We start from the raw sequence: 60,948 nt of genomic DNA, 5'->3' as shown, positions 1-60,948 counted from the left end.
TAAAAATGTGGCGGGGGTTTGCAGTTTGAAGGACACGCCGGTCGAATGGCGGATTTGGAGTTGCTCACTTGAGCAGCAGCCGCCGCACCGGCCACCCCACTCCACTCCGGCCGGAAACTGTCTCCTTTGGATAATCCTATTTGCCACCTTTTTTTCTCTTTTTTTTGCCTTCGCCTCAAATAAATGTTAGTTGGGATTTAAATTTTATATATTTTTATAGAGAAGATTGGCTCAAGTGCACGACATAGCGTAGATTTTACTTCTCAAATGTAACGGGCGATCAGAAATGGTCGCTGCGATGAATGGGTCCACCACCATTTTTCCGCCAAACTTTCCCACCCGCTTGCTGCCACCACCCATTTCTCTATCGCCGCACACAGGCGCTGCACACATCACATTATCACAGCGACACGCATTTTAGGCTAACAGGCAACCAAAACGGCCAACAGCATCACGCATACTAAACTAGCGATGGAATGTGGCAGCATCCCCCAGTGCCACCCCAAAACAATATCCCACCTACCACCGAAAGTCCCCGAATTAAATGGGTACACACTTTCTCTATACGCACGCGGAAATATTCAGCTAATGGCTAAGTAGGGAGTTACTGGGATGCGCAGGTTGAGTGGGCGTGGCACTCCAATACGCACACAGACACGAAACAGGAATTCGAGTTGCGGATGGTGTAGAAAGCGAAACAGAAGCGCAGGATCTCAAAGGAGGCGAATGCGCGTATTCCCGATTTTCGACAATTTAATGGAGTGAGCGGTAGTCGACAAATTGGTACCACTTTCTAGAGCTTCTGTTCGGGAAAGTTTGGGAAGTTTAAGTACAAATTGTAAAGAATAACTTTATGTTAAGACTGAATTTATTTCTACCAAAAAAAAAAAGAGTTTCGGGTGGTTATTAATGGATGTAGAGACTTTTAAAACCTTTTATATGCCAATTGTAATAGAATGTTTATTGTTACAAAACAATTCTTCTGTAACTCTTCTTCAATTCTTCTGTATCCCAAACACGAAATTGCACTAAATCTTCAATTTTGGAGCTTCAATACATTTGTACCGAAAGTGTCATCAACACCCTTGGTATTGGAGGATTCCAGGGTATATACACCTGTGAGTTGGAACCTCCAGCTGTCATAATTTCTGCTAGGTGGGTGGATGTGCGACACTTGCTGCAAAGGGCGAGGGGATTGCCGACATTTTGCCCGCTCCAAAAAGGGGCAGTGAATCTCCGGGTCCGGGTGCAGGTCAGGCTCCGACTCCGCTCCTCAACTATTAGCTAACGGGCACCCAGAAGCCAGCGGTTCCTACGCTCTCCCGCTACGTCACTCATTTTCCGCCGAACGGCATCGATTTTCACACGCCTCTTGGGAAATGATAAGAATGCCAAAAGTTCCAGGCCAACATAAGCGTGCGCACTGAGCTGCTGGTTCATATATCGTTGGAATGCTTGGCATTCCTTGGTATCCTTGGAATCCTCGGCATCCCGATGTTGGGGTAGGTCAAATCTGAGCTCCGCTCCTGTTCGCTGCGAGCTGAGCGCCATCGATCGATGAAATTTTCTTTATACGCCCGCTGATAAGAGTGCGTGGGAAAATCTGCTCAAGTTATGAGTGGGTTGGTGTGAAGGGGAGAGTTGATAAGACCGAATAAAAAGCTGATAAGGAGGGGCTGATTAGGTAGAGTGCCACTTGAGATTGGCTGACTGTGCTATAGAAGTTGAAGATTGTGGACTATTGAACAAGTAGCGTGACTAATCTAACCGTAACTTAATTACAATGCATTAAATATCAATAGTTTTATAGCAATAAAGATATTAAAAATGCGATACTATTATAAATTTAATATATATAGACTTAGAATACATACATTTGTATTAAGACTCTGTTTCATTCCGATCATCTCTCAGGAGTAGGAACACTTATTATAGTTGTCTTTGAAAGTGGCAAGCAACGATAACACTGAAAGATCCCGACTGAAAGAAGATCATCTGCGCCCAGTAAGAAACGCAGCTCCCAATCTAGATAGAAAGAGGCCATTCATCTGCGGCATGGCACTTTCCAAGGGGATCTGCTCAACGGATGCCAGGATGAACCTGATATGCCCGCTTATGACATTAAATCCGTTACAAACTCGTGAACCGACTGACTGGGGACTTGTACTGTGGAGGTTGAGGAAAGTCGGCAACCTGGCCAGAGTTCGTGACGTGGCATCAACAGTTTGTCATTAAACATTTCGACAATAATTTGCATTGTGCTCGCATTTATATATATTAAAGTACTTCTCTTTTGATTCGACTTCCCGAATTGTAACAGTAGACGACGACCTGGACTCGGAGTCGCAGTCTGAAATTGTTATGGCAGGTAATTTACATAAAAGATAAGTGGGTCCATGCAGCACACTGCACAATTATTATGGGACCTGTCTATTGTACGGATTGTACGAGTAGTTGGGGAGACTTGGACGCGGTATGAGACTCTAAACCGAAAGCCCCAACCACGATATTTTCCCCCTTTGTTATTGTAAACAGATATGTGCTGTTTACTTTTGTTTTTTTGTTGTATTCGGGTCGGGAGCGCTGCGAGTGACTTCCTAAAGGCATTAAAGGTATCAAGACTTGTCGCTGACCGCCTTGTTATGCAAATCCCGCTCAGGTTGCGTATACGACGTGTGCACCCATGAGGCGGCGGCTAAATGTGTGAACCAGAGCCCATGGTGACTAGAACCCAGAAACCCCCACTTTTCGATAGACAGACAATATGAAACCAACCGGCAGCCCTGACCCGCTTAGCTTAGTTAGCGTTATCGACACATCGTCGCTCCTTCGCTCGTCGTTCGCCAATAAAACAAATTAAAGTCAACAATTGACGGCGGTTAGGACCTGAAGCTACTCGCCTTGAAAAAGAGCCGCAGCCACAATGGATTTGTGGCCGATACAGCTCGCCTGACTCCGACTTGGTGGCTTATCAGGCGCCCAAAATCGATGGCGAGACCATTTGGCAATAATATTTTCGTACTTAGTAACTGCAATTGTTTGCCCGCAGTTGCACTTTTCCACCGTGCTTTCCGTTGCATTTGCAGCATTTTCCGTTGCATTTGCATTTGCATTCTGCGTTGTTCGCCTGCCTGACAGTGAATAATTTGCCATTTGCCTTCGATTCTGCGTTCCGTTTGCCGCGTTTAATTCAGCCTAATGACTTGAAAAGGCGCAAAGTTGAGCCCTTGGCGGCTGCACAGGCCAAACAAAGCTTAAAAGTAGTTGGGGCCAAGAAATCACCTAATGAGGGAATGGGAAAACATAACTGATTTATCAAGGAAATTGCATAACATAAAGGGTATTTTAGGATAAATTCCAATAATACCATTAGGCCAAAAAGCTATAAAGGAAGTAGAGTTACAAGTTGCTTAAAAAACTTGTGTAAAGTAAGAAAATTTTAATTGTATTCCGTTAAAGATTTTTTAAGTAAAAATTATTTAGTTTTAGTTGGTCAAACTGGGTCATGTAATGCAATAGGCGATTTAATTTCACCAAAGAGCGCTTAATTCACTCTTCTTAAGTCACCTTCAACTAGTTCGATACTCCACTGTTCCATGATCGATTTTCTGGGGCCTTCAGTCCTAACCTACCACATCGTCATCGATTTTGCTTTAGGGCTACCCAGAAAATTCCAAGAAATTGTTTGACAATGCAGAACTCTTACTCCATTTAAGTCTTATCACCTGAAGCTTTCAGACAGATTTCAAAGAATTTCGATTTGCATTCCCTTCGATGGTGAGTGTAAGCATGGCTGCTTTAATGAATGCGATTACCGTTTTTTTTTCTGGGATAAGGTCAGAGCTGATAGTAAAAGACGGGTCCCAGATCACGAAGCCATCATTGATGGATGCAGTTTTGCCCTAGGAAGACGAAGAACTTTCGACAGCTGCTCTGGACGATGATTTCATCAATTTCATCAGCCGAAAACATGCAAATGGACCGCATGCATACTAAGCGGCAGTAGAAAATTGAAAGCGATTATCGATGCGGTTGAAATAATGCAAATGGAGTCGGACAATCCGTAGATCATGCCACATGGGAATAAGAGTCATTGCCTTGCAAACTATTGCAGTGCACACATTTTTGGAGTGCTTAACTCGACCTTCTAATTGGTTGCCTCCGGTGCAATGATCTTCAAGTTGAAAACGGAGAATGTACAGTCGACATAAAATAATATTTTTTAAAACAATTAAATAAAACGAAAATAAAACCCAAAAATAAACCGGAATATGCATATTTCATATAATAAACTTCTTTTTTTATTCACCGTTCCACATACATTATCCTTGTGCTTATGAATTATTGATATGATATTTTATTGTTATATATTTTCAAATTCCGACATTTTGCTGTGTAGCACCCTTGAACTTGTTGTGAACTCAGACCAAGTTTTCTGGGGGTTGGAGCCTAATTTATTCACCTAGCAGTAGCTTTTTAGGAATTCTAAAATCAAGTCGCGTAATAAATGCATTGGTCTGCCTGCAGACTTGTCCCACTCCCACTTAAAATGTGTGTCATATATGCATGAGATTTTTGGCGCCTGATTTCGGGAATACAAAATTCAACGGGCACTCCAGTGAAATGCAAATATTCTAATGCAGAGAGCTTGAAAGGTGCCAGAAAGTCGGAAATATGCCTTTAATGCGCCTCGCCTCAATTTGAATGCGGTTCAACGATTGACATTGACATGAGCCAAGGCTAGCTTCAGATCAACATATCTGTTCAGGATTCATTTAAGATATGTGCCACGCAGAAAAATATTCTTGTTCATATCGGGAAACGAATATTAAAATTTCGTTCGTTAGGCAGCTTTATTAAATTTGTTTTCACACACCAAGATTTTATCCTTTAAATAATTTTCTCTGTAAAATTTCTTGAATTTTCTATTAGCCTCAACATCTCTGATAAATGGATCGCGTTTAGCGCCATGCGGGCGCAGCATGCGAAAAATCTTCCATTTGGGTTGATTTCTCGCATTGAGGTGTTTTGTTGGTCAACGCCAAACATGTGTTGGCCACATGCCCCGTTTCGGACCCATTTTCAATACCAATCTCAAGCCTGTCCAGGCGAAGGTGTGAACTATTTGGCCTGGTGCCTTATCTACACGTAGAAAAATATTGACTTCTGCATTTTCCAAAATTTGTTTTAATTCTCCTTAAAGTATTAATTCTCCTTGAGTATTTTGAAAAAAATACTTTAGATTCCTAAAAAAGTATGTAAGTTGGCGATTATTGTTAAAACACATTGTATTAATTTAATTATACCAATTCATACTGTTATACCATTTAGTTACATAATTAATTAAAAAAGAAGAGGTTCTTGGTATATTTTCCATTTTCGAAATTAGCAGACATTTTTTGCGGTGTAACTGTGATAGCTATATACCTTCGAAGTCCCATGTGCCAGTCTCTCTCACCTTGGTCCTACCTTCGACTTCGCTGGGCTCTCCGTTTTCCCATGAGGGAGTTCTCCTGGCCCGCTCACATATGTCGGAACTCCAACTGCGGAGCTGGGAAAACAAACAGGACTGGCGGTGCTGGTTACACATGTGTGAGCTGGCCGGACCGGAGCACGTACTATGCGTAGGTGCGACTCCTTGGATTCCCAGTTCTCCAGTTCCCACACATCCTGGCCGGGCCACATGATGATGTTGCTGTGCTTTTCCCGTAGCGCCAGGCGTGTCCAAATGTTTTGTTGCGGAATTCCTCAAGGCGAGAAATCTCGCACACATTACGAGGAGTCGGCGCTCGCGGAAAAAAACACACGAGCCAAAGTTACATATGTTGTTTGGGCCATTTATTCAAGAAATTTCCATGTCGGCCGAAAAGGGATTTCCTTGTAGGCGGCGTTTTCCCACGATTTTATAACTGGGCTCGACTTCCCATCTTCCCACCGGCCATGTGTTGCTGGGAAATCGGCGTTGCCTTTGGTTTTTTGCCTTGCGGGGGAAAAGTTCTGATTCGAGTACGCTCGAGACTTTCCAGCTAGGAACGGGACATGTGGCCGGTAGCCAGTGCCACTCAGCACCGACTAATGGCCAGAACACCGCGGTCATCTCGAGTGGACAGGTTGTGAAGTGGCCACACCCACCGACCGGACACTTGACTCTATGCGCCGGCGCAGCATCGCAGGTAGTCATGTGGAACAGGTAAACATTTGCCAATATCTCACGCTGACCTATGACACGTGTCAGGTGTCTTTGTCGTGGATTCGGGCAAGTGTGAAACAACATACTACCTGTTGAGGCAATAATGATTATGAATAAGTGGGCCAATTGCATTATTTCTTCCTTCCTTTACGAGCTGAGAACTGCAGCTAATTGTATTTTAATAATTATAAATCTCTGTTAAATTGTTTAAAATTTAATAATATTGGTTCCTTTGGAAAAACAGCTTAAATGGAAATACTGAAATTTTGTCCATATTTTATTGTCATAGAATTTTTTCAAATGGAATATTGTAGATCTGAATAAACTTTTTTTTTTTGCTAAATCTAGCACTTATGAAAATCAAAAAGGACTATGTATTATTAATATACCCAGACAAGAAAAATCGAAATTTAGCTTGTTGCAGTGGCCTGCTGAGCACCCGGAAATCCAAATCCGGAAGAGGAGTTGAAGTCACCGTATCCATCATTGGCCTCAGACATGGTATGCGGTTCACGATTTCGGAACTGTTCCGCCGTGAAACGTGTAAAAAATATGCCTAAACCCTCGATCATTGAGAGCAGTACGCCACCGATAATTGCACTGCCAGCCATGGCAGCCGCTCCATTGCGTGAGGCCAGAATTCCGCCAGTAACAGCTCCGCTCACTATAGAGTTCCAGGGATCCTCCTTCTGGCGCAAGTGAACCAGGCTGCAGTCCACAATGCTGAACACTGCACCCCAGGCGGCGAAACTGCCACCTATCACCGGAGACTTGGTCTTGATGGCGGCCACGCTGCCGGCGACCCTGCGTCCTAGACCTTGTGGTGCGTTCCGGAATCCCTTGAGTCCCTGGAAGAGCCCGCCTCCAACGCAACCCATGGTAAAGGCTCCTCCGCAGTCGTCGACGATGCGATGGGGACACGGCTCCCGCGAATACTCCTCCATTTTTGCACTTTTCCACTGGGAGGATTTCCTATCACCGGCCGAAATTGAAAACTGAATTTGCTAAATGTAAAGCCTTCTGCTTTTGTTCCACGACTGAGTTATATGTAACTTGACGTCGCTTGATATGTATAAAGAAATTAAGAGTTTTGTGTCTTGTGAATCGTGCGACTGAGCTTGCTATATACCTAGTGGATTTAAAATCAAGGAGAACATATAATTTTTAGCTACGAGAACTCATATTTGAATCTACAGGTTGTAAGTAAGAAGTACTTGGTTTGTTTGTGCCCCCACCAGGCACCCATTAGCATATGAACCACAGTCAGAGCAAACAGAGTCGCACGTGGATCGGGGATCTTTTGCCCCGAAGCTCAACGGCACAAAAAGGTTAAATAGCACAAATGTCGGACCGTAGTTAACCATAAAATTTACTGCCGCAGCTGGACAACTTCGGCTCGAGAATGGGGAGGGGACGGGGAGATTGGGATTGGGATGGGGCCATTCCAAAGACGCAATTCGTACAAAAGGCAAAGCCAGACGGTGGGAAACGGAAACAATGAGACCGATTGTCGTCGACCGATAAAGCCAAGCCGAACCAAACCAGAACTCCAGACCCAATACTATTTTATACTGCGTATTCCCAACTCCTTTTGGAGGGAAGCTTACGATTGCATGCATAATTATCACGCGAGCATAATCGAAATTTTGAAACTGCCGCAACTGTGTTTGCTTAGCTCGAAAAAGGGGGAAGTCTGCGCATTCGGGCCCTCGATGGATATCTCCGCATAACAAGGTGTCAGACAGCAGTGACAAATGAAAGCGAAACTCCGATCGAAACCCCGAAATCGATGGGCAGACATTTAAGTATGAGGGGACACCTGGACACACACGAAGCGCCAGTCCATTGTTCAGCAGGACAACTCTCGTCAACTTGACATGTAAATCGTTAGAACGTGTTGCACTCGATTGATTGCTCTCACTCCCGAGAAGGTTATCGGGGATCATTTGACGGGAAATGGCTGCAGGATAAGACATTACATATAATTTGTAAATGTAAATACTGGGCATATTGTTTGCCACTGCTGCGGGATTTCCAATGAAATCTTCATTTCCACGGTAATTGTTGTCGCTTATAAATGATTTAGATGGGATTAGATCGATGTGGTGTTAATGTGGGCACATTATGCGAAAGGATTGGCCATTCCGGTGTAGGACGCGATCCGGCTATGGGTTTCCCACGAATTCCGAAGATTCTATCCTTACAGTTTTCTGGGAAACAAATTGGGATGGAATTGGCTCACTAGCCCATTTATACACATTTATTTACATTATTTGTTGTTGAAATACCAACGTATTCTGTGAAATTAAAACAAAATGCAGTTGTATTTAGATACAGAAAAATTCTAAAACAAATGCATATTTTTAAGAACAGCATTCTACAACTGTAAATGGAGCTCCACAATGTACAATGTAAACTACACAAATGCAGCTTTGGTAGTCTATTGTTGCACTGCTTTTCCATTTATATCAAAACAATAATGATTATGTAAACAGTAAAAACTCGAAAATTATAATATCGAGCAGATATGATCTCTAAAACGGTTCCGTTTTCCATCTTCCGATCTTCGAATGCTCCGTTAGAGGCCAGTGTTTGGGCAGCTGTGATGCAACATTTTGTTATATCTTAAGGAATATGCATCTGCATAACCCACTACAAAGGGAATCCAGAACGGAACTCATTTGCCCGCTCGAAGAGAATCCCTGCACATGCCAAAACGCCAGCGAGAACAAAGGGGGCGAAACAATTGCGGTTGCATTACCCCAGCCGTCCAATTCAAATTCCGGCAGCCTCCAGCCGGGCAATGAAATTCAAAAATTCAAAATCAAAGGGCAGGCCAGAGTCGACAAAGGATGTGGCTCAGGTAGGACCCCGGGCCTGCCGCCAAAAAAAATGCTGAAAAATCTCGAATGGTGCACTATTGTTGTGTCCTGTGCCCTGACTGTGATTACTCGTATTCCGATGTCGATCATAAATGCGGTGGTTAATGCACTCTAAGAAACCAGTATTCGATATAAATTCAATATAAAATTCGTAGAACCGACTGACTTAAAAAATATAATAATGTATAATATATGGCCGTAGTAATGCATTCAGAACTACTTGATAGTGATATTTGTAGAAAAATTCATAAGTTTTGTATACTAAACATAGATATCCAAACATTTTTATCAACTCGAATTGTTTGCAATTTCGCCATAATTTTTTGGCTGGTGTACTTGTTAAATTCCCCTCCTCTGCACTCACTATTGTACGCCCGCAGATGCAAGTCAACGTCCGAATCAAGTCTCGATTTTTTTGGGCTGAGGGCAAACAGATGCACGTCTTGCCAAAAACCAAAACCCAAGAACTGAAAACGAAAAACCCAAGCCGAAGGCCCAAGACGAAGACGCGCCAAAGGAGAAGAATCCTGTGCTGAGCTGCAGCTGTCAATGCCAAGCCACCAACGCGCCACCCTCGAGTTGACATTATTTCCAGCACCGATTTGTGCTGATTCCTGATTTCGAAATGCTCCTGCCTGCCCGCAGGCGCAGATGCGATGTCCTTTGGGTTTCCTTGCATTGTTGTTGTCCGTTCACCCGTCCGCCCGGTGCAATGATTTTTTCTTAACGGCTCCTTGGCTGCTTTGTGTTTGTGCGGGTTTTTTTTTTGCTCTGCCCAAGGAGCACCTAAGGTCCTGCCAAAAAGGTGTTTGAAATCTTGTTAATAGGGGAGTTTCATCCTTCTGACCTAGCATAACTTGGTGGGCGTCTGGCAGAGGAGATAAGATGTCCCATATATTTAGGGATTAAAGTGATATATAAAACCATTGGTTGTATGAGGTACTGCTTAGGCTGGTATTTAAACTTAATAAACTTAATCGAAATAATAACCAATTTATTTACTGGGATATGTTTTATTATTTTTATATATATGTAGAAGTAAGTATAATTCTGTTAAGCACAAAATGGTGACTCTCCTATTCGGAAGCGTTTCCAAGCGGAAATCACTATCATTAGTGAATAATCACATTCAACCCCTGTAGTCAATTTCTCCAGACAAAAAACTCTCCCTTTTTTATGTAGTTCGTAATCACCACAACAGAGTTAAATAATATTTACACACTTCATTTAGGAGACACGTGTAATAGGCTAAACAGAGTGTTTAGTGTGGCCAACAAGCAGGACACACGCGATGTCCCCTAATCAGCTTAGTCGCTGTGGCATAATGGAACGTTGGGGGCAGCGATGACGACAGGACACTGACAACAGGATCCGTAATGCCGGCACTGAATTGACAGGATAACGAACCGTGAATAGGCGCGAAACCTGCGTCGGGCATCAAAGAAGAAGGGAAGCCAAGGGGGGATCGAACTGGAAGTCAAGGCAGCTGCCACAAGTGCAGGACTTGCGACAATAGAGCTTGCTTTTGGGGTCCGTCTAGATTTTCAGACCCGCCAGGGTCGGGGTCGGGGGTCATTCACTATTTGCAGCGAACAATGGGCCACAGGTAGCGATGGAACCCGCACCCGCACATAAACGCCGACAGATACGGCCAGGTGATCCAACTTTTTGATTTCTTCTGGCTAAAGGACATTGATACGCCGGCCCCGCCGAAGGATTCCGAGAAGCAATTCCTTTCGCTGGCTTTTCAAAACATTTACTCCACTGTATTCGGCCATTGTGCCGCGAACCTATTGATTGTGCAATGCACCCGGTCCACATCCACACACATACAGCCCGTGGCAGTGATTTTCCCTGCTTCTCCGATCTTCGATTTATGGATCGCAGCTCCTTTGTTCCGTGCCAAAAAAAGGAGAGCCTGACCTGGGGGTAGTATAGTAATCAACAATTCATTGTCAACGACATCACACATCGTATATCTTGGGCCATAGTTTGTTTTCCTTGGTGGTATCCCTAATGTTCGTTCCTTTCTTTTTCTTTCTCCTCTTCATATCTTCGTTTTTGCAAAAGGTTCACCAGGCCAGGTGACCTGGATATACTGTTAGGCTGTGATGGCCTATGAAGGAGTGGGGGTTTCAGTTAGAAAAACGCAGTCTGGAAAGCTGAAAAAACAGTTACAGGATCCTTGGTCGAAAACGCGATGAGGTTTGTCTGAGTGTTTTATGCGAATATATTTTACAAACTCCGTAACATTAATTATGAATAAAATTACTATGTTGAATATGTTGTTCTTCAAATACATTTCCATCATTACCCATAATGTCTCCCTTTTGCACTGGTTGTCGACCCAGTTCTATTTTGTGACTCGATTTACTATTTCGCATGGCTCCTCTTCGAACAATGTCAGTCGAGCTCTGCAGATCCCTGTGTTCCCTCTTCATTGTCAACTTGAACAAATGAGCCAGGACAAGGTGCAAAAATGGGACGGGCCCATTGTCAGCGAAAATTGACAAAAACAACAACAATTCCTATGGAAAATCGTACTGCAGGCGAGCACCTGCAGAAATCCCGAGCGAGTCGGGGAAAAAGTATTTAACCCCCGAAAGGGTTTTCCCCAAAATATTGAAGTAATGAATGAAGTGGAAAACACTGCCCGCCAATCTACCTAATGCTAATGAGCGGGCCAACCCGACCAGGAATTTTTGCAAGTCAGGTACTTCAGCGGATATGCGGTCGACAAGTGCGGATTTTCCCGCGACATGAATGAGGACTTGGCCGGGATATCCGCGGTGCCCATCGGGCGATTCCGCGGCCGAGGACTTCATCGTAGTGATCATTAGGTAGATATGTGCATGGATGTGTCATGGCGATCATTGCGCGGAATAACACACGTAATAACCGAGATATCCGGGATGACCCACCAGGTAGGATGTGAGGACATATAGAAAACCCCCAGCCAGTTTTTCCACTCGTCGTGGCTTGTTTTGCTTGAGTTTCGCTGACTGCGTAATTGGATAAGATGGGAAATTACTTTAAATCCTTCGCTGATCCACATCCGGACATTCGCCGAAGGAAAATCCATTGCAGGGAAATACGAAATGGAAATGCGGCTGGGTTATTGGCTCGACATTTCCCATCTTCCCTCACGCCATTGGTTGCATTCGCGGGGAATTGGAATTCCGCGCTGGAATTTTTTGTCACCTCTTGGGTTTATCAAAACTTTTGGGTTTGCTACGGATTTTTTCCAATTTTACCACCGCGGCTGGTTTTTTTTGACGACCCGGAAAATCGGACTTGGCTATGCGGGCTTGTCTGTTTTTCCGGGTACAAAGTCTGCATGTCAGCCTCCATGCGGGAGTGGGAGTTGGGAAAGTTTCCCATCGAGAGTTGGAGGGGTGGCTTGAAAGTCTAGCTGGGAAAGTTGTGTGTGCGCGATGAGGCAAGGAGTCAAAGATCAGGGGAGGTGGAAAGCGAGAATTGTGGGAATGGTCCAGGACTCAGCTGGCTGCTGAGGGGCAGTATGATTTTTTTACGGCAGGATTAGTTAAAATGTGGAACTCGTATTTGAACACTCATTCTTTCTCGGACTCCTAAACAGTTTTTTAGCTAAGATACAATCATGGGAACAGGAGATCTCTACGATCCAAGGTAAGCTCACCGGAGACTTGACACTCCTCGTCAATTCCTTCTCAAGTTTTTAATGACGTCTCCTATGCCCCGAGCTCTGTTTTTCTAGCTCTCATCGATCGCTGCCAATGAGCCACTGGAGATGATCCATAAGTCAGCGTAGAGTGCACCCCACAGTTGACACTTGGTGCCTCGGAATTCGGCTCATTATCAGTGCTATATTTGGAACACCTCTCTGCGAAGGTGTCATTTTTGTCAGTGCGTGTCGCTCAGGTTCAACTCCCCACCTAGAAACCGAATTTAGAGCCTCGGCAGATGTACTTGAAGCACTCAATCTAAGTGCAGAAACCACCCCATAAACGAAGAGTACTAGGAGTCCTATTTGACTCGTGCTTAAAATAGAAAATTACTTAGGGTGATCCATGGGTAGGGAGGCGATAGTGTAACTTGCATTTCGGACCCGGACCTGCAGGAGTTATTACGGGTGGGTTGTGAGCGTATCGGGAAATTGGAGAGCCACCAGAGCTGTCATAACTTATACGGGGGATCCTTACTCCTGGGAGGGTGCGCCTGCGTCTGCTCTTCCGAGAGAGAGAGGTGGGAAACTGAGGAAGAGAGAGAGAGAGCAGGTAGAGGGAAGTGAGGGAAATACGCAATAAGGGTATGGGAAAAGTGCTGTTGTTGTTGCTAGGTAGCGACGCACACGTGCGAGTGTTTTTCTGTTTTGAAGAAGAACCACCACCAAATGGCGGCAGCGACGTCGGCAGAGGCGCAGAGTTCCGGGTATAAAAGAGCGTGCTCGACTGTCGACCTGTCACAGCCACCTCAGCTCTCGTTGAGAACGCAACCACCGCTCTATACTCGATCCCGAACTATATAACTCGCCTCTCGATCGCCGATCTCCCGATTTACCGATCTCGATCAGTACCGGAAACTAAAACTTAATCACACACACATCAAAAATGGCCGCCAACTACAAGAGCTGCCCGCTAAAGAAGCGCCCCTTCGTCTTCGTGGAGGAGCGTCTGCCACAAACGGAGGCCTTGGCCCTGACCAAGGACTCGCAGTTTGCCCAGGATCAGCCGCAAGATCTATCCCTGAAACGGGGTCGCGACGAGGAGACCCAGGATTATCAGCAGCCGGAACCGAAACGTGACTATGTGCTGAACCTTTCAAAAACACCGGAAAGGATCTCCAGCTCTAGCTCCAACTCCTGCCTGCTGTCGCCGCCAGTGGAGGCCCAGGATTACCTGCCCACCGAAATCCATATGCGTGGACTAACAGCAGGAACAACGGGATATACCACCGCCACCCCCACCACGATTAATCCCTTCCAGTCCGCCTTTGTGATGGCCGCCGGCTGCAATCCGATCTCAGCCCTGTGGAGCAGCTATCAGCCCCATCTGGCCGCCTTCCCCTCGCCAGCCAGCTCGATGGCCTCGCCCCAGTCGGTCTACAGCTACCAGCAGATGACGCCGCCCTCCAGCCCGGGATCGGATCTGGAAACCGGTTCCGAGCCAGAGGATCTGTCAGTGCGAAATGACATCCCACTGCCGGCTCTGTTCCACCTCTTCGATGAGGCCAAGTCCAGCAGCAGCGGTGCCAGTGTAAGCAGCTCATCGGGATACTCCTACACTCCGGCCATGAGTGCCTCGTCTGCGAGTGTGGCCGCCAATCATGCCAAAAACTACCGCTTCAAGTGCGACGAGTGCCAGAAGATGTACTCCACCTCGATGGGCCTGTCCAAGCACCGTCAGTTCCACTGCCCGGCAGCCGAGTGTAATCAGGAGAAGAAGACCCACTCCTGCGAGGAGTGTGGAAAGCTGTACACCACCATTGGAGCCCTGAAGATGCACATCCGCACCCACACTCTGCCCTGCAAGTGCCCCATTTGCGGCAAGGCCTTCTCCCGGCCCTGGCTGCTCCAGGGACACATCCGCACCCACACTGGAGAGAAGCCCTTCCAGTGCCCCGACTGCCCACGATCCTTTGCCGACCGCTCGAACCTGCGAGCCCATCAGCAGACCCACGTGGACGTCAAGAAGTACGCCTGCCAGGTGTGCCACAAATCCTTCTCCAGGATGTCGCTCCTGAACAAGCACTCCAGCTCCAACTGCACCATCACTATTGCGTAGGATTCTCAGCATAAGAATCCCTTAGCAGGACACAATTACCTAAGCAAACTCACATTCCGCTGGCGAAGACCAAACAAACAGACAATATCTAGTATAAGCTTGTACTAAGTCGATTCGGTTTTGGTGCTACTATTACTATATTTATTTCAGCCATAGTATTCTATGTTTAGGTTCATGTATATTGCCTCATTGTCACACGCAGCATTTTACCAAATCTATTCATTTAATTATTATATACCCTTATTTATGTATTCTCATTACTGTTAAGCCAACTGTTGTTAAGATTATTCCTAGCTTAAAGAGAAAAATTAAATATTTTTATAAAAATAAAACATACTAAAGAAGAAATTTATGTGGTCTTTATTATTTCAACGATTTTAAGAAATATCTTTTCACAGAAGAAAATTTTATAGCAATACTCAAATTAAATTATATTACTTATATTTGGGCTTAAAGTACAGACAGATGTGAATAAGAAATTAATAAATTGGTAACCAAAAATTATTAAAAACATTTTAAGATGCTGTTTCATCTCCTGAAACGCATTAAAAATGTAATCTTTCTTTCTACAGTTTCTATGTGCCTTCAAAATGTACAATAATTAACAGGAAACCAAACATCCGCATTTTGGGGTCTGCCCCTGCTCATATTTTGTGACAATTTCCGCCAACCCTCTCGAAAAACAGAAATCACAACAATAGCAATATCGAATTCTCGGAGAAAACACCTTTGGCATGTGCAAACAGGGAACCGATTTGTCATACACTTTCCATTTCGGCGACTTCCTTCTAACCCGCCCCCATTAATAGTATTCCATCAGATTCAATCCATATCGCTCGGCGTTTTGCACCTTTTGCCAATGCAAATATTTAATTAGCTGACACCGACAGCGCTTCACGTTTACTTTTCTGCAATCCTTTTCCAGCATTTTGCCGAACTGATGGCGGCGCATGCGTCCTGAGTCCCTAAAGGATACCAAAGGACACCAGAGAACCAAGGAGTGCAGGTGATAAACGTAGCGACGGCTGCTTATCGAGTCCTTCCTGATTGACTGGCAGACGGTAGTTCAGGTCCTGATTGGATTGGATTACCACCGAAGCATGCTCTGAACCGAGAACCCGTCGAGGTTTATCTGACTATTTGATTAGACCCGCGCGGTGATAATACTTTAGTTTGAACAGGTATGAGGCATAAATCCAAGATACGGGTGGATATTTTAGCTTAGGCACGTATGGTTATCAAGGCAAGGTGAGTGGGTATTTGGATTCAATTTGTTAATAGCCATGTTCTAATAGATACTAGTTCGGAAAATTTTACAGATACAATTCAGTAGTTATAAGATTTGCCAATAAACATTTAAAGATTCTTTTATTATTAAAGGGATGTGTGACTTTAAAACATAAATAATCGAATGCGGGTGTGTCGGAATGGGACAAGCATTAGCGACATTATGTTGCAGTTGCAACACCTTTTGGCCATAAATAAGGCTCACAACAATCCATTCCCAGAAGGAACCAATGCAGACAATGACCAATCATTCCAGTTCTACGGTAATCAGAGCGCGTTTCTTGTGCAATTGCAAAAAACTGCAGCACAGATGCAACTGCTCACAATGCATCAGCTGTAAGGAAAACACCTTGCCGGGTTGACAATGGCTAGAACGAGTCCAAGGATCGCAGTACCTGTCGCCCGATTGTCTGCCCAAGATGCCTTCACCCAGTGACCTACTGGGAGAGCTGGGCGACCGACTTCTGTGAAGTCTTCCGCCCTTTGTTTCTGCGGCATCCTTTTTTGCCATTGTCCTGCGGCTAATCACCGCTTAAAGGGAAGCCAAAAGAAATCACAGACCACAAAAGTCAGACGATCTTTACGCTTGGCTGAATGCAAATCCCGCGCAGGGAATCGATCCCAGAGCCACCTGAGATCGGAGACTTACTCCCCATTAGTCCGGCAACGCGATAACAAATTGCAATTGACAAAGCAAACGAGATGCGATCGATGGAAGCCACATATCCGAGCCTCCAATGTGGATGCGATTCCGATTTCGAGTACGCGGCCCATTCCATGCCATACAAATCGATGGCCGGCAGAGATACAAGCTGCGGCATTTGTAATTGCCAAGAAATACGAGGGACAGAAGAGGATCAGGAGTCGCTGAAGGAGCATGCGGAGGAGCAGGAGGATCAGGCCAGGCAATCAGCGAGCGGCGCATGTCACAGAGCGCAAGCAAAAACTAGAAAATATTGTTTAGTCTTGAAAAGCGAAGAACGGGTACTCTTCCAGACAAATTTGTCTCAAGCATATTAAAAATGATATTAAATCTACATAACGTTTAGCCTTTGACTTTCAATATCATCATATCATTCATGTCATCAATACTTACAGGGATAGTAAGGAATATCCCCATCTTTCTGCTTCATATATTGTACCTAACATTTTGTTTAAGTCTGCATACTTTCAACAAGGGTATTCACAAAAAGAAATGCCAGGGGAGCAGGCAAGACAAAAAGCTCATGCAAAACAAACATTAGGAAATCCAATCCGAACTCAGGCATCCAGCATCTAACATTCAGCAGCTAGCAGCCACTTAGGCAGTCACTCAGTGGAAAAGCCAGCAGTCGAGGAGCTGAGGAGCCAGGAGTTGCCAGTTGGAGGAGGAGGACCAGGTATGGGGCAGGAATCGTGGACCAAGTCGTCGTTTAGGACGTCTGAGATTACGAGCGATTACGTTTTACTCCAAATTTGTATGCTGCCAGAGTTGTAATTGAAAAAGCATCAACATTAATCTTGGTACTCGCACACACATCGCCAGCCAAGTCAACTAGCGATTTTCGATTTCGATTGGGAATCGGATTTCGTAAGCGGTCGGGAGATGCCAGATAAGCGGGTGTAAGTGTGGGTAAGCCTGATCTGGAATAAAAAACATATTGCTTAATCGCAGCGCTGATGTGGAGCAGCAGATATGATCGGCAGATCTCCATCCCACCAGCCCCTCTCAGGGGTCCACGAATCCGACTCCGACAAGTGAGCGATGTGCGATCGCATGGCATAAATCAAATCCCGGAGAGAAATTGCGCCGCCGGCTGACAACCCAGCCACGACAACTGTCCATCGCATCGCATTGGATCCATCCAGCCATTCCGCCATCCCGCCATCCAGCGGAGCTCAACTTTATGCTTTATGCCAGGCCACATGCAAATGATCGTGCCCAGCATTCGACACCGGCCTGCGGATCGCGGATGGCAACCTGTCAGCGATCAGTGACCTTAACTGTAAAGCCAGTCGCAGACCGCATAGGTTCTATTCTCGACACTTCAAAAACTGTGGGCTATGTTATATACAAGCCACTCTAATATCTGATTGCTTAAGTTCATAAAAGCTCCTTAACAATTAAATATATATTAAGATTATACAAACAGATATTTGAAAATTCAAAGCTATTTCAATTTATATAAAGTTAATATTTAAATATATTATAAAGCTCTTAGGTTACTAACTTCCCTTTTCATAAGCTGGTAAACATTTTTCGCCAGTGGATTCTTGAGTAACATGACCGCTGAAACCTGGCGTTAGTAGTCGCTAAGTGCAGTCAAGAGACTGCGGACTTGAGACTCCTGTGGCCATCAACTTGATGATGAGGCAGGCAGATCGCCCCAATCCCCCAGCTTCCCCAGCCAAAGCATCAACCATAACCCAGGCGGCAGCACCATCTCTTAACCCCCTAGTAGGCTTCGTGCCTGGACTGCTGTAGATCGGCGAGCGTTGATAAATGTTGTTACTTGTCTTCGGACGGTTGTACTCTTCTGAGTTGTCGACAAGCCCGATCGATGGGTGGTTATAGTTGACATGTCGCTCTGTGTTTGCTAGGCCCATCATCTCCAGATCGGAGTAGGGATTGGGATCGGGATGGGGATCGCAAAAAGGGGGCCAGGGCCAGAGCCACGATCGCCCAGGGCTGGCCGACTGATTGCCCTTGCCGGCGACATGTTCGCCAAACGGTTAATTGTGGTTATGATTTGGTCATGTCTCCGCCTAATTAGCCACCTTATATGCCACACTAAAATTACCTTCACTTCCTGCTTGACATCTGCCATCATCTGGGGCTCATCTGCAATTTGAATTTCCCAAGAGCCACGATCCAGGTATAAATATTGCATAAAGTACAGTCAAAGGGTAGAAAGTAGCGCTCCCCTCTCTCATTCCTGGCACATCCGATTCGTTAATTTGCAGGCAAATCGATTCCAGTCGATGGGATCCGATCCAGAGCTCACTTCGCCCAGCGATTGCATCTACTTGACACACATCGCACGCAAATCGATGCGGTAGCATTTACAAATATACCATATATCGGGGAATACGCCACCCGGCAATCCCGCACTGAAATTTACAAAAGATGCGATTCGGTGTCCAAAAATAGACAGCTCCCTGCGATGGCTTGAGCCGATGCTCCACAGCCTATGCCGAAAATGATTTATGTATGGAACTTTCCTCCATTTCATTCAGATGGGCCTACTTTTTGTATCGCGGTGTATTAGAAACAGTAGATATGACCCTTAAAATGGGAATAAGTCTGTATTTCACAAGTGAGTTCATTGCCCACACACAAGACTTTGCTGAAACTTGAACTGTCAAACGCTGTTTCCATGCAACATATCTACCACGTGCTCAACGAAATTGAATAATATCTATAACAAATTCAAAATTCAAAAATTACTTAAGCAAAATGTGAAATGTGCAACTACCTTTTGTTATAAGAAATTGCAACAAGAGAAAGACCGTAATAAATAAACATAATGTTACACAATCAGCTAAGTTTTAATTAATATATTATGTACTTATCTTTGCAGTCATAAGCCTAACATGGTTAAAGTAAAATTTACTGTGAAATTTTGTAAGACATCGTATTCACGTGACAGACTCTTCAGCACATGTTATGATAGACAATCGAATGCTGTATATGCAAATAGTTTTGGGGTTCTATGATCTCATAGAATGACGCAGCTTGTTCGACGCTCGAACCGCTGAAATATTCATGAGAAAAAAGACTTTCTTCCGTTTCCGCTGTGGAGAGCGATTTGAAGTGTATTTAACGAGCCGGCGATAGGATGATACAGAAGTGTTGGCAACACTCCATAAACTAACAGATTGTAAACGCCGGGCAATTAACTTTATCTTTGGGCGAGACGCACAACTGTTGGCTAGAACCGTCTGCTTATCGGCGGACTACGTTTACCTGTTCTGATTTGAACGCTGAAAGTGAAACCGTAAATTCCATTCCCGAGGGCCCAATGCGAGTCGTTTTCCTTTTGGCCATCAAATCAGACATCAGGTGGCAGGGCTTCTTCTCCATTCAGCGGCCCTTATGCCGCTCCAGATATCAGAGGTGCTGACATAGCTATTTTCTGTATTCGTTAATTGAGGAAAACATTTAACAGTTTAGTAACATTTTAATGAATATATTTCATAAACATGCCAAAAAACAAGTAAGTTGAAAACTATTTGAAATGTTTTTCGAACTGACTAGGATGCAATCCGTTCATTTATGCGAACATCAAATAAAGTCTTACCATAAAATAAGAAAACCGCTTCTTATATCTGATATATATTTTAAGTACATTTAAGTTTAAGTATTGCTAATGGGATTCCTATCAACTCGTATGTATCTAAATATTCATATCTACTTACAACTATATTTTAAACGTACGTAGAAAAGCAAACATTTAGCTTTTTTCTATGACATCGACTCACCTCTGATGCTAATCCACAATGGGCAAACGGCAGTTCGGTGATCAAATTTGGTCAGCTCGTAATTAATTCCAGTACTGCCCAAAATAGATACATCTTCGCGAGGCACCATATGGCTGGCTGTCCGCCCCGCAAACAACGTCGATTGGGCTCGCCGTTCCGACCCGCTTTATATCGTATAGTTAGTGGCAATTAACACGACACGCTCATGTCCTTCGTGTGCCGTTCGTGTGCTGGCCCGGCGCAGTCAGTTTTCATCAATTTCTCGGATTCGGGTACGGGCCCACAACAGTTGGCCAAATGCCCCTTTTTGACCAAAGGGTCAGCGGTCGGTTGGCCGACAGTTTTCCCTAATGAATTCATTCGCTTCACTTTCTGGCCATAATCGGGGGTTCATTATCCTGTGCGCTACACTTCTGATGTTCTGATGTGCAGTTGCAACCCCCAAGGATCGAGTTTTTGAAAATGTTAAAAGGATTGAGCATTCTTCGAAATTTATTGGGTGTGTCCGGGATATTATTCCTTGTTTGGTCCTCGTGCGGCCGCATATTTCAGAGCATTTTGAACATTCTGATCGTGTTTTGATAAGCGGTTAGACTCTGAATCCGACCGCGATTAATCAAGAGGGGCCAAGTTTTCAAAAAAGGGTTTCACGATATTTATATTCAAAGGAGTAATTTTAATAGCATTCATATATTACGTTACATATGTATGTACATTTAATGGCTATTGCTAGGAAGTACTCATGTCCGTTTCAAAATGTCATAAAAATCCATCACAAATGATAATAGTTTGATAATTCTGAAAATTAAAGCACTACATGCTCACAATTTCCATATGAATAGCTTAATTAATTAGCACTCGTTCATTTAGCCCTGGCAATTTGCATTAACCTGCAGGCAGAACCAAAGCTAAGCGGAACCAACTGCCATAAATCAGTTCGAATCGAAGTTATATAGCCACCCACATGAGTCGGCCGACAACTGGCGCCAGTCTTCTGTTCCGACTCGGATTCGCGTGCTGTTCTTAGTATTTTCAAGACCCAGCGCATTTTCAATTAAAATTCAAATTGATGCAAACAAGTGGCCAAGCCCAGAACCGAGGCCCCAATCCCCAGATTCAGCTCCACGTCCAAGTCCATGCCTCCTCGCGCATTAAAGAATTGAAATTGAAAATGCTCCAGTGCTCCAATGCACCAACGCCCCCGATCGCGGAGCACTTCTAACCGATTTCTTTATTTCAGCAACTCTGCATCCAAATTATGAGAATGCAATGCACTTTTTGCCACCAAGCCGAAAGAGACGTCGAATCTGTCAGAGATGGCGTCGCTGGTGACGCCCGATAGTATCGCCACTCGATTGGAGCTCGAATTGCCTCCGGGTTCTCGATCTCCGGTGGGTGTTGTCCCTATAAAGTCCCCCATATAGTTCAATGCCAGAGCTCCAATATCACTGCCATTGATCAGGCTGTGGATTAATTGTCATGTGCGAAAAGTGAATGAAACTGGCGCCAAGGAAAAATTAATACCGGTCTTGTTGAACGTTGCAGGAAACCATTTTTTTTTATAAGATTATCATTCTATAATCTGTTATATATGTATATAAAATTTGTTTTCTAATTACAAAATTCGAGATGCTTCAAAGCCTTGCACTTAGTAAATGCCAAAGTTCACCCGGCTGCTATATTTCTACACATACACCTTGCTCTCCTCCCCCTGACCCCTTCTCCTTTCGACTTCCACATGCACTTTCAATTGCCGGACGGACAGACCGATTGGAACCACACCCAGTTCACCAACTCAACCACCTTACCGCATTACGTATGAACTCCTTTTCGCTGGCATTCGAGCTTTTGTGCCGGCCACCCTCTGCAGCTTGGGAGTTGGCATTTCCTAGTCGCGCGGTCGGTCAAAAGCCTTCCTGGAATTAAGTTACAGCAAGTGCGATGCCCACTCCCACTCCCCCTCTTGAGCAACCCCCTTTACTGGGGGACAGGGACATCGAACAGCGACCATGTGGCAACTGGCCGACCATAATGCAACATGACATGCGCCGCATGTGCAGCAACACAGCCACAGAGTCTCGGGCCGAGTTGCAAATATGAGTTCATTATTTAAACGTTGACCAAAAAACAAATTGACAAGTAAATGCGGCACATGGTCGGCTCGTTTTGGCGTTTTCTTTGGCCATACACAGGCAGAAAATTCCATTTGCTACTTATCGAACTTAAAATAGGTTACTGCATGACAGAAATCTAACTAAAAGCAAGAGCAATTTGCAAATAGGGCGAATATATGCTTTTAAAGTTAGTTAGATAGTTAACATTTTATAATTTTTTGTTGAGTGTTCTCAAGCTTGGGTTGGGTTCAGTGGAGTTCGCTGCAGTGGGTTCCTAGGTGGGTTTTACTCCTTCTGCTCCAATAGATGTGGATGATGTTGCGCACATGCGACGCTCTGGTTGTTGTTGTTGTTGCTGCACACAGATCAGCGTCATCAACGCGTACACATTCTGCTCATAAACGACTTTGGCCGCTCGCTGCCATCGGACTTCAAAGAAACTCGCAGGAGGCCGACGAGCGCCACGCACAGCGCCAACTTTGGTGGTGCTGGCTTGATCTTTGGCCGGACCGCACCACAACGCACTGGACCGGACCTGGTCGGGATGGGGCGGAACGTGAAGCACTTCCCACTTGTTGGGCCCAAGGCACTCAAAGAAATGTTTGGCCAACTAAATGCAAAATATTATATATAATATATAGACTTCTCTCTAGCATAATAGTTTTCAGTATCTTCTGTAGAAAATATATAAGTAGACAGGAAAAAATATGAATATGCTTTAAATAGGCTTAAATATTTTAAAAATTACTTTATAAAAATTTCATAAAAATATAATCGTGCAAGCTATTTCCCAAGTGCCTTGGCTTTCACAGTTTTGCGTCTTCAAGAGTCGCCTGCAACGTCATGGGCCGACTTGTTAACGCTTTTGGCCTACACAGTGTTAGCTTGCGCCTCGCTGGTGGATCCTTAAAGGGTGGTGAGGTGAAAGGATCGGAACGAAGTTGCCTCGCCCGCTGCGACTTTGTTGTCGTTGTCGTTGTTAATGATGCCTTATAATGCCAGAGCGCCTGATTTGCCACAATTTATTATGAAAAATCGTAATAATCTCGGCGATTTTCTGAACCCACAAGACGCATTTGTCTTTGGCGGCGCTTATCTTCCGCCGGCTGCGACTCCTCGCGGTCTTGGCCATCCGTCAGCGTCGTCGATAGCTGGTTAATGCTCTTGGCTTAGGTTTAGGCTAAGGCAATGGCTTTGGTTTGGCTTTGGCTTCGGGCTTTGGATCTTAGCTCGGCTTGTGGTAACATGAGACCTGGCCCAGTCAGCCAAGTGGCTCCTCCTCCGCTGAGCGTGTCATATTGGCGTTTCCTTTTCGCGGGCGACGCCCACGACTCCTCTGAAATCGTTTTCAAATTGATTTTTGCCGTCAAATTTGCACAACTTGCCGGGGAGTTCTTCCAAATGGCAGGTCCTCCTACAGCAGTGCTGGGAATTGTGTTTTAAGTACTTGAAAATATGGCTAAAGAAATCAATACAACATTTTTAATATTACAAAATATAATATTAAACTAATATAAACAAAATTTTGCATGGTTCGTTTAAAGAATATCTTAAACAATATAAAGAAATATAAGGTTTTCTTTGAAAATATATTAAATAAGTGAAAAATTAAAAAATAAATTTATATTTATTATCAAAATAGCTAAATGGGCATCGCCAGAGTTTAATTTCGTTTCATGGACGGGGAAAATCACAAAAAAGGGATCTGATAAAGAACGATATCCTATTGGTTTTCTGCCCACGTCTATGGATCGCCCAAGCCGCGCTGGTTGTCATCGCAAAATGTTACTAATAGTCGGAAATTACAAGCCAATAATCGTTTGTTTGAGCAGCTATCCAGCTGACTGCCTCTCTCTCTCTCTTTCGCGATCATGCCTCTCTTTCTGTGTAGGTGTTTAGAGTGCGTCGGGACATTCTTTTGATAAATGATCTCGGGCCAAGTCAAAGCCAATTGGAGCCCGTTAACTCTTGGCCAGGCATCATATTTTATGCTTAAGTTGGCATATAACTAATCAAATTCAAGTGCCAGCCGAAGCGGAACTGCAGACATAAGTAAAAAAGAAAACCTCATGAGAAATAACTACCTTTGAGTATCGAGAAATGGAAAGCGTATTGACTTCCAACGTTATTAAAGTTATCATGAATATGAAAGTAATAAATGATATATAAATATAAACTATTAAATACCCGTTAAGCGTGTCCTTTTTTACTTTAACTGCTACTAACAAGGATTCTGTGTCGTTAAACTTAGATCAACTATCAGTAACAAGTTAGCCGATTCAAGGCAAATTGAAATGCACAACTCTTAGGGAAAAACACGCTCAACAGTAGATAAAAACTTTGACCAATTGATAACTGGCTCTAGGCAGCCAGTCACATGAAAATAAAAAAATGCTTATCTGCTAAATGCAACAAAGGTGTTTGCACATGTCCAAGCAAATAAAAGCCGGGCGCCGGCTTTTCGGATAGTGGCCACCATTTTAGCCACAGTCATTGGAACGTGCGACGCCAGCCGGAGCAGCAGGATAATGCAAATAAATTCACTGGCCAAACGTTGGGCAAACAAATTGCCCAGAGACGGGGACCAGGTCTCACCCAAGTCCAAATCCCGATCCCAGTCACAATCGCAGCAACCACCACAGTGGTCCCCCGGCCTGGCCACATGCAAAATCAAGATAAACGCTTTAATTGAGATTAAATTCATAATTACGATCGCACGGGCGACACTTTTATGGTGTTCTTTAATTAAAGTTTCTGCCGTTTGCCGTTGCAGTTGCCTGTTTTTCTTAGCCTTTTTGCTGCTGCCGCCGAGTCGCGGGACAAGAAATTTGAAACGCGCTTAGACGACGGCCAGAAACTCGCCCTGCAGCTACAGATCCGTTCAAGGCACACTGAAAAAAATCAAGTTCGGTCTCGTAATAAATTCAAACTTAATAATTTACAAGGGAAAATAAATAAAGGATTAAATCAAAACGAGTAGTTTAAAAAGATTTAACTACCCTAAGTTTCTGATAAATTTTTAACCTGATCGTTTGAATTGGCAGCCAACTAAAAACTCATCTTATTTCATAAATATCATTTGTTAACTGAAAAGTATTTTTAAGTGCAGTTCTCTGGGAAGGTGTTGAGTAATTTTTGCTTTTTTTCTTAACGCTGGGTATCGCCGCGCGCGACTTTTTCGCTGATTGAAATCGCAGCCGCTGATCACATAAATTGCCAGATTTTCGGTTTACATGACAATGTGCTGCTGCCCCCTCCGCCGCCCCGCGCTTTCACAAACGCATAATTGCATTGTGCGGCGTGTGTAATTGAAATTAATATGAGTGAATTACCACAGCCGGAATGACGTATTTTTATGTAGGTAAATTTAACGCCCAAGACCTGGTCAATAATTAAGCAATTTAAGCGGATTGAATTTTATACTTGGTGATTTATGGTAGCGATGGCAGGGGTTAAGAGGTGTCACGATAAGTTAGGCATTGCTATCTGGAATAGCCACAAATCCTGGGCTTATGGTGGCTGCAGATCAGTTAGGATTGGAATTAGCCCAACGGGCTGGGGCAGCTGTGTGCGTGTGATCCTCACATTTGACCATTACTCATCATGCTGATTAATCTGGGAGGCCCCCCTTGGACTCACAAATGATTTCCCACACACCCAGAAAGTCCAGAGGGTTCTTGTCGAATGCGTAACTCAAAGCGATCGATTGATAAGGAAGCTGTTCACTGGGAAAAAACTGTATTACCTAATTAATGTCTGGTCAAATAAATAAGATTATGTCTGAGTGAACTTTTATCCCTATAGTTTATATTCATTGCGATTAAAAATATTTTATGATATTGTTATCACCATTAGGTGTTTAACTAACAAGTAGTTCCTTTGTTTTCTGTGTAACCTTGGGTAGCTCCAAAGCTCAGCAGCGGCAGCAATTCATTCGAGACAATTAAATGGCTCTCCTAATGATGATGCCACAAGCCCTCAAAGATATGGGGACAGACAGACAGATAGGCAGACAGGCGGGCAGGCAGACCGGTCCGATAGATAAGGCATTTAAAAGCAATTATGACGACAAATCTGTAAACATACGGCACAGGCGTCGATCGTTTAATGGCGGACTTAACGCAACATTTAGAAGGTAATAAAATCGAGGCGGGCGCCATTCGGTAGGAATAAACCGGAGGAGCAGCAACCCAAGTCAAAGTTGCATTAACATAAAAATGTCATAAGGTTTACGGCGGAGATGCGCTTAGTCAGATCGATCCGATAGATACAGCAAAGCGGGGTGGCCAGCTGCCGATCATTTTGCAACTGAACAGCAGTGGGGCTCCATAATTATGGCGGGGGTATTTTCAAATGGTTCGGTTTGGCCCTAGAATGTGACATAAATTATGAAATGCGATCGTAAATCTTGGGTCGATCGCAGATCATTGATCTTGCGGGTAAGCCCATAAGAAAGGCCATTTCTCTTGGAAAACGGAAAGTTCAAAATAGAATTTACAGATGGATTGAGCAAACCTATGGTAAGAATATACATTAGAATATAAATAAACAATAACTTTCCGACTACAATAATTGCTTTAAAAGTAACTTATAATTTAACTATGATATCTTCATTGATTTCTGTAGTAACTTTCATGGGCTAAGTCCCTATTAGCATATTGGACTTCTTTAATTTGAGTGAATCTGCTGACCGGAAACCCGCGAGCATTAATTATGTCCCTAATTCTCGGAAAGCCGATCTACTTTAACCCCAACCTCTTAAACATGTCGTAAGAAACAAAACTGACCGGGCACATGCTACAAGCAGACATATAGAACCCATTACCGATCGCGATGGTTCAGGAGGTTGGGGATGGGGACGGGAATGGCGATCGCCAACAAAGTGGATGTGCTACCTCCTAAGAGACGACAAACATATCGCTCATTGAGCGTAACAAAGGTGCACCTTCAATGAAGCCTAACCAAATAAGGCATGCCACGCAGTCGGATGACAGCTTTGGGGTGCGCTCCACAAGTTTGACTTGAGTCCAAGGAGGAGCACTTTGTAGGGGCTTCCAGGGCGGTGATGTGCGAGGGGTCCCGTGAAGGAGCACCCATTTTACCTGCGATGTTCTGTTTGGGTGACTAAACACTTGTTTCGCTTCAATAACGCACCGATCGCCGATCCAAGTCCACCTCCAAGTCGCCGCTGTCATCTTCTGGGCAACGCTTTCGAAATAAACGAAAAAACACAGCGCTTCAAAAGGCAAACAAGCAAATGTGTGAATGCACTGCGCGAAAAATCGGTTACTTATAAAATTAAATTAAAAACATTTTAAAATGCTATTAAGATTACAGATAGTGAATACAGATATATATAAATCATAATAAAAATGAATATTGTTATTATTACCATTATTATAAAATTGATTTCAGAACAGAACCAATCCATTGCGGTTTTTCGTCTAAAAAATATTTCTTTTAATGAGTAATATCCTACTATCAAAAGGACAGTTGGCAGCATCGTTTTTTCCCCAGTGCAGCCGTGTGCGATCATCGAAAACATATTTTAACAAGTACGCAATGCTGGAACGTTGACAGGGCGGCCACCAAACCCAAATAAAATTTTAAGGCGCTGTCCGTTCGATTCGTTGACTCAAGGTGTAGTATGTGGTATGCATATGGAGGACCCCGCTCAGATCAGTTCGGTTATGGAATGGGTACAGGTAGGCGCGGTGGGGGTGGCACTGGGGCATAACGGTGACCCGTGTTTGCCGTTCGTCGCGGAAGTTCTTTTGGGTTGGTCTGAAGACGTCGTCGCAGGTTAGTCGATCTGGGCTTGCACTGAAGAAAAATAGCTACCCCTAATTTCGGGGACCATTGAAACTATTTTACATATATTCTGTTAGAATATGTAGTCAAAACTAATGTGCGCTAGCAGTTCTTATACAATGAAGATAGAGCAGACTGTTTTTTCAAGTGTAACTTTAATAAGCGACTGGGGTTGGAGATCGGAAATCGGGGTTTCTTCATCGATCGTTCTATATATTGTTCGAATCGGACACACTCCCCGCACGAGAAATTCGCGGTGCGCTGCGGGTCGAAAATTATGGGAAATTAAAAATGTTTTATTTATGAGTAAGAATTCTTGGCACACACTCGTATTTCGTATTTCGTGTGGCAAGTCAAGTAAATCTGAGGTGTGGTTTTTCGGTGCACAAGCGCAACAGATATGGAAATTATAATTGTGGTTTATGAGCATTTAATAGTCACTCGAGAAGGGGGAGAACTGCTTGTTTCATGAGCCCGAACTGCGATTGCTGCAAAGTCAATCAATTGTGACACAGGTTCAGTTGATAGTCGCTCTGGCCTGGCCGTGTTCTAAGCCTATCCACTCCATCAAAATCATGGCTAACCGCCCCCGATCTCCTTCGATCCGCCGGCGCTATCTTCCGCCCGACGATTGCGAAAACAACTTTCCAACATTAATGACAATTTGTATCGTAATTGAAATCGAAATGCCGTGAATAAATGCCGCTTTGCACTAAAGCACCGAGACGCAGACAGAGACGCACCAACAAGGAACACCTTTTTTCCATGTGCCAGCCTCGGTTTATACATATTTATGTGTTCCGCAAACCAGTCCGGTCGCCTGGCAGCCACTCCAACTCCAATCGGGGATCCGAAAACACAGGTGCCAATTGGGGAGTGGGCCACGCCAGGCGAAAGCTCAGCTCAGCTCGGTTCAGTTGAGATACTCCGGTTAATTTCAGGCAGCCGCTTTCGGTGTGTAATCCATTTTAATGCCAACACCATTACGAACAGTAGCCTCAGTGTCACATTTAGCAAAAGCAAAGGCAAACCAACGGCGACCAAAAATGCAAGCTGTCACACACTTGGGTGAATCTGCGAAATCTGTGTAGAGCATGCAGTTTATCAGTGTTTTGAATTTTCTTTATAATACAATTTAAAAATATTAAAATCTGTAAAGATTTTAAATAGTCTAAAATATATTATGGCCAATAAAGAAAGGACTTCCAACTAACTAACTAACATTAACTATTAACTAAATATTCTTTTAGTTATGATAAATACTTTACTTTCGCCATCAAGTGCAGCGCATTTTGCAGTCGCTCATCTCACATCATAAATCTGGGAGTCGTACTTTGTTTTATGATTTAAATGAAGCGCCAAAGTGGAATGGCAGTGCTGATAGCGACTGAAAAAGGCAGTGGAGTGCGACCTTAATACGGCGACAATTGATTAGCGAGCGACGGAGCAAGGCGTGCAAGGCTAATGAGGATCGCCCCGGGACAGATCGAATCCGATCGGATGGGATGGTATCGTATCCAGGCGACGGAACTGGGTGTGTACTGAAGCTGGGGAGAGAGGTGACAGGACAGTCAGTTAGGAAAAAAAGGCTTAAATTGGCTTCATTTAGATGGAGATACATAATATAATAACTTTTTGACAATGTAAAGAAAAGTTTCTTACAACTGGCATTGAATGCTATATTTTTTGATGCGTATCATTTCATTTAGTACATGCAATTTATAAATGCGGCCTTATTACCAGCTTTCTCATTCATGGAATCATAAATATATATTGAATTTTGTTCCTGTGCAGCAGGCGCCAAGTGCAGTGGAAACCTGTTCCCCAGGCATCGTCATCTCCGTTCTGGGACTCCGTATTAATCACTGCGATTCAACGGCGATCCCCTTCGATAGCTGCCTGCACTTCGTCGTTCCGATAGCCCTCGATAGCAGGCGCTCAATTTATCAAATACCAGAAGGCTGGATGGGGACGGATTTCGGAGGGACTGAGTCAGTGGCCAGGCATGCCATAACGAACCTTAGCCTACTTAGCAAGTCCAGCTCGAATGGCCGAAAAAAAACCCGCTGGTTGTTTCCCACAATTATGCAAAACAAAGAGGGAGCCAAAGTGCCTCTACGAGGAGCGGGTGGAAAAGGGGCAGAAACAAACATGCCCATACCACAAGGTGCATCTCCCATCCAGCCAATTGCCTGCAAATTATAATGCATTATTTCATAACTCCCGCCAGCAACTTGTTTGAACTGAGTCAGCCACTGCCGGACCCCAACCCCGATCCGGTCTTCAATCGGCGACTCAATCCCAACCCGAATCCTATCCGCCACCCGACCCCGGGCAATGGCCAGCAATCAAATCACTTGCCGCCCCAAGCGGACCTCTAAATCGAGTCAATCTTAGAAATCGCGGATTCGAATGGTAGGTTCTCAGCTTGATTCCAAATATTCTGGAAAGTAAAGTATGGAATTGTGAACGTAAAATTTAAAGACTGGGAACTACTTACAAGATAATAACTATAAAGTCTACATATATCAGCTACTTTAGGTATTGTTTATAATTAAACTGTAATTTAAAAACTGCACTTACAGTGATATTCATTATTTTAAAAGCATCAAGCAGCCCCACAAAGCTCATCACTCCCTTAATACCCTGTTTTCTAGCCCCAGAGATTGCTAGACAACAATCGTCTTGTTCGTTCCGTTGTGGCCTACATTGGCAGCATTGTCCTGACTCGGACTTCTCTTCTGGCAGTTAATTTGATTATGTATTTTCCGCTGGGCCACATTGATTAACTGCCGTCTGACATGACAGCTCAATTCGGGCCCGCCGATGTCATGATTATCGATTGCGCAATATTCCCTCGAGAGTACTATCCTCGGCATCTTCGAATCGGGGCTTTCTGGTCTTCAGCAAACAACGAGAGCTACGGCTGCTTTGGCCCTTCAGCCACTTTGCCTTTTCTATGCTAACTTGAATCGGACAACGATCGCGTAATCGCCCTTAATCCATCAATAAAACGGGGCCATCACGATATCTGCAAGTCGGAGGTTGCAGTTGCCACTGTTGCAGTGGAGAAAATATGGCCAATTGCGGCGAACGATCCACAACACCATCAGTCAACACAATCAATCTTTTGCCAAGTCCGTTTGGTTGTGAAAATATTTGACTTGTATTCGATCGCTAAGTGCATTTATTGGGGCCTAACGAGCCGGCCCGATCGATCAAGTGCCCTAAAACCTTTCACTAATGATTCGATCATGCGGTGGGTGGCTGTATCTGTATCTGTATCCAAAAATTGAAACTGCATCCAATAGATGCATGTGGGGCTGCTGGCTGGCACAACCGGCATTTAGCCTGCCAAATGGATTGTGACAGTCCAATTAGTATTAATTCGGGGTCTTAGTTTGTTTTAGCCGTTCGGTTTGTTTTTCGGCGATCTGGGTCTCTGTGCAATTTGATCGGATTTTGGGCCATAACTCATTGCCATCTTTCAATCAGTCGGGACTTTTTACCTTCACTTCTTCTTCGACCCGATCGCGGTGGATAAGAAGTGTCCCACTGCCGAAAACAAACGACTCGCATTCACTTTTAGCCATACGGGCAATAAAGAAACAAATTAACTGATGATCAGTGTCAATGGAATGCAACCATGTAAATTACATACATCCTCGATCCCAGCCGCTCACCCGGCGAAATCAGAGCCACACAAGCCAGCACAACTTGGCCATAACTTTGGCCAGAGCCTCTCCCCGCATCGAAATCCTGGCCTGAATCGTGTCGTGATTACAGGTTGTTTGGAGGATTGGCCCGAACTATGCGATGTGTTGTCGTTTTGAAGCGATGAATTAAGCGATATTTGCAATTAATAACTGTCATGCTTCGGAAATCTGTTCAATAATAAAATTTGTTTAACGAATCAAAGACTGGCACTGTGAAACTGGGACTCGGGCTGGGGTTGGGTCTGGGTCTGGGTCTGGGTCTTTCGTCCATCTGAGATTCTTTGGAGCCGGCGTACTCGTCTCCACTCTCCTCGCGATGGCCTCAAGCGATTTCGCAATCGAGGCGACTTTCGTGTTAATGGCATGCAGGCACTGCCATTGATTTCACTTCGATTGCCCATAAAATACGGCCAAGTGGAAATCCAAGTTCGAGGCAATGTCGGACGGAGGACTCACACTCGGGAAAAAGTTTTGGTCCTTCGAAAAAGGAACAACAAATGAAGCCTCTGCCGTCCCTGGATCTCTAGATATGCAAGAATTTAAACGTTTTTAAGATAAATGATTACTAAATTTGTAAAAATATGGAATGAGTTACCTTCAAAATGTTCAATTATTTCTGAAATGAAATAGCTAAAAACCAATTACTGGACCCTTTTTCTAAGTGCATGGCCACGTGCTTGAAGGCGGCAAAAGTTATTGACTGATTATGAGATTTGGCACGCCATGAGGAGAAGGCGGAATGTCGGCAGATTATGTTTTGAAAGTGCAGTCACTGATTTCTTTATGAATTCATTAAACTTTAAATTGGTTTTAAATTGGCCCCGACTCCAGCTCCATCTCGATGGTCTTGTCTTCCGTCGTGTGGAATTTGGCACGACCTGCCCGGCACAATTATCTCGCAGCACACATCTCGGCAGGCCGAGTTGCCAAGTGGCCAACTGGGCAACTGGGCACCGCTCAACTGGCCCCTGCACGCCCTGTGTGGCCAATAGTCGGGAGCAGCCTGTGGGCCAATAATATTAATAACACGCACTTTGTAAGCCTGCCAGCCAGCCAACCTCCTGCCTGCGAGCCAGCTGCCTGCATTCTGGCCCGTGGCCTCCGCATCAGCGTCTCATTGTTTGTTTTCATTAAGAGAAATATTGCAGCGTCAACATGAAATCGATACCGGGTCCAAGGCGATACACCCGCACCTAAGGCCAGGACACAGTTAGAGATGGTCCTTGAGTATGCGATTTTAGATGCTTAGACAATCGCATCGGCACTTTTCGTTAAATTAAAGAAATGCCGGTGAAATAAATACACATATTGAAGCTTAAAGTTATAGACATATCATAATATTTTCATAGATTTACAAATCATAATCGAATTCAAAGAAAAAACCCTTATTAATTACAATTTTGAAAACTTATTAAATGCGTTATTTTTGTTTCGTTTAATAATCGACTTTGGTGGCGAATTCAAGGTTTAAGTAAAATAATTTAATAATGTACACATTTTTAAAATGTTCTTACCATCTAGTCTTATTCAATATGTTTTAAGGACTAATTAACATTGTTTAAAACTCCTCACGCTGCCATCTCTAGCCCGCACGCACTCGCAGAGCCCTTTTGTTTCAGAGGCTGCCTTTCTGATGGGGGTGACTGATTGGGATTGTGATTGTAGCTCTGCAGCATTGTGTCGCAGTGCCCCGACTCTTTTCCAAGACTTGCAAGTCGCATCCAGGGCTCAGGACATGGACACGGACACGGACATGGACATGGACATGTGCAATGTGCCGTTTCTCAGTGGCGCGTAAAAGAAAGGAGTTCTCTGTTTTCGGTACTTGGTCGTCGTCTTTCAGTTTTCTGCTGGTGGCTCTGCCTTCTCCAGAAATCTGATACTTTGGCTCCGCTCGTAATTGTGCAGATGCATTGGTCGAAAAGGTGTCACTCGAGTGAGTGCCGTTGTCTTTGTTGTTACTACCGATGTCGACGTCGTGCCGCCCAGCTTCATATATCCCCAGACCGACGAACGGATCGCAGATGAGGATCCAGGCACAAGTCGCACACGCGCTTGTGATTCGAGCCACCTACCTCACACCTGTTCCGTCTGCGGAGGAAGTGCGCTATTCTTGGGCTAGGAAAATATCGGAAGTAATGCTAGGGGAAGGGTTGTTTGGCACCCGAAATCGTAGAAATTGAAAATCTGAAGCTGTATGGGTCTTATAAATAGACGGGGAGATGTATATTTTGTGCGGTTTCTTTGGGGATTAAGTATGAAAACCTAATGGTTCTTGAAACATCTGTGGTTTCTTGAAATGACAATAAATATTGCAGTTGCTTTACACTGTTGGATTTTAATTTAGTACTAGTAATTTCTCCCTGCAGAAATATGTAGAAGAAAAACTATCATAGTTTATAAGTTCTAACCATTAAAGTAGTTTGGAAGACCTTTAGGCCTGTTAACCAAATACAATACCATTGTCCATTCTGCTCAAGTCCCCACCCAGTGACCTCAACCCACATTCTGTCGAACCACACACCCACCAACAAAATGTGGATCGCCCCAGGATGCGTGGCAACCTTGGGGTCCCATCATCATCGATCGATTCAATCGCCTGGCTGGGCTACTTTTTAATTTCGGAACCTTGAACTTTTTGTGGCCGGCCGCAAATTGCACACCAGTAAATGCAATAAAAATAAAGCCATGCTGCAGATCTCAGTAATCAGTTGGCAAAATCGCAGCCGGCTGGCCAAAAGCAAAGCAGACAAAATGCGCCAACAACTTCATCACAACAATGGCTAATGAGTCAGTGGAGCTGGTCTGTCTGCTGATCTGTCGGCGGCATTCGACTAATAAAACCATCAAAGACATTAAACGTTGTGGGTGCCATTCATTTGATTGAACTTTGACACCCAACCCCAGAGCCATTCGGGCATCAGATGCAAAAAGGCAGATGCAAATGCAAGTCTCTCCGCTTTTGACCACCGCTAATACTAACTTTGGCTTCGAAGCCAAAACAGCACAAAGGCGCAAAGGAGACCCCATCAAAATAATAATAATAATAAGCGCAATAATAATGCAAGATGCTGCCAACGAGTTGCAGATAGGAAAAGCGTTCGCAAAATTACCTAAACCTAAGCTTGTCCATCTACTGGTTTCGATAATAATACCCTTTCTAGGAAGGTATTTATGACATTTGAAACCATTGGTAGTTACTGTTATTGATTTGAAGATGCTACAAAATTTGTATTTAATTTTAATAATTTATTAAGTCGAGTCTGCTGTTGCAAACATCTCTTTGTAGTTAACCCTCAAAATATGTTACTTATATAGTTACTTTACATAGATACTATTTGGCTAATACAACATTTGGTAAGGGTATTCTGGATCCAACCTTTTTGGATCCCCGTTTACCTCCGCGTTGCCAACGTTTTACGTTAGCGGATTTGTAAATTATGGCAAGGTCTGCACGTGCTCAGTGGCCATTGTTTTGGGCCAGCTTTGTTGCATCATCGGCGGCGGCATCATAATCCGCTAAATGGGCGACAAATCATATCGGCGAAGTCTTTCCTTTGGCTGAGGAAGTTCGGAACTGTATGCCACTTCCTATCGGTTTGATCGCTCGATCAGCTGGCAAATGCTGTAAGCACTTGGACCCAATACCATTCTTGAAAAGCGGTAGAAAAACTTTTTCAAAAAATATAATTGTGTGGCCATTTCAATTTCATTTAAGTCTGAGTAGCCCGCGGGTTATGTTTCGACTGTCGCAGAGTTTCGATCGAACTGGCATTGTTTCTGTTTTTCTGCCTGGCTGGCTGGCTGTCTGCCCGTTTTACGGTGATTTCTTGAGCTTTCTGGGTTTCGGAGACTGAGAGATCGTTATAATCTGGCCCCTGGCGCCGCAGTTGCAACTGCCACGTCCTTCGCTTCGAGTGGGTGGCTTAAATTGTTTGGCAGTGGGCTATTTTTTGGCCGGTTTCCGTTATTTGCTGTTTGATTTAAAATATAATTTTATATAATCTGCTACCAGCCTCAATTAAATGCACGTTTTGGCTGGGCTAGGCCTGCTAAATGCAATCGATTATTGGTTTATTTTAATTGCTTTGCCTTGGCCAAAAGCAACGTGAGAACTTGCGATTCTGGTTACGCCGATCAAAGACAGATAGTAAAACAAACAAGTCTCTTGTAGATACTTTTTTTCGGTGGGTATTTCAATTGCGAAGTAGTGCAGCTTACAACTTAACTGCCATTCTGCACTCCACAGCCCCATTTAAAATCATTCTAGAGGGTTAACATTTATGGACGCAATACAAATGATGTAAACATCTGTTGTTAACTCATTTATGAACCAGCAGCACCCTCGCGACCACTCGACGTGTTAAACGTCAATAAAGTTGCTAAAATCAACAAAAACACAGACCATCGGTTCATATGGAGGCGATTCAACAGCCCGCTGGCAGCCAAATGGAAACAATGAAGCGAAACCCTTTAACTTTGAAGGCGGGGTGTACTATATATATATATATATCTATATATATACATATGCCTAGACTGGTCTGGCAATTAACTGTGTGAAGTGCCGTGGTAATTATGTCGCTGTTTAGGGCGAAAGTGTGCCACCAGACTCCGCGAAGGGGTTAATTTACCGGGCGCCGCCGAATGCAAACAGAATTAACCAGCCAACTCGTTGGTAATTGGAATTGCGTGGGGTTGATAAGGGAGTACTACTAAATACAGTGGTTACTTCAAAGCAGCAGTTGTATATATGATGAAAGTGATAAACTATTGCTAATGCCAGGTATTTGTTAAAAATATTTTCCGTTTTTTTATAGTCAAGGAAGCAATACTATTTGCTTTTATAATAACAAAAATTGTATTTTGTTCCCTAAACGCATTTCTTTCTCTTTGCATAGGTTGATTTGCTACTACTTATTTAAAAAAGAGTAGAAAATAATTTGTAAAAACAGAAAGAATAGGAATTACTAGTATCTTTCCATGCCCTCATAAAATATGCATTTAATGTCCCAGAGGCCACTGTATTAAATACACTATATTAAAGCAACTCAATTTATGTGGACTTGGGGGCGCCAAAAAAAAACACCCAAATGCAGCAAAGTGAGTTATTGAATTACGGAAAACCCCAAAAAATGGCCCCGAGCTAAACATTATTATAATACCCTGCGGTGGGTGGAGTTCTGAACGCCTCATCGAAAAATCTCACGTGGAATTGGGCCGGGCGTGTGAAAAATCAGCTTGAAAGGATGCCGACCCTTGGTATCGAGTGCCCGTACTCCCCTCAGTTTCACGGAACACGTGTCGCAGTCTGGGCGGCACTAAATCATAGCCAAATGCTTATGATTAGAGGAAAAAAGGCGGCTCCTCCCGCCACGGTCACATTACACTTCACGGCGAGTTAAGCGCCCGGAGTAGCGAGTTTTCCGGCAGCTGGATATGGATATGCTGGCACCAAAAATAGACCACCATCATGACTTCGGGCGATCTTGTACCTTGGCATTGTGGTGTTCTCCCTGGGCTCGGTTTTTTAATTAGAAACATTTGAAAGCTATTGTCATCGGGAGTGGGGATCGGGAAGCAACACACTTGTTGGCAGCTATCACTGCCTTAGGCGGGCTAATGAGGCCCGGATTTTGGAAGTTACGGCGTAAACTTGGGGAGACAGGGCTCACCAGCAACAAATGAGCCTGTCAGTGGATATCCAGCAGATGGAAGTTTGTTTGAGGAAAATGCAGGAAAATGCGACAACGGGTAGATGATTCAAATCCAAAAGTAGATTTAATGGTATAGATTAAGGAACACCTAAAAGCTTGTAGGAATTATAATACAGTTTGTTAGTCTAATTTGGGGAATTATTTATATATATATTATAATATTTACAAATATATGTTCCATATATTCAATTTCAAGCTTTGTTTTTAATAATGTTATTTGCCTAAACAGCAGCATACTTAGTTGATATCCAAAACGAAACTCCTTTCATTAACACAAGTAATTAAATTTCGTTTACTTTTGTGTAAAAGGCTTTTCTTGGATTCCAAAGAAAAAGCTTCAAAAATCCCTATTCAAAAGTGAAGAATACCAGTATTTACAAAATAATTTTCGAGAACAGGCATCGGCATCCCATTTTCCAGTCTTAGAGGACATAAACGTCATGTTTTCAACGGGGCTTAGCCGGTCCAAGTGTTATTTCCCCATATCAATCGATATGTTATGTTTTGTTAGCTGCAAACACACCCATGATGGCCCATAATCGCTGAATTTGGCTTAGTGCGACACACATAAAACGGGCAATCGCAAGGGGGATTTTGTAGTCGGTGCAGGGATACTAAAAGAATAGAAACAACTTTTACGACGGCCACAGATTTACTCTCAAAATGCAGTAAAACTTCTTGCACGGGACAATCCGTCAGCGGAAGGGCGGTCTCTGCTCTGAGAATCCCCAGTTTTTGGAGAACTCGGGCGAAAGGTGACAAAGCCTCCGGCGATGAAAGAGATATAAAATCAAAGTCAAACGCTGCGATTTGATGGCATTTGCTGGGGAATCAATTTAATCGCATTTAATGCCAGGCCAGACATCGAAATAGACGACGGACGACGCAGAGCCCACTGGCGGTATAAAAATTTCAATAATTTTTCAGAGGCAGCGCCAAAAATACCTAGCGAGAAAAGGGGGAAAGTTAAGTGCGACATCGCTGGGGGAATTGATTTAACATCATTGCTCCACCCCATCCGATCCGCTTGAGGGATGTGATGGGGCGCTGGGACACCTTGCCTGGGACAAACACCCACTAATTAGTTGTACCCCAAAGATATTTATGCCCAATAAAACTCTTCCAGCAGCTGTGTGCGATAAAAACGCACCCAAAATTAGGCAAAGTGCAGTCGACTGAGAAACGAAACGATTAACGGCCTGCATTAGCCGCCTCTGATTGATGCCACAAATTTGCAGAGCCCTCGATGTGTGTGCTCTGCTAATATGAAAATGGGTCTTTCCCGATCGGGAGACTAGCTCCAGCTCAAGCCCCACCACCACCTACCTACCTACCTACATATATCCAAGCCATTGCCCCCCGCTCCATTCAAGAGCTTCGAACGTCCGACTTGGCTTGCCTGATCGCCCCAATGTATCACGATGGATTTATAGTTTAGTATGCACGATCAATCAAAAATCGTGAAGTGCGCAGAGAGAAAGAGAGAACTCCAATTCAAACTCTTCTGCGTCTAACAGTAAACGACGGCCAAGGAGATGGACTCGTGACCAGCGTTCTGCAGGTTCCTATGGTAATTAAAATCCATTTAAGTAGCCATTTAAATTATTAGCAAATTTTATGGTTTTTTAAAAATCAAATCGTCACACTACATTCAGATATTGGCCTTTGCCATAGCCATAAAAATTAATTAATAGTATTAGGTGTTGAGTTACCAGAAACTAGTCATGATATTAATGTATTTTAAAATGGCACGTTGCAGAAAAGGGCACAGGAAGTGCCATTAAAAGCTTGTCTCGTTTTAATTTTATGGAAATCTTAGTCTCAGCTCTCACTTTGTGAGACTTGTGTGCCTATCCCAAATTATTTACTTCATTATATAAGTTAGCTTTTAGTTCAATTTAAATTCCTTAAATATTTAATCCAAAAAAAACGTTGTTGGTCCAGAACTATTTACTCCCACTTTCGGATCACGAGTCCATCGCCAGCCGGTCTTCAGTCGCCGGGGCATATTAAAAGAAAGTCTTCTCGACGAAGCGTTGCCAATAAGAATTATTACACCTGATTGGAATCTGCTGCCGCAGCATCGGCAGCTTTAACTTGACCACTCTCTACTTGTGGGTGGGTGGGTCGTCTCGAAATCAGAATCCGCCGGCCAGGGAAGCCGCCTTGCGGTTTCAGGCCGGCTTCAGATTCAGATTCAGCTGCGGACCGACTGCATTTATTAACATTTTGACTTTGTGACCAATATTGGCTGTATGCAGACGAAACGTTAGCCTTCCCAAATCCCGAATCCCGAACTGCGGCTTGGTAGGCGTACTTAATCGATCGCTTGTTGATAGGCAAATTGGCAACAACAAAGCTGCAGACTGGCCATAACCTGTTTCAGTTTGGTTGCTCCTCTTGGCTCGCTGGAAAATTCGTGATGAGCACGGAACCGAAAAAAAATTAAAACAAAACAAGGGAGAAAAGAGGCTGCTTTAGTTCTTTTTGGCCAGGTCCACTGTGTGATCTTTATCTTGGCCGCTAGAAATTTTAGCTAGGGCTCCATCGTCCGTCTCGAAGTCATTTACATTTGGCGGAATGGGACTCGGAACGTCTGAGCAGGCCCGACTCTGCCTGACAGTTTGGAGCATTGCAAAGTGATCGTTAAATCACGAATATTTAATTGTCTTCATCACCTGAGGGTGCTTGAAATTAGTTTGGACTTGCTTTTAACATTTCTTCGTCGTTCGAACTCCTTTTTGTAATGGCCTGTAATGGTCTCGGCTTTCAGATGGGCCATTTAAACTGACGGACTGACTGGCTAGCTGGCTGGCCATGGCCCTGGCCCTCCCATCTTTGGGACTTGGGTTTAAGACATTAGCCGCAAATTGCATGCATAGATTCGGCCTTTAATGAGCTCAGCAAGCGAACAATATTTAGTGCTAATTTTATGGATTCAGGCTGGCAAAATTGGTTTGGGGCCAAGAAACGGACTGGCAATCAAGTCCAGAAAATCAATTTGATTGATCCATTTTTGATGGCTCTCGATTCCGATACTTTGCCCTAGTATTTGGCCAAATCTAGGAAAAGTAAATCAATTGTTTTAAATTGTCTCAGTTAGTAAATTAATTTTCGTTGGAATGAAGCAAAGCCAACCAGTTCCCACAAGTCCACAGCCCGAATGGATGGTGCTTAAAGGTTCCCATGATATAACAGAAATCATTAGAATCACTAATATAACATTTAACTTCCTTTATAATATTTCTGATATTTTCCCATGTAGGCAGTCACACTTTGCCGGTTTTGATCACACCTGAAATCAATGAGTAAGTCATAAAAGGTTCCATTAGAGCAAGTCCATCGATTTCCTATTCCCACGCTTGAATCTCCCTAAATTTCCCATTGCAAATGCACTTCATTCTATGACCAATCCTGGGTAAATATGTGCTCTAAGTTGACCCAAAACAATTAACGGTTAATGTTGAGCGACCTTTTTCGCCCCTTGGGGTGGGTGATCGCAGATCAGAAATCAAATAGTGACTAAACAGATATCAATTATTGCAACCCATCGATGATGATGTGTGCGCTTCTAATGGTGTTCCCTCATAAAGTGGCCATGCATCATTGCACATGTTTCAATACAAAGTCGGTGAAATGCTCATGGAACATAAGAATATGCAACCCGGGGTGGTATGAAATGACAGATTCAATATTGTCCCAACACATATTCCCACAATTGTCAAATCACAATCGCTGTGAATTTGGCAAAACTGCCGCTGTAGCAGTTTCTGGTAGCTACCAGTAAAAATTAAATTAAGCCAAATTAAATGGCAAGTTGCAAGGGACCAGGGGTGGTTTTGCACCCTACGTTCTGTTCGATCCATTAATGAGCGACAAACGCTGATGATATTATTTACTTGAGGTCATTCCACAGAGAGAAATGTAGAAATTAGAGGCTAGTAACACAATATATAGAAGATAGTATTATTAGAAAATATTTTGTAATTATATTATGTCAAATAATACGCATGATTAAGGTAGGAATTTTAAATATTAAAATTTAAATCAGAATCACTCAAGTATACTTAGGTATACGTATTTGTTTTCAGTGTACCCTCACTGTTTCATGTAATTGCTCGCTGGCCACACAGTTGAAAGTCAACAAGGGGAAGGGATGAGCTAGGCGCTAAGGGTGAGGGTGGCAAGTGGGCGTCACGGCTGCCTGAACACCCTCGCCCTGTTGGCTTAACCCCTCGCTTCATGCGCGCCGGCGGCTTAACCCCTCGCTGCCGATGGCCCGGACATTTGACATACGTTTCGAGCTGCGTTCAGTGCTTAATATGCGACACGTGACCCACACTTTGCACGTTCCGTTTTGTTCTGCTGCGACCTTCTGCAGTTCCACCTTCTTTGCCGGCAGTATGCAGGTCCTGGTCGTGGTCCTAGTCCTGGTACTCCTTCTCTGGGGATCGTCTGCTTTCCGGTTTGACTTGTTGTTGTGTGACACGCGCTCCGCTATCGCGAACTCCATCGTTCCGTCTAAATTTCCAACTCTATTGTGGGCTGACCAGCGACACGCGTCTTCATTGGACGTGGGTATGGACTGTGATGTGGGTGTGTCATCTGGCGGCTAGGAGAGGGTTGACATGTGGCCATCTGAGGGTGGATCGCAGAGCTTTTGAACAGAACCACTGATGAGGCTGAGCCATTGTAGCTTGTCCGTAGCTCATTATTGTCGTTTTTGCTCTCTGCGGTTTCCATTGTGGAGCTTATTAGATGACCTGACATCACCACAAGTGCTCTTACATAGGTTAAACTGCGATAAAAGAATTACAAATTCAGCAAAAGAAGATCTTTTTAAAGATACAAATAATTAAAAAATTAACCAACCACTCGAATAATTGAATTTTGGTAATTAGATATTCTTAAATACCGTCCCATTTCAGCGTCTCCCTCTGCACTTCTCAAGAATTAAGCTAAGCAAGCAACTATGTAGCACTGGTAGATCCCACTTGCCTGACCTCACTGACCCTGTCTCGAGAGGTCACGGAGAGTCCCCTGCTCCGGGGCAACTTAACTGTCGAACGACAAACGATCACAGCTTAGAAACTTAAAAAGAAACACCACTGGGATAATCCACAATAATGTTTGTACATTATTTGATCGAATTTGCACCATCGTGAGCACTGGCCACAATTTTCCCCAGCACGTTTTCTTTTCTCCTAGCGGTCGAATGGCGAAAATTGCCATACAAATTAAGTGATTTGCCATTGACATTTCCGCCAGGGACCCAACTTAGAGCCAGTCTTATGGCCAGGGTCCAGATTCGAGCCAGCCGCGAGCCTTGAACGAAGCACGCGCGTGAATAATGAAGTGCCAAGATCGCTTACACTCAGAGAATCGCCGACCGACTGCGGTCATTTTCACACAATTCGCATTGACCCCGCGCACACTAACCTGACCCTGGAAGCGAGGCTCAGTCACAGTCAAAGTCTATGGCCGAGACTCAAGCTCAGGTTCACTGGAGAGCCAGAGCCACAGCTAGAGCCTGGCTGGCTGGCCGACAATCGATTTTAATTTGTTTAACTTGTGCATCAATTTCTGCGCTTGTTTGTGCAGCATCTTCTTCGTTTTGCCGGGGCCATTGTGCATAAATTACTGACACTTGTCTCCATTAAAAATGAAGGTGATTCAACTGTCAGCCCTGACTCTGAATCCGAAACCGAGTCCGCGACTCCCTGGCAGTCACGGCATGTTTTCCGCTCGGACATGGCATGGATGTGGTCTTGGCTATTGGATATCGGTATGACGTTCCATGGACATCAATCGCTGGCAATTTTCTTGTAATTGTGTGATGCTGTTGTGCCAGTACAATTGACAAGCGAGCTGTTCAACTGACTTGGGTAGAGTTTTCCTTGAGTTGGCTGAGGCACTGAGGCAACTTGTAACGTTTTATTGCCGAAAATTTCTCATAAATATTTAAATAAAAATTTAATTGTATTATGAAAGTAAGAGCCTGATATACCAAACAATAAACCCAAAAACATCACTCAAGCTTTAAAGTATAAAAATGCCACCTTAATCAGATCTGTGAGTCCACAAACTCTGTACTCCCACAAATCAGAAAGTACCTCGTTTGGTGGTCTAATCCGCGTTCAATTCGTCGCTGTTAAATAAAAATTATCTATAAATTAGCTTTGACGCATTTTGAAATATTTTAGCACTTTTGCGTTATCGCAGCGACAAAATCTATTACTTAATTTTTTATTTGCGCCACTCTCGCGCATGTTTTGCAAATATCAACCGAGATGAAATATGAAATGCAACTGGCCCGAGAGGTCTGGCCAGCATTTAACTGGCCATTTATGTGCGTGATTATTACGTGATATGGCGAGCAGTCGGCTCATAAATAATATTAAGCCAGTTTTCAGGCGAATGTCCAGAGTCGGGGATTCGAAGTCAGAGTTCCATTCCAGGTCCCACATCCAAATCCCATGCTACACCCTCTCGCGATGCGAATTGATTTCTGTTTGGGCTGCGAGCACAGGCAGGCTGTTAAATCATTTAATATACCAATTATAACAAGTCGAGTAGTTAACATAAATCCTGCTATCCGCATTCAATGAAAAAGTTAAGTGATTTTTCGCGCTGGACCTTTTTTTATATTTGGCCAACGGCGACGTCGCCAAGAAATCAAAACTCATGCATTATGAATGCCAAAATTCTCTGACGTGGTCAATTTCAATTTTTATTTATTTTATTGCCTCTAATGCATCGGCGCACTGCCTGGCAAATAAATAAATATTGGAAATAGCAACAAAAGCATGACATTTTCAAAAAGGAACCCACTCTGCATATGGAGAGAGCGAATGAGTATGCTGGCGGAGGCAGCGTGACACGGCTTCTTTTCGTTATTTAATAAATAGATTTAGATTCTAAAGTTTTAAATAACTAGAACACAGAAATCGTAATTATTTGCCAAATTAAGAATAGAGATTAGAGTCTTGAAGAGTAAGAGTAAGAATAAGAATAGACACAGTCTATTGAAAAACGCATCATTATTATGCAAAAATAATTTAACTTAAATGAATTGTTTTCAAACACCTTCCTTAATTATTTAATATATTAATTCCAATTATTCAATTTAATCGCAACATCATTAAACACCTCAGCTCACATCTCTAATCAGAGTTTTATATCTTGGGCTGACAGGTTGGTTTCCCCACTCGCTCGCTAGGTGGCGTCTAGTGCTCGGACGTCTGTCCGGCGGGTCATATATATTCGAGTGTCTCGGCGGACTTCTTTCCTTTGGCTGCTTTTGTACTGAATCATTGCCTGCCCCACGTTTTGCACCGCCAAAAAACCGAAACCGCTGACTGTCTGCCCCACTGTCTCATATTTTATCACAGCAGCCGCTGTCTCGAGTGGCCAAGTGTCTTGGCTAGAGGTTTTTGGCCGTGGTTTTAGCCAGACTTTTTCTTCGCCTTTTTGGCTATGGCACATGCTCTAAGACCGTTGGTTTGTATTTTTTTTTTTGTTGTTTTCGGCACAGATTTACGACTTTTTATGCTGTTTTGATTTGTTTTTGCATAAGGGTGTTCACGTGGCCCAGGCTGGGAGACTGGAGTCGCAACTGTTTGGCCGTTTGTCTTGTCAGTGGCGTTGTAATTGGGTTTCAGAATATGACGGAAAGAGTGTTGCTAATCAGCAAATCAGGCTCTGGCGTTGAGTAGACGAATTACAGCGCACTTGGGGTATTTGTATTTGGCTGTGGGTCTCTGGCAACCTGTTTTCTATTTCCATTCAAAATGGAAAGGCGTTTCTCTGGCCCGCCCGACTGGACCATCAATCTTCAGTCAAAGTGTCGCCCAGGACTCGCTGTTAATTTCCTAATTTTCCGACAATGTCCAACGGGTGTGGACTGCTTTAGTATTAAACAAACACAAAAGTTCAAATTTTATTTCGCCATAAACCCATATTTTCATATCTACATGTCCCAGACAAATAACCATTAATACTTAATAGGCTTTTTGCGCACATTTCTTGTGAAAAGCACTTGCCTTATCAATGGCAATAGTGAACATTCAAAACATTAAAAGGATTAAGGCCGTTGAAAAGATTAATGGGTTTTATATTTTTTTGATAGGTTTCCTGTTTTTTTTTTTTTTTTTTTGAGGAGCTTACCTTGAATAACCTCTTAAAGTTTTAATTACATTTGTAACACAATCCATATATCCATTGTAAAATGAAAACCGAATAAGTAACAAAGCCTATATTTTTGTTTAAAGGCATTGTAAAAATTTAAGTTTTCCTAATCATAACCCAATTCATTGCTATACTCTATTCAGGAGCCTTTTCTATAAACACCCATTTAGTTAAAACTTTAAAGGATGATGTCTGGCTAACAGCCCTGCTCAGGATCAGTCCGCAGAGGTGGAAATGCCAAGGATGGCATGATAGAGACTAGGGTGGGTAGGGCAGGGAGAATCGGCTGGCAGCTGGTCAGTTGGACTCGCCGAAAGTCGTAAGTTGGGCAGTTGGCCAGGTGCGGGTGCCCCACACACTCGAGCACCTCGCCTGCAAACTGGTTGCTGGACATGGGGTGAGGCAAATGGCTAGTAACTGGCCAACAAGCGTGCCGGTCTTGGCTACTTGGCTATTTTAGCTCCCAACAAGTTTGGCTATTTTAAAGGACCTTATGCACACTTATTGATATCAAATTCATTGCAAAAGCTAAAATAATACATTATATACTCGATGTACAATAGATAATTTACTAAATAACTAATTTTAAAAGAAATTAAATTGTCTGTAAGTGGGATTAAATGTTATTTCATCATTTCTATATTGAAATATACATTTATAGTTTAGTTACAACATATTTCTTTTTGGATTCATATATTTACTTAATTGTCATAAGAAATATTCTATGTCTAAAACAATAATTAAAGGTAATATATTTTGATGCGATCTAGCTATTTTGGCAGTCCCAAGTTGGCTGCTCAATGGCTAAGAAAGACGTGGAACTCTGCGTGGCTCGGAACACACCCGCATCGCGGCAGCAGACTGGACGCAGACCCAAACTCAGTTTAAAACCAGATTAGCGCCCAAGTCTGTGCCTAATTTTTGTCGGTGGGCCTAAGCAAATTTGAATTTGAATGTTAGCGGCTGATAGTCGCTGTTTTTCTAGTCATTTTTCCTTTTTTTGGGCAACGGGCGACCACTTGGTCAGCCGGCGAACGGTGTTCCACAATCTCGCGCCGCTGGCGGGTTGACAGTATGGCCCGGTGCAAACCGCTCGCGGTTCCTGTGAAATACAGGATGACATGGGGCATGGTTATGGTTACGTGCATACAAAAGCCACTAAGCTGATTACGAAATGTTGACCTTTTTGCGGCACAACCCAACCACTTGTCAGCGCCTTTGGCGGAGGAGCTGCCGGCGAAAGGTTTATGTCAACTGCTCTTTCGGGTTCCCCTTGTAGTCACCCGATTTCCAATCCCCGGCTACCCCAGATAATTGCCCGCGAATCGAGTTCGATTTAATTCGCCCATAATTCAGGTGGCTCCCGCTAATGGCTGAACGGGTGGTATTGTCGTCGTGAGTACTTCCTGCTTATCACTTTACCTATAAACTAGTCCAGAGTGAACCATAAATCGAGCTGTTACACTCTGGCAAACAGTTTGTTTGAAAGTTTCGTAATACTTAATAGTGTCACCCATGCGTGACTCACTTGATCGGCCCAAAGCAATTGCTGTACTTCCGGGTGAGCAGTGCATGCTTAAACTACGAACTTTTCTAGGGTGCCATCATTGATATATCAAATAGTTGAATATACAAAGTAGGGGATTGTATCGATTATGACTCATGTTTGCACCCACATATCTTTGATATTCCCCCAATAATATATTTGACAAATCCGTAACCTACAAATAATAAAAAAAAACTAAGTTTTAATAGTAAATTATTAAATTCAAGATAAGTATTCTCTCTTGAAAATCTAAAAGACTTTTCAATTTTAATTCTTCATTTTTGTTCTGGCATACATAGTAATCTCTTTGGCCATTCTGGAATTTGGTAATTTTCCATCGGAGTGAGATCCCTATTGAGTGTGGCAAAAGCTTTGTTGGACTCGTTTGCATGCCGGCAGCTGGTCCTTTGTTGCATACCTGCGCACTATCCACTCACCCCGGATTCGAGTGGGGTGGAAATCAGGGTCGGAATGGTGGGAAAAGTTTTGCAACCCCGATGTTGCCAAATGAGACAAAAGCACCGGCTCTGAAGAGGCGTCGCTTGACAGCAACCTGGTGTCGGGTACCATTTACCGGGCACCAAACAGCCAAACACCGGGTGCCTTCAAGGACAAGCCCTACACATAACCCACCCCATGCCACCCAGCAGCAGGCTGTTGCTATTGAAGCTGCACGATGTTCTTCGTGAGTGTGTTGGTTGTCCTGCAGCTGCGCAGTAAATCCTGTCCGACGGCAGGGTGGCTTTCGTATTTTGGTGGGAAAATAAATCAGTCGAGTTCTCAAACATTGCTATACTGATGATTAATCGCCAGCGATGTTTTGAAAACTGTACCTGATCTACGGCGGAAAATGTGCAGCGGAATTCGGCGGCCTCATGTTGCTCTTTTCAAAAATTGCCTCCTTAATGGCTGTGAGAATGTTCATTTGATTTTGTAATATTTCTAGATCGCTGCTTTCTTATATTTACTCACTTGGAATGGGCAATCAAGCAAAATGATTTAATTTGAATCGGCAGAATTTAAAGGAGCATTCTTACAATTATTAGTCGATACTTTTTGGTATGGTTTCAAATTACTGAGAAAGCTCTGCATGATACCAAATCTAATGCGACGATCTTGGTCTCCCATCGATATAATATTTATTGAGGTGCAACCGGTTGAAAAAATTTGAGGAAAATGAGCCTGGGAAATTTGTTTAAACTTAGTGGAGCAATATTATTTTTTTTGCACAAAAGATATTCCAAACAATAGGGATTATTGCCTAACTAACGAGAAAGTGAAGTCAAGAATAGTTGCCTACTTTCAATTAATTGAAAACAATAGCTGAGATTTTCAGTAGTTTTCTGTGACAAATTTCATTTCGAAAGACAATTAATTTAATCAGCACATATTCAATTTTCATATTTTTTTGCTGCCTTGAATTCGCGCCTTTGGCAACATTTGGCGGTGTGGCAACTTTCCATTTCCAAATTGGGAGTCGTCAGGACAAATGGGTGCGCATGTGCGCGCCATCTATAAAAACCACAGCATTAGTCAAGCGGCAATTGGCCGGAAAGAGATTCGCTGTTAGAGCCGGGCCCAAACAATCCCTCGGGCTTTTTTTCGAGAGAGAGAAGCACTTGCAACCAACCTGATTCCGAGTGGGTGTAACGAGGCCATTCGATTTTCAACTGACAAATTCGCACTCATTTATTGGTGATTAAGGTCGACCTTTCGGACTGGGGCACCACCATACCCAGCATACGGGTGTTTTTCTCACTGCTGTCTGGGCCTGGTAAGGCGCAGGAACATTTCAGTGAATCGGTGTACTGGATAACGCCATAGTTGCCCGAGATCATCCAGTTGTGATCGTTCTTTAGGAGCGAATCCGCCAATCCCTCCGACAGTCCGCAAACCACTTCGCATTTGACAGTTCGCATAGCACATATATTGGTGGGTCTAAAGCCGCGCAGGCAAGTGATGAACTCCTCTGTGGAATCCCATATGAAGTCACCCAGCAACTTTCGGTAGTTGAGATCGCCCTTGAATATGGCCAGTTTGGAGGTGGTAAGCATACGATAGAGCTCGATATCCGATTCCACCATAACGAAATATGGTTGTGGCCCAGTCCAGAAGTACGATGTAGGAGCTATAACGATTTTCTGGGTATTCATCAAGTGTGTCCACTTTTTGCCCAACGCCGAAAGGCACTCATCCCGGTGTCCAGTCAGAAAATCCAAAGTCCATTCAATATCAGCACGCGTAACATCGGATATATACCACGGAATGGCCTTGACGTGGAGACGCACTTGGGTGGCCAGGTTATTGTCCACCATATATTCCAGTAACAGCATATCCGTGAAGAACTCGAAGCCTCCATTGTCGCAGATGAAGTCCACGATGCGATTCCCGCTGCTCTTGCTCGCCAACACCAAGCAATTCCAAATCAGAGTGGTGTCGTCCACGAGGAGGATCCTATCGATGTCAGCCACCTTAACCAGCACATTTATATCGTCCTTGGAATCTTCCTCCGTGAATCTAAAGGCACCAATTTGCATTTCGAAATGATTTCCCCACAGGTTAATCCGCAAAAGCTTGCTGAATACATCGAAACTCTTGGCCAATCCTCGCGTAGCTTTAGCGAGGGCACTCATGGCCACCTCGCTAAGCATCAGATCCTCCTTTTTCAAGTGATCGAAGCAGTCGTATTTCTGCAGGTGGCGGCTGTTTTCGAAGAAGGAAAAGATTCGTCTGTACAAGTAGCACTCGGCATGAAGCCAACAGGCGCGAAAGAAGGACTTTTTGGGACGCGGCATCTCAGTTATGAAGGCATTCCACTCAACCTTGTCCGGCTCAGCGCCGTGAAACAGCAGGAACTGTCGATCTCGGTTCAGTTCCATCTTGAGTCGTTCTACGGCATCCACAATTTGCTTGACATCCTTGCGCACTTCCTCGCCATATTTATTCACCAGATCAGGCAAATCGGATAGGAGCCGCATAATAATCTGCTGCATAATTCCCGGCATCCGAGTCCTTAGCGTCAAATAGGCGAAACTCTGCTTGTATCTTCCGGACAGCAGGGAATGCCGAGGAGTTGGGCCCTCAAAAAGATCCGTGGTAGTGGACTTATCCGAGTGCGTTGAGGCACGCCAGCCCATACTTTTTATTTTGAGTTTGATAGTCAGCTTGATTTTGTAATTTTTTTTAGGAAGAAAAATAAAAAGGTAAAGGCTACAGCCTTTCAGGAATTTATTCTGAAAACTTACTAAAGAATCAAAAATTTTTAACAAGTCTTACCTGGGTATCGAGAACTTCAAAATCATGTTCAATAAATAATTGGTAATTCAGTATTACTTCTTATGAAGCTTATAAGCTAAGAACTTCGTGATAAAGTCTCATTAAATTCAATCAAATGATAATAAGTAAATAAGGGCTTTCTGTGTTGATTTCCAGTGAAGCAGCATTTATTTAATAACTCACATCCTTGATCGCCCCAAGGGAAGTTACCAGAAATGTCCCCACATAAACCAGGTAAGTACTGTGGGAAACATCGCGGCATTAATGTGATCCCACCTTTCCGTTTCCCCTTTATGGAACCTCTTCCTTCCGATGCCCAGGTGTTATCCGCATCGCGGCATGTCCAAGTGTAATTTACACGGTCGGTGGCAAATGAAATTTGCATATTCTTAGAGTGCTTGCCCTTGATCCCTGATTGCATCCGGCTTGGGATGGGTTCGAGCTGCAGTACCGGATAAATGAAAATCTTAGAAAGGCTAAGGGTTGGCTGAGGGTTATTGCAGTTAGCATAATTGTCACATGTTAATAAACAAGTCCGCGGCACTGTGGGAATCTCAATCTCACAGTTGTCGGGGTTAATTCTATGCTAATGGAGCAAGGTGTGCACTTCCTCTGACAACCCCTTTCGGTTCCGATCCGATCCAATTGAATGTTTATGAACTGCGGATGACGCAAGTGTTCGTCCCGATCGTACAGTTTCTACCTTATTTGCATAAGCATTTGCCAAAAGAAGCCGAACTGATATGATATTATTTGTTTGCCCATGACACACTCATAACATGACACGGAGAAAAATAACTGAAGATACAATTCATTAAAGTAAAATACATTTTTAAATATGCTACAAAGACTGGGCGAAATACAAAAATAACAAAAAACAATACGAATGGGAGTTTAAGCCTTCACCAAAAGTGTAGGAAAAACGATCGAAAATCAATAATTTGCACAGTGTATCGCTTACCCCTTTCTGTGGCAGACACCGGTGCGTCAAAATAGTGAAACTTGCGGCTCCTTATCGCTGGCCGTGCACCTTAGACCCCGCCGTTTCGCATCCAGGTGTTCTCTTCCTCAGAACTAGAAAACTTCCCCCGTGAAAATCCGGTTCCAAGTTCGGTGGTGATTTCTTATAGCTATCTTTAAATTTGCGACTCAAGGTGCTACATACTTTCCGTAGAGTGTTGCCACGGAGACCTTAACTTTTATATACCCTACAAAACATAATGAATACCTTAAAATTCTTTCTAATTTTGGGAACCAATGGATAACAAATACATTAATGTATGCCCACTGATATGATATGATTTGAAATCCAAGCAAAATATATATAATTAGAACTTGTTTAATATGGCAAAGGTATTTCACTCTTCAGTGTCTTGGGTGAACTTGGAAGGAGGTTAAGACCGAATTACGTTCCCTTATGAAATCACAAAACTGAAATCGCCGAGCAGCTGCGTAGTTATTGTGGCAAAGTTCTGGCATGTGCTCATCGCTACGCAATATTGTCAATTTTTTTTGTTTGGGTGTGGGGACTGCTGTCTATGACTGGCCATTGTTCGATATCGGGAGCGGTAAAAAGAGACCCAACCCAAGCAGTTCGAATTAAGATCGAACGGATATCGAATTCCATAAAGTAGCAATTCAGCGATCTCGGCTATCTCGCCGCATCCGAATTATGTTCTGCCATAAAAATGCCTCAACTTTCACCCGGCACGAGAAAAAAGTGACAAAATATGGCTCACCCGGTAATTGCTCCCAGCAGATCAGTGAATATATTTATGTGATTGCTGCCCCCGATCGTTGCAAGTAAAAAATTGCATTATCAGAGTCATAAACAAATTAGGGGTCCCAACAAAAAATCAAAAGCGAGAACGAAAGCGGAGAGAGCGGCAGCTGCATATGTGGCCGGATAATCAAGGCTCAAGTGGCGGGTCCCATTAGCTGACACCGCAGCGAGGGAAGTGCACACAATATTTTAGAAACAATGGCCAGTGGTACACTTGGAAAAATGGGAGCACTTTTATTTAATTCAAATCTATTAACAATTCTATAAGGTATTAATACAAATCACCAGCATTACCTTACAAGTTTCCATAAACTTCCTGTGCATACTATCAAATTAAATCTCAATTGCAATTTGAGTTGATATAGTTAAAACAATATTTTAAATACTTAGTACAGCTTTAATGTTTTTTCCTTTGTTAGCTAGCATTTTCTAAGATTTGTTCTCACTGCAACGCAGGCAACTAAGCTCGAGAAGATTAATAACTCGCCGGCGCACGTTCAATTAATCTTTCGCTGCGCCTGCTCTGGAAGTGCAACTGGAGCTGGCAGACATGGAAATCGAAGTCCCACCCACTGACAACTTAACGGCACGTCTCCGGAACGGATTCCCGGGATCCGATGGGACCAGTAGCCGACGAAATGGGATGGAATGAGGTGGTATCGTGTACCTGCCGCATTGTCAGTGTCAATTGTGACAGTGCCAGCGACAGAGGCTCACTCCCCGAAAACAAACAAACGGACACGTTCTCCTGGGGGGAAGAAGATGGCCCCATGATGATGCCAAACATTTGCCCATGAACGTGACAAAACTGAAGAACACGCTGCCGGGAATCGGGCTAAATTAGTTGTTTTAGCTGCGTCTAAATTTAGTAGCTACTGCGACCCCTCGGCTGATGCCGAGATCTTGGGCGTGCGGCAATCCATTGGCCATAAATCAATTATACGGCCCCCAACCGTATTTATAGACCGACTTCTGGGCTTCTGTTCAGGTGCATGGGTGAGGAAAATTCCCAACCATATAGCGGCAATAATTTCAAACATTTTCATAGCTCAAATTTATGTAAATACAATGCTGACAGCTCGAATATGGTTATGCCTTCTAAATAAGCATAAAATAAAAATTGGAAATCATTTGTAATAATTAGGGCGACATTTGCTGCCGTTTCCAGCACGGATTTTTTGGCAGGAAAAATGGGACTCTTCCCCAGAGTTTTCGCTTGCACTTAATTCGTTTAATTAGGAATCCCACGGGCAAACAAATGCTATTGACTTCATTATGGCCAGGGAATATAAAAAAAGAGAAAAACATGCGAAAGCTGTCAGCTAAATTGATGCACCCTCAAGCATTGGATTACAAAAGCAGTGAGCCCACAAAAACACGAAAACAAAAGCTAAAGAGGCAGAAATTGCAGCAGCACCACCACCAGCTGAACCAGCTCATCCACCATCCTCCCTCCATCTGAACCACCAGCACGCAACTTGACTCCTGCCTGCTCGCCACAAAAAAATATCGAGGAGTAACTGCAGCAGCAGTCGAATTTTATTTGAATTAGCAACGCGCAATCAAAAACATTCAAACACGCATAAATTGAATCCCGTGGGATGATTTCTGTTTCGGGTTCCCAGTGGCGCGGTGGCAACCCCCTCGTCGTCCAGCCAGCAACTTGTCACGTGATTCCAATAACAAATAACTCCTGCCACGGATCATCCCTTGGTCCTGCAGCGCAGCCACGACGAAATCCAGCCGGAACCCGTATTTCGCCGAGCGTGGATAAGTTATTTATCGGTCAGAATCCTGCAGGGAGATGATGTGGACCTGATCCTGACCACCCCCTCGAGCAGGAATCGTTCTCCTCCTCCTCCTCCACCGTAATGCCTTTCTCACCGTCTCTGCAAGTGTAAATTGTTTGGTCATGGAACATTCGCACTCCATAATGGCATAGTTATATTCCATATTAGGCACTCAATGGCACTTAATTGATTGGCCATCATATGGGGGTTTTACTGTAGGTAAATAAATGGGTGTGTCTCAACCATTGAATTGGCTACCACAATGGTAGATAAATTATATTTTAGTTAGGTGAACTAATTACGAATGGTATTGATCTGGCAAATCATAAAATAAGCATAATACTTCACTGGAACATTCAACCAGATTATATTGCTGCATTTTATCTAATCAAGTTGCCTTTTTCCTGTACTTACAAAGTGTATTTATCCCTCCCAAGCGATAGCGAACTTGAACTTCAGCTTTTACCCTTCAACTTTACCGAAGAAATACCCAAAAGGATGTTTGACATTGATAAGCAAATTAAATTAAGCACCCCAAGAAATTATCTCAAGATGTTCGGATGTGCAAACATATTTGCAAGTGATTCAGCTTTTGCCAAATGTGTTCGGTTGGCAACTAATAAGGCGGCAAATTTTTCATTTTTATGATGTCTCAACATTGCATTAACATAAACGCTGATGCTAATCTTTTTTTCCCATGAAGAACCGAAGAAACATAAACAATTTATTATCGTGATTCATTTATGAAAATAAAATCACAAGCTCGCCGGTGATTATGAGTTCGAGATGTGAGCGCCAAAGCTAGCGATCAGAGGATCGATCTATCTTTCCAATGCCAAGCGGGTGGTCCGAAAAACCAACCTTATAGATACACGGAGAAAAATGTCACATATAAAATGAAGGAGATATTTTTAAATAATATTTTGTTATAGTTGTGGCTTAAAAGGAAGTAACTCCTCAACCAAGTCTATAATTATGTTTGCTTCTGATATGAAGTTAACTTTTATTTCCTGTGTAGTTAACCACAATGACTAGTAACTAAGCTTCTTCCCAGCAGATTAATATCTCAAGAGCGCATTTTAATTAGCGGCGAAGTCGAAACTTAATTTATTGTCACTCCGACTAATGAAACACGCCTTGGAGTCCCGAAACTCGGGTTTCGGACCCCACATAATTGACCAATTTGAGAGTGTGTGCGGTGGGTCTCTTATCGAAGCGCACACGCTGTCAATAAAACAAATTAGTTTGAATTATAGACGTAGCTTCCATATTTTCTTAGTCTCGATCTACGGAGTCGGGACTAATTTATGCGGCGTCGGAAGCTTCAGACTGTTGTCTGCTTTTATTCGATTATAATTACCGTTACCGTGTTCTCCGGCCAGATAATAATATCGGATTTCAAAAGCGGCGTTTATGCTCGCTGACCTGGAGCTTCCCCCGCCGTATCAGGCGCCAATAGTTCTAAGATCTTGTTTTGATTGCAGCTCGGCCTGGGCGACATCGCATTTTTCTTGTATTTGTCTTGTATTTCTCCCGCATTGTCTGCTCAGTGGCTTGAAAAACCTTCAGCTCGTGACAATGTGAGACAAAAGTCGGCGTGTGGCTGGGACAAGCGGCCTGGATCGGGATCGGATTCGTTTTGGATTTCTGCATACATCTCTTGGACGACTATTTCGCCGCCCGACTTTCTTTTGTCCGCTCCCGAGCGCAGCTGCAGCCGGCAGATACACAGATAGTTGGATGCCCCGATCCGCAGATACTCGCTGCCTTGCCACCTTGACGGCGGCAAATTAATGACATTTTGCACTTCATTATGCGACTCTGTGCGGCCGTTTGACACTTTGAAGTGAGGCACTCAGCTGTGGAGCAGTGGAAATCTGTGTGGGACAGTTAGCCATTGCGGTTTACCTGCCAGGTGATGTGCAGTTAGCTTTTCCTCGGCGTTCCAGGGTTTGATGACACTATCCGCATTGTTGCAAATCTGCACTCTTCGAGGGCTGGCCAAGCAGAAGGTGAAATTGGCCATGGTCACAATCGAATGATCATCGGCAGATGGCTAAACACACAATTGAGCTGTGATCACGAATCGAGATGATGGATGCACATATTTGAAACGTATATAAATAAGAAAATTAAGGGGTTATTTTAAGAAAGTAATCCCGATTTAAATCTTGGGGAAATCTCTTTACTGGTAGAAAATCCGATCAGATACTTAATATTTTTGTTGATTATTATATTGTAAAGAGTGCTTAAATAGATATTAAAGAACTCGAAAGACTAGGCAGTCTAATTGTGGCAATCGCTTAAGGTTTTTTGTATCTTTAACACTTTGTAAAAGATCAGTATCAGATTCATTGATCTTAGAGCATTGAAGGCATAATTTCCTTACCCTGAATTAAAATTCAGTTATAAAAGATGAGCCAACGAAGCATCAAAGACTGATCAATAGTCTCTCAATTCCAGTTAATTATAATTCAAATTCACTTTTCAATGTACCATCAAAGACCATTTCCTATTGTTACACGGATCACAACACATCCCGGCCAGCTGAGTTCGTTACAGGATTTTGGCGCCAAATACCCGTGGCATGGAATAATCAGTTCCAAGACGAAATCAGTTCCTTGTGGTACGTGTCACAGTCGGCAGATGCGGGAATGGATGACGATCGGGGGGTGCGACTCCTTGCAAGACGCTCGACGAGGGGTTGGCCAGAAAGTAACGTCCAAAACTGCAATTCCACCACCATCACCGGCTTTATTCCGACGAAGGTTGTCTGGTGATGCTGTGGATTTTGGGGTGGGACAACTGCGCCAGGTAGATTTGCACGAACCTCTCTCTCTTTTGGCGCATTCCAAGGCACTCAGCTCCGATCGGAAAAATAAAGCCAGGTAACTTTCCGGGCACATGCCCATTTTGGGGTGGATTGGAGGTCTCTGGCAGATGGCGAGATTCTTTAATATCGGGAATTGAAATTTCATGGCCGTTAGGGGGTTATTTCAACCGAGTGCACCGATACACGAGGAGGCGGAGAACCGGAACAATACTCTGGGAAAGGTTGATTTACCTTAGATCTGCGCGCTGTTTGTCCTGGTGATTAATATTTTTGTGGACCTCTAAGTGGGTACATTGCATTGTTGCTTGGCTCGATTTAATGGCGGAGCCAATGTCACGTGCTGATCCTAGTCAGCTGCTAGCCGGAGACGATCGCTTCGATAAAGATCAATTGGAATCCTAAGTGCTTCTTTTCTTCTGTAACAGCGTGCGATCTTACACAACAATTGAAAAGCTTTAAAAGATAAAATACAACCACTTTCCTGTACTTTTATTGGAATGTACATCTTAATGATTTTACTTAAGGACTTTTTGGTTATAATGGTATATAAATATTTGGGTACAATCTCCTAAATCGATCCCCTGAAAATCTTCATACTCTTCGATCAGCAAAGTCAGCCGAATATGTGATCGCTTAAGCTCAGCTCAGCAAAATTTGAATAGTAAACATAATAAACAGCTTAAGATAGCTTATAAGATAGCTGAATTATCCTCTGAGTACCACCGAAAGCTATCTCTTAAGTTCGTGGGACGACTGACAGTTGGAACAAGAGCGCCCCAAAGAGCGAAGAGAGTTGAAAATTGTGGGGCAACGAAGCTTCTCTTGTCGGGGCTCCAAAGAGCATGCTCACCTGCTCCCGAAGAGCAACCGTTCAGTAGGCTTATATACAAAGCGATCGTGTGAGGCGGACCCGAAAGAGGCTTATAAATAAACTTGATCGGGTATATAGCAATAGCAAGCTCGCCACCAGCTGCCGCTCACTCATACCATTGAAATTCAGGGGAAATACGAGCTGAACCAGAGAGGCAGCTGGTGGCGATCGGCGAGTGGAACGAAGAGAGCCCTGTGGCACGTGCTCGCTTTTTACACACAGATTTGTTCCTCTCGTCTCCAGGTCCCTCCCTCTCTCTCCGATTCTCTATATGGCAGTGGTACCCCCGGTTTGCCCGATCTGCAGCTGTATCTGCGTTCAATGAACGCACAGCTGTGGCTCGATCGCTGAATGGATCTTTTGGATCGTGGTTCGGGGTGGATTTACAGAATCCCGGGCGACATCGGAAGTAGGTAGACGCCAAGATCCTTTTTGCCCAGGGGGTTGATCATCCTGCCAGGGGGTTGATCGGGAGTCTATAAAACCGGACTGATCCTTGCCGGGTTGCATCATTCGAGCAAGGAACTCCAAGCGATCGAGACGCGTGTGGCAAAAGCAAATGAGTGAGCAGTGATTTAAGTTCAAGGATCGGTATTAAATACAAAATCGAAGATCGGTGATCAGTGACCATAAGGAATATTAACAAAGCAACCATGGATAAACTCAAGTACAGCCGCTGCCCGCTCAAGAAGCGTCCGATAATGGTGGAGGAGTCCAGCCCAGAGGATCACCTAAGTCATGGTAGGTTTAAGGCTAAGGAAGAGATATAGCAGGCATATACTAACTTCATGCTGATTTCAACAGATGAAGGACCGGTGGACTTGAGTGTGGCCTCAGCTGCAGTGCCTATGGAGCCCCATTGGATGGCTAAATCCGAACCAGAACCTCAGCCGGTGCCCACGGAATTGAGGCGACGCTTCGATGCCGCCATGAATCAGACCAAGGAGCAGTTGGCTCGTCGCATTTGGGAGGAAACCCGTGAGATAGCCCGCGCTTTTCCGGATGTCTTCACCCGGGAGGAAATCGCCAAGAGCCTGGCTCGCCTGGGCTACGGCGAATTCGAGTTGCCACCCGAGGATGAGGTAATGGAGCCGGAGCCAGAGCCAGAACAGCATCTACCTCTTCGATATGCCAGAGATGCTAGCCCAACCATCATCAAGGCTGAACCCGCCGATGAGGAACAATTTCCCCTGCGAAACTACAATAACAATCTACTCAAAAGCATAGCCGAGTATGAGGACTGTATGAAAATGCAGAACATCAAAGAGGAGATAGCTCCGATTCCATCGCCCCAGTTGTTCTATCCACCCCCGACTCCACTGGCCGAACCGGAGGACCTTTCCGTAACCCAGAGGAGAGTGCTGAGCGAGAACATGAATCTGCAGAATGTGGCCAGAGCTTTGCTTAGCATGCAACACATGGCTCCGCAGCATGCGCCGCCTCCGATGGACATGGAAGAGGATCAGGAGAATCAGGACATCAACCAGCTGAAGATCAAGAGCAGCAATGATCTGTACTACCAGTGCCAGCAGTGCAACAAGTGCTATGCCACCTACGCAGGATTGGTGAAGCATCAACAAACGCACGCCTACGAAAGCACCGAGTACAAGATCATTAGAAGTCAGCCTGGAGGATCAGGTGCCATAGTCGACCAAACCGAGTTCTGCACGGATCAAGCTTCGGCTTTGATTCAGGCAGCTAATGTAGCCTCAGCACAGAGCATGCAAAAGCCAGTGGGAGTGCCGCGATACCATTGCCAGGATTGCGGAAAGAGCTACTCCACCTACTCGGGACTCTCTAAGCACCAGCAGTTCCATTGTCCGTCGGCCGAGGGCAACCAGGTGAAGAAGGTCTTCAGCTGCAAGAACTGCGACAAAACCTATGTGTCCTTGGGCGCCCTGAAGATGCACATTCGCACACATACCCTGCCCTGCAAGTGTCCCATCTGCGGCAAGGCCTTTTCGCGACCATGGCTACTCCAGGGTCACATACGCACCCATACGGGTGAGAAGCCCTTCAGCTGCCAACACTGCAATCGGGCCTTCGCCGATAGGTCAAATCTCCGCGCGCACATGCAAACCCACTCGGATGTGAAGAAGTACTCGTGCCCCACCTGCACCAAGTCCTTCTCGCGCATGTCCCTGCTGGCCAAGCACCTGCAAAGCGGTTGCCAGACCGAGCAGAGTGGAGGTCCCAGTGTGTCAGGAGGGGGCTTTGATCAGCAGCAGCTACAGCAGCACCTCCAGGGCTACGAGGAGGGACACAATCCACACCAACTCTACTACGCCGGCAGTGTGGGCAGCAGTAATGGCGAAGAGGAGGAGGGCGGGGACTACCAATTGCCACCACCGGCCATTTATTAATCTTAGTCAGTTTAGCCAAAGTCAGAAGTCAGATTCAGGGAAAAGTCAGTGCCAAAAATTAGTCAGGGCAATTTTATTGCCTCTTAGGGTCTCTAGTTTATCAGAAATATTTATTTAGAGTTATCGCTAAATTATTCCAAAACTCATATCGCAGTTGAGAGCTTAGCATAAGATTGTTTTCGTTGACAATTCCGTGTATTATAGTTCGTTGTTAAAACTCATTCGTGTACAAATCAAAAAGGTGCCAGAGAATTAAGCCCCAATTCATACCACATACCAACTTATAATTTAATCTTATAATTTATTTTACCTTAAACATTATGATTTAAGTCTTGTAAATATGGTGAAGGTAGCCATTTACA

General features: G+C 43.9%; 4 protein-coding genes across 4 annotated transcripts in view; 2 read left to right on the top strand and 2 right to left on the bottom strand.

Annotated features, from left to right (window-relative positions):
- Positions 1–1,314: 1,314 nt before the first annotated feature.
- Positions 1,315–7,314, bottom strand: LOC27206558 (mitochondrial import inner membrane translocase subunit Tim17-A). Its single transcript, XM_016180179.2, has 3 exons — positions 6,580–7,314; positions 4,940–4,943; positions 1,315–1,325 (listed from the first exon to the last, which is right to left on the bottom strand). The coding sequence occupies exon 1, from the start codon at positions 7,132–7,134 to the stop codon at positions 6,601–6,603; it is 534 nt and encodes a 177-aa protein (XP_016025080.1). The 5' UTR covers positions 7,135–7,314; the 3' UTR covers positions 1,315–1,325; positions 4,940–4,943; positions 6,580–6,600.
- Positions 7,315–13,480: 6,166 nt separating this feature from the next.
- Positions 13,481–15,182, top strand: LOC6732429 (protein snail). Its single transcript, XM_002079514.4, has one exon. It carries the CDS (start codon positions 13,662–13,664, stop codon positions 14,832–14,834), a length of 1,173 nt encoding a protein of 390 aa, XP_002079550.1. The 5' UTR covers positions 13,481–13,661; the 3' UTR covers positions 14,835–15,182.
- Positions 15,183–49,023: 33,841 nt separating this feature from the next.
- Positions 49,024–50,919, bottom strand: LOC6732424 (damage-control phosphatase ARMT1). The gene is made up of 2 exons (XM_016180178.3): positions 49,301–50,919; positions 49,024–49,182 (listed from the first exon to the last, which is right to left on the bottom strand). Exon 1 carries the CDS (start codon positions 50,805–50,807, stop codon positions 49,356–49,358), a length of 1,452 nt encoding a protein of 483 aa, XP_016025078.1. The 5' UTR covers positions 50,808–50,919; the 3' UTR covers positions 49,024–49,182; positions 49,301–49,355.
- A 7,779-nt stretch (positions 50,920–58,698) lies between these two features.
- The window catches only part of LOC6732423 (zinc finger protein 135), a 2,312-nt gene continuing 62 nt past the window's right edge, over positions 58,699–60,948 (top strand). The window contains exons 1-2 of the mRNA XM_002079508.3: positions 58,699–58,964; positions 59,028–60,948. The exon at positions 59,028–60,948 is cut by the window's right edge and continues 62 nt beyond it. Coding sequence (XP_002079544.1) covers positions 58,877–58,964; positions 59,028–60,586 — 1,647 coding nt within the window. The 5' untranslated portion in view covers positions 58,699–58,876 and the 3' untranslated portion in view covers positions 60,587–60,948. The remainder of the gene's footprint in view (positions 58,965–59,027) is intronic.

The sequence above is a fragment of the Drosophila simulans genome, chromosome 2L (genome assembly GCF_016746395.2).
Source record: "Drosophila simulans strain w501 chromosome 2L, Prin_Dsim_3.1, whole genome shotgun sequence".
NCBI classification, from domain to species: Eukaryota; Metazoa; Arthropoda; class Insecta; order Diptera; family Drosophilidae; genus Drosophila; species Drosophila simulans.
Note: the sequence above shows the minus strand (reverse complement) of the source record. Positions and strands in the feature narration are given on the sequence as shown.

What these genes read in the sequence shown, in the direction of transcription:
- LOC27206558 (XM_016180179.2), bottom strand. Translation starts at nt 7,134, where the DNA reads ATGGAGGAGTATTCGCGGGAGCCGTGTCCCCATCGCATCGTCGACGAC.
- LOC6732429 (XM_002079514.4), top strand. Translation starts at nt 13,662, where the DNA reads ATGGCCGCCAACTACAAGAGCTGCCCGCTAAAGAAGCGCCCCTTCGTC.
- LOC6732424 (XM_016180178.3), bottom strand. Translation starts at nt 50,807, where the DNA reads ATGGGCTGGCGTGCCTCAACGCACTCGGATAAGTCCACTACCACGGAT.